We start from the raw sequence: 72,089 nt of genomic DNA on the forward strand, positions 1-72,089 counted from the left end.
TCCAAAAGTCAAAAAGATGATGCTTGCATTTGCAGATCCTCTCCTGCAACGTCAACTGTCCCAAAGATAAGACAATTCGTGGCTTTTTGTTGTTGCTACAGTAAAGCTTCATCATCTGTTTTGTCATGATAACTTCGATATTGGCACCGAGAAAGTTAAATCAATTCAAAAATACAGCTATTTGTAAATAAGGTCTTATAATATGCTGTATCTCTGTTTATGGCTCCTCCAACTACATGTTGCACTTATTTTGCACTAGAATACATATAGAGTTATAGGCTTTTTTTTTCTTATGGACATAGCAGGAAAAGACATTTACATTTAATTGGATAGCTATAGGTAACATAGTCTACATACACAGGATTACGATGCTGGTGCAGGTTTGCTGCTTCTGTAATCCTGCTGCAACAAATTGTTTGTTCACTTTAACTTTATGTATTTTGCTCATTATAATTACCATCAGCTGTTTCTGTAGCAGGTCTAGAGATCCAAATTACTTTCATTTTCACCGCTCGTGCTGGAGGTAAAAGAGAATATGTATGTACATCTATCTGTAAACTGTGATGGTAGGTCATATTCTGCCATGCTGATTTACAATTGTAATTAGCTTCCTTTTACATTTTTCATTTTTTCCTTTTCTTTTACAGGTCATATTCATATACTTACCTGTTTTCTTGTGCATAACATGGGAGAGTCCTTTTTCTTTTCTTTTTTGCAGAAACATGAAATCTCTGCTCCAACTGTTTCCGTGAAACAAGAAAACTCTGCGTATGTCAGACTTGCACCACTCGTTCAGTTTAAAGTTAACACCACGAACAATAAGGTGTGGGCCTACACTACAGTCCAGTGTTGTGGTTACCCTAAATGGGCCTTAGGCCTGTACTAATCAGCCCGTGGGCGACTCAATATAGTAGAAATGACACTCGATAGCCACTCTAAAGGCCTGCTATTTAGGAACTAGCTGTCACGACCCAAACCGATGGCCGCGACATGCACCCAATGCCTTACTCAACCGAGTACCAATGTTACATATCTTTTTGTATCATGCTATCACCGGTAAATGAGTCATGAGATAACCAGAATAAATATAAGGGAATACTTGACATAGAACGACCCAACCTGATATAGAAACTTACTTACGTGACATACAAGCCTATAAGGCCAACATGATCATTTGTAAACTCAAAACATAGGCCGACAAGGCCATACAAGTATCTGTATACATGACATCTGTCTACAAGCCTCTAAGAGTACATAAGTATCATAAAGGTCGGGACTGGGTCCCGCCATACCAATCAATACATGTCCTAATTATACTGACCAAATAAGCAACTCCGAAGCAAATGGAGCGCACCAACACCTTCCGCTGAGCTGATAGCCTATTTGGAGGACTCTCAACCTGTTTATCGGGACCTGCGGGCATGAAACGCAGCGTCCCGGACAAAAGGGACGTCAATACAAATAATGTATCGAGTATGTAAGGAATGAAATTCAGTAAATAAAATACATGAGAGAAACATGTATTAAAAGGCTCGACATGTAAGTCTGAATAGTTCTGTGAACCATTTAATACTTATAATGTCATGCATATGCGTATAAATGTCATATCATACATAGGTATATGCGTTCATAATATCATCAAGCCTTTGAGGGCATCTCATCATATCATCTCGGCCACTGTGGGCAAATCATCAACATATACCACCTGATCAAGTGGTGGTGCGTATATAACGCCGTAACCTTTTCTCATATCCCATATACATATATACGCGTATATAACGCCATCTGGTCGTGGGTCAATGTACATGTATAAATGAATGCAATGCCTGAGAAGTACGTCAAAATCTTTCAGAATGTCATAAGACTATTATGCCTTTGATTAATGTCATAAAGTAAACTTTATCAACTTATGTATTTTCTGAGACCCATGAACAGATGATAGAATAATAGGATACATGGGGAATCAAGAACATAGGCATCTCTAGCATTTCTATGAATAGTGTCATTTATGGAAGCTGTGCATTTGCTCGTTTCATTTGTATTATATGGATCATGCCAAAAGAAAGAAGGGATAGCCTTAACATACCTGAGCCGATTCTCTTGACAATCCCTACAACACGCGTCAATTGCGACAACACGTAATGGCGGATCGAAGTAGGGAAAAATCTGTATGATATTCTTGAGAAAGATTGTACCGTACTCCCTTAGAATTGTAAAATCTTACGTTGCTAAAATGCTAAGAAATCTGTTTGAATTTTTGTTTCGAATTTTTGTTTCAAGAGAATCGCGTCACAACCATATGAATCCTTGTATGAATTGACTGAAGCTTTAATCCCTCATATTGTAGAGACATCAAATCTCTGTAAATGATTTAGAGGGATTTTTTTTAAACCTTGGTGGGTGTGGGGCCCATTAGGTGATGACCTAGCCACCAAACTATCTCAAATGTGCCACCTTGCAATTTAATTGAAGAGTCACTAATTGTATTGGTGGGCTGCCAGGGGGATTTAGACTTGTCCAAAATTTGTGATTAATTGGAATGGTGGGCTGTCACGTTGGTTTGGGGGAGGGGGGAATTTAAACTTTGTGATTAATTAACTAACTCCCACCAAAAATTATTAATTACCCAATTATCCACATAATTAAAAATTATCTCAAATTACTTAAAACACTACTCACTTTTAACACACTTTATACATCTTACTATTATGGTCATGTGGTACCTTGTATGACACTAGTCCATAAATACGGGGTATTGTAACTTGGACAGTATTTTATCTCAAAATGACAACCTTCAACGAAACTCATTTTCTTTGATTCGCTTACCCTCTCACCTTCACAAATTTACTTATCACTTGTTTGAAATAGCGCAATACTTATAATCCCAAAATAATCCCATTCCCGAACCTACGTCAATTAACTTACGACGAAACTTTAGCGTACGAAAATGCGGAATGTAACATCTCATTGCTGAGCTTTCATCAATTTACTTATGGCGTACTTTCACGTACGAAAACATGGGGTGTAACACTAGCCAATATGTCCTGAATTTCAGTTTTTTAGTTCAGTTTTTTGGGACATAAATATCCTGAAATTAAGATTTTTAGTTTAAATTTTAAGTAAGTAATGGCTAATTTCTAAATACCAGCCCTAAAAATGGTTTGTGTATTTCCCCTGAATATATCAGCCTGACATCAGCTACTTCGCTTTATCCAGCTATGTAAAATTTGGGCAAAATTAAATTTCTTTTGTTAGCAGTGTTCCAATGTTGAATTCTGTCCCAATTTTGTAATTTACTTATAGAGAGTCAATGTGATTATATAACCAATTATCAGTGTTAAACCAAATAATATTAATATTTCTTTTAAGAATTTAAATTTAAACACTCAAAAAACTTCACAAATTGTTACAAGTTGTAACTTTCCTTATATCGAAATTACAAGAGAAAACATTTTAAAAATTAGCCATTATTCATATGGTTTGAAACAAAAGTGAATGTTAAAACTTTATTCTCTTTTTCCTATGATTTTATATAGGAGGATGGCGTGTAGAGAGAACTAGCCAACTAGGAGAGCGACTAATTTGTCCATACATAAATTGAGCAAGTAAATGTTTGTACTAAATCAACGAACATGTATGTGCATTTTGGTCAAGTAAAAAATAATACAGATGCTTGGTGAAACTTGTACAAAGTAAAAGAGCATGAATTACCTCTATTTCTCACAACTAACCAAACAACACTCCCCCTGGGTGTGGACTAAGGATTTTCTACAAATTCCAATTGTTCGAAATTCTACCTAAAACTACTCTTTGGAAGTAAACCAAAAGTGTACATAGTTTCACTAACTAGGCATGTGTAAGTTTTCTTACAAAAAGAGGAAAAGAATGACTATCAGTGCATTGATTTGAAGCCCTCAGTTAAGGCAACCACTTTGGCTGATACCTGGGGTTGCAACTTTGATACACCTTGACGAATGTCCTGTAATTAATAAAAAATGCTACATAAGCCATTTTTAAGGAGAATTCAGGTTTCCCATTATCCAAGTGAGAAAATAAGGAAGAAATAAAACTGAAAACCATGTTGAGACTGCGTTGACAACCTCAATATTGTAGCGTGGTGAAAAATGGGTTAAAACAAGTGTTTTGTTCCGTATCCATTGTGCATGCTCCATTATCTGCAACTCCAAAATTTGGAAGAATTAACTGACTATAGTTGTCAAAAACCTTCCAATAGTCAAAGGGGAGTATAGTTTGTCGCTCGAGCCAAAGATAGAAGAGCTATATTTAGCATCATGGTAAATCTTATGTAGGTATTTCAATGACTCAGGTATACCTCATATAGATGTGTATGACCATGCTCCCGTGCATGCTCAACTCCGCAGTTGTCATCCAAGAACGTTGCCTGTCAACGCAGAAATGATATCTTAGAGATGAGATTAAAGCTTTATCCTAACTGCTGCATCTGAATGGTTCCATAAAGTGAGGAAATTGTTCTAATTGCTATATCTTTTGACCATTCCGTTTTCACTAAGCCAATCAACATTACAAGGATAAACCAGCTTGCCTTAAATGGACTCTGCTAAAGAAAGGGCATTAGAAAGACAAAAGGGTTCCAAAAAGTTGATTGTACACTTTATAAACACAAAAAGAAGAAAATATGTTTCTACCCTTCATGGCATTGCAGAAAATAATCGGGTAACTTGACATACAAATATGTTGCTAAACACACAGCAATTCTATCAAGGAATCCCATTACACAGTATGGACTTTCATCAACAATAACAAACAACCCAGTGTAATCCCACAAGTGGGGTCTGGGGAGGGTAGTGTATACGCAGCCTTACCACTACGAAGGTAGAGAGGCCGTTTCCGATAGACCCCCGGTATGGACTTTCATCAACAACAACAACCCAGTAAAATCCCACAAGTGGGGTCTGGGGAGGGTAGAGTGTACGCAAACCTTACCCCTACCCCGAGGGAGTAGAGAGGTTGTTTCCGGTATGGACTTTCATCCTTTGGATATCATTTACATTTTTGCTGTTGCTGCAGCCTCAAGGTTTGTGTATTTGAAAGCTTACAGATTTCCCGACAGAGATGAACATAGTAGGTTAATCAGTTAACAACCTAAGATGCTAGGGCTGTAAATCACAGCCACGCAATCAATTGGAGTGAAAAATTATATATACTTGATGCATGAATTGCAGTAACTTGTCATGTTTCCCCTCTAATACACCATTTAAAAAGGTAAAAAATAGCGGATTAAACTCCATAGCACAGAAACAAGAGGAAATTAAAATGAAATCATTAGAACTATAAGGACATTAAGGTACACCACGCAACTCATGTTCTGACCATGCACATAAGAAGCCACTTTGCTCTCCTTTCCTATTTCACCTTACCTTTTAGGCCTATTATGATTAAAACGAATAAGGTTTTAAAAGAATCAAGATACAAGCTTATAAGTTAACAAGATAAGCAGCAGAGCTGCAGCACTTACAGTTTGGATCTATCCTCAAAGAATAGATCAATGTAAGGAAACTAATATGTAACCCTATACCTACACTTTTGGTCAGTAAAGGAGTTAAAAGGAGATTATTACAAGATAATTCATCTGAACTTCAAGACCAATTAAGCATTAGTTTGAGAGAAAAATATGTCAATAACTCGAATGCTGAAATGCACAAAGGACACTGATTGAACTTGGTTATGAGAATTAACTTATATGTTTATTCATTCAGCTATACCTCAGTTATAAGAACTTTTGCCCGCAAAGCATCAGCACTGCGAGGATCAAGATAAAAGTCTGATGTTGTATCTCCTGTGAAGGCTACTTCAGGACACAACACACTATCTGTTATCTAACAAATGAACATTTTCATTAGACAAGAAAACTATTTGAGCCACCACTCATAACACAAAAACTTATGTTACAAGTTATGAACCTGAACACCCGATTTCTTCAGTTTCTCTATTTGTTTCCCCTGTAGATGAATGTATTGCTTCTTCAGCTTCTTTCTGACTGAGTATATCACATAGCCCTGGAGAATGCAGTAAAGAAATAATAAGTCAATAAATTGAATATGACCACCTTAGCATGTAGGTCGAGGTTGTAGGCATTAACCAGAGTCTGAAATCTTGGAAGATACTCAACATATCCAAGTCTAGAAGAAGTAAAAATAAATTCAACTGCACAACTTTTTCATTGGTGAAACAGTGCCATGTGAAACACAAGGATTTTAAGATGGAAGACAATGGGTTAATGAAGCCACGAAAATTCAGTGAAGCAGGCTGATAATGTTTATTAGCCTAGGCCCTAGAGTATTGCAAAGACTATCGGAACAAGGGGCTTTAAAGACATTAAATCCTAGTCTACAAAAAAAGGAAATTTCAGCGAGTTTTCCATGCCTTATTTTAATTGAGATAAAAGGTTTCGAGGTATTTCAAATACGGGGAAAAAAAGAGCTGATTTGCAAACAAACCTGGCTGGGAATAACATGGTGAGTTCTAACTGGTCTTACAACCAGGTCATTCCGCATTTCATATGTTTCCCCTGAGTGCAAAGTTTCCAATAACAATTTACACATGGAGATAGGAAAACAAAATGGAGAAGAAACGCATGTAAAGAAAACAGAATATTTACCTACATCCAAAGCAATCAGATCCAAGTTCAGGTCCACCTGACTCATTGATCTATGAACATCAAGCAACTTCTCTACATCTTCTTTTATGGAAGGAGGTACGAAGACTGTCGGAGGTTTCAAGCCGTACAAGCCACGAGTGGCAATATACATAGGAAGTCCACCCTGAATCAGAAGATATGGCAGAAGTCACTGCTGGCTTCGATGTTCAAATCAAGCCATGGGACGAAGTGTGCTTTTTATACCAAGAGTTGTGCATAGGCCCATGGATCATCACATTTTTAAAACTAAATTCCTCTTTCTGAGTACATCTACTACTCAATGCAGATAAACACTATAAATAGAAGGAAAACTTACAATGTGGTCAAGATGAGCGTGAGTGATAAACAAGAAGTTTTGATGAACAGCCTTTGATGGGCATCTCCCAATATCAAAAGCAGCCTTTAGTTGTGGCACAATAACACATGTCTCGTGCCCACCAATCGAGTGTCCTTCAATTGAATAACCTTCAATATTTATCCCTTGCCGGTTTACCTCAGCCCTGGCTTTTCTATACTCTTCTTCCTCTATTGCTCTCTCAATGGCAGACAAGAAGCCAGTAGAGGAACTTTTGACACCACATGGAGCTGGAAGATTGATGTGTGTTTGTACTGAGAGACCGTGGCTCGGTTTTTGAACATTGTGTTGAGGATAAAATGTGCTGAATGAAGGCACTTTTGGGATTACAGTGGCTACAGAGATTTGCATCTTTGAAATTAAGATCACATGCAGGTTTACTCTGGGCGGGAAAGAAAGGGTTTAGGCGTTTTCAATATTTGAGTTATGAGCCCTACAATTAAACATAGTTCATTTAGATATCAGTTTGTGAATCCAAAACAACCAAATCTTGACTAGGACACATGACATAATACCATATAAGTTGGGCTCGACTATATGAATCATTTGGATCCTTTCCACTCTATTCATGTCTATCTCATTAAAATACTTGAATAATTTTGTCTTTTGTGCAAAGTATGAGTTCTCTAAAACTAAAGATTCTGATCATATTAGATGTTAACGCTAATTATCAAAAATAAGAAGTAGCAAACCAAGATAACATAGTCTAATTTATGAACCCGCAATTTTTTTGTGAACAAGCTTGAGAGCTTCTATGTTTGTTTAATCCTTCAAATTTACATTGCCGTAACTACATTTAAAAGTTGTGAGACATCACTGGGTTTGTTGTTGTAACTACATTTAAAAGAAATTTTATTTTTCCCTAATTCAATTTACATTGTACCTTCAACACTTCCTTTTTAAAATCTTCAACACCCCTGTAAGACCCTTAAGTCTCTTTCATTTGGGACACCCATATATACCATTCTAAGAAGAAATCAAATCAGAAAAATAAAGATAAACTTTTGAAATTTAATAAATAAACAAGAATGCAAAGATAGTAAAGGATGAATATACACACACACCTCTGTCCCAATATTGACACTATTCCTATTTAGAGAGTACAATTGTCTTTTCTAAGAACTTTTCTATCATCTTAAAGAGTTTAACTAGTATAAAATGTTGTGTTTTTTAGTAGCTATTTATATATAGTACACAAATTAGTTAAGAAATTCCAAAAAGTTATTCAACCTCAAAATTAAATAAATTGACCGTCTAACTCCGAACCCGGCATTCTTTTTGTGACGGAAAGAGTACACTATAACACCATCTTCCGACATACTGTAGTAATAAAATGGAGTAACACTTTTTTGAGCAAACAATAAAAATAAATGAAATATTTTTTCCACAGAATGGAAGTAGAGAATTATAAAGTATCCAAGCCATTCAAAATAAATGTAAATAAAAGATTATTGGGTTTACCTGAAATAAATTTATGGAGTCGAAGAATGTAAAAGAAAAGTTGGCTTTATATGGAAAGAAACTGAGAAATAATCTGCAAAAATAAAAGCTTCAGAATACCGGTGGCCGTCAAATTTTTCGTTCAATTTGCTCTCAATGCCGGAGAGAGCATCAGTGTCTTGACAGTGTGTTCCTGCAGAGGGAATAGGAGAGAGAGAGAGAGAGAGAGAGAGAGAGAGAGAGAGAGAGAGGGGCCGAGGGATAAGGTTTTCTTTTTTTTTATTTTTCCTCTGGACAAATTGTTGATGAAAGAAAAAAGACAAATTGTTAGAGCGAAGATATTTACGATATTTACGGATTTACCTAAGGTCATTTGTGTAAGATTTAGTATTTTGGTGCTTCAACTAGGTTTTTTCAAAACCGAACCGAAACCGAAGTTTAATGGTTTATTGATATCGGGTTAACGGTTTTACGGATGGAGAACGGATTGAAATTTTTTATTAACGGCTTATCGGTTTGGGGGCGGATTATTCAATTTTCTTAACGAATAATCCGTTAACCCGTTAAGAATATATATATATATATATATATATATATAAAATTTATTTTTATCCATATTACTGCTATGGACAATTGTACGAAGTGCAAAGTGAATTGTACTGATTGCTTGGAAGTATCTAATTGGCCATTGAGTCTCTTCCCCACATGAGAGTGGAGACCAATAATCAGTATTAAACTATTAACATTTACACTTTAGAAACTCTAGCATCTAAACCCAGCAGCCAACCTTTTCGCCTCTCCCTCTCGCCTCTCCCCGACTCGCTAACCCTCTCCTTCCCCCCTCCCTCTCCCTCTCCCTCTCGCCATTGTGTTTTTGTTTTTTAACAGTTTATCATCTTCTTAAACAATAAGAAATCTGTTCAAATGATACTGTTGATGTATTCTGTCGTGCACTTCTCAATCCCTTACCATCCACTAGAATGTAGTATGAGAAGATAAAAGAAGTATCGTCTGTTTATTTTCCAATAAGGTATTTCGCCCAAAGTAATCTTTCATTATGGGTACAATGATGGATCTCTATATATTACTTCTCTTTTGATATCCAGTATTTGATTCTAGTAATATGGCCTCATGGTGTAATTTAGCAGATGCAGAAAGAAGGGGTGAAACTAGATACTTTTCTTCTTAACAACATGCTCAACTTGTATGGTCGTCTTGGTCAGTTTTCAAAAATGGAAGAACTCTTAACTGTCATCGAAGCTGGACCTTATGTAGCCGATATCAGCACCTACGATATCCTGATCAATGCATATGGACGATCAGGATTTATCGAAAAAATGAAAGAGATTTTTCAATCACTTCCTGCAAAGAACTTGAAGCCAGATGTGGTTACTTGGACTTCCAGACTTGGAGCATACTCTAAAAAAAAAATAGTACCAAATATGCTTAGAAATATTCGAGGAAATGATCGATGAATGTTGCTATCCAGATGGTGGAACAGCAAAAGTGCTCCTTTCGTCTTGTTCAAGTGAAGATCAGGTTGAACAAGTTACAACTCATTAGATCAATGCACAAGAATGTGAAGACATTATAGTTGGTTTGAAATGGCTCATTTAATTTCCAGCAATATGTACTCCCCAACACTGTATTAAAGTATGTTAAGTTTCAATCAACTGAAACTAAATCGATAACCGCCCGATAATAGCTAAACCGATACCAATCCGCCTGATATCTTATCGGGTGGCTAGCGGATTAATACATTTAAAAACCGATAACCGATAAGCAAAACCGTTAAGAGTAAATAAATGCCTGATCCGCCCGTTAAGCAGCCCTAACTTCAATCCAACACCATTTCTTACGCCATTTTGGTGTGACCAAATTTTGTGTAACACTATTCATCAACATCATTATTGTTCATCAATATTTTACTATTATCTTTTATTACATAACACTTTTAATTTAACATATTATAAATTTTGCTATTACTTATACTTTTTATGTAATATCTTTACAATATTAATTTTACATTTTAATTTTGGTGTATAAGGTTTATATATTAATTTTCGTATATATTTTTTATATAAAATTATAAGTTAATTTTATTATAAGTTATGATTGTATAAAAATATATAACCATCAAAAAAATGAAAAGTGCAAATCTAAAATATAATATATTGTTAAAATAACACAATGTTCATTAAATAACATAAAAATAAATATTTAATATGGTAGCGACTGATATAGATTAAAATTAAAAATAGATTAAATAACATAATGGGATGAGAAATTTACAACAATAATCTAGTGCTTTGGTAGGTCGCTTCCACATCCACCAATCTTTTGCACTTCGTAATGTATTAATAGAGCATTTATGAAAGCAACATACTAATCATGTGAGTTGAATATTTATTTAGAAATTAAACTTTATTTTACCATAATGTAATATTTATTTAATTATATCTTATCAATGATTTTATTTTTATTTAAAGTATCTATTAATATGTATAATGTATAATATTTGCTTATAATTTATATTATTTAAAAATTTATGGTATAAAATAATTTTATATTAAATGGTTATATAAGAAAGAAATATGAATTATATGGGATGAATATGTAAAAAAAGGAAAAAAGAATTTGTTTTATGAAATAAGAAATAAATTTAAATAAAAAATAATATAATATAGAAGAGAGAGAAGAATATAAAAGAAATATTTTTTGGTGTAAAAAATAGTATAATGGGTTGGAGTTAATTTGAACCATTTTGGTGTAAACAAATGATGCAAGAGTTGAAGATGCCCTAGAATATTTTATACCAATTGCAAGTTGGACACTAATTTATATTTCAATGAAAATTGAACTTTAATAGTATGTTTGACAAAGCTTCTTCAAAGGTCAAAATACTGAAGTTAAGGTATTTGATCAAGATTTTAGGATAAAAAATTAATTATAAGCAAAAGTTATATTTGAGAAAATAGCTTCTATCCAAAATACTTTTTTAAAAAATACTTATGAAAAATAATTTAGAAACACTTTTTAAAACTTGGTCAAACATCAAAAATATTTTTTAAATTAACTAGCCAAACATAAATTACTTCTCACCGCAAGTACTTTTGAGAAAAGCACTTCAAAAAATAAGCTGATATTTGAAGCTTGGTCAAACAGGCTATAACTTACTTGTGGATGTATGCATGTAGTCCTGAATACTTTTGGGGGGTGAACACCTACCCGAACAAAGAGGGTCAACAGTTCAACATTTTTTTTAATCGTAAAAGGTCCAAATTTATTCATGTAATATTAGAGATTGACCAATTTTACTTTGGTTATGCCCGTATCATTGATACAGTCCAACGTGATAGGGTGGATTCCATTAAAAAAAAAAAAAAAAAGAAATAGCAAGAAAAAGAATTTTAATTTATTCATCAACTTTTGACTATGCTGTAAAATTATCTTTTAAGTTGGAGCTCTACTGAATAAAGAACAAAATGAGATTTTTATTTCTATAGGGGCTAATATATTATTAGACAAAAGTCAAATGAATTGTAAAATTGCTCAATTTATCCTTAATTTATACTTATCTTTTATGTTGTTGTTGTTCTTTGATAATTAAATACTTTATTTGTGAAATGACAGAATAAGAATATTACAATTATACGTTACTGAAGCACTGTAGCAAATGTAAGATTGTCAATTCTAACAATTATCTCTCGTAGACTTTTACTTTTTTTTCTATTCAAGTTTTTAATTTTAGTTTAGTGTTGTTAGTATTTTTTTTTTACATGGCATCTTGGAATGAGAATTGGTCGAATATTGGTTATTCTTATTTTGGTGATCCCTGTCCATATTACGGAGGACCACACTTGTGGCAAAATTGTGAATCTCAATCTTATGAGTGGAATTTTTGTAATGTGTGTGGTTGTCAAGGTAGCCATTGGGATGATTGTCCTGATTCTTTTTATCCTTCTTTGAGCCCTTATTATGATATTTTTAATAATGTTTATAATTTGATAGGAGCAATGAAATGGAGGATGTAGAGCGTGTTGCCCGTATTATGGACATGATGAGGCAAGTAGCCGAGCAACAAGATGAAAATCAAAAGGTTATACAAAGAATTAGTGCAACAATCACGAGAATGAAGGTTGAGGCAGACGAAATGGCTAAAGAGAGCGAGTTCCCGCCAGAAGATAATCCTGAAGAAGCAGATATAGTGAGCCAATCTTGGCTAGAGGAACAAACTCAACTGATAAAATCTCATGAGTTTCTTCGTGATGGTCTTTCAAATATGACAGAACACCTGATATAAGAAAGAACTGAGTTCAGGCAAGAGATAGACCAATTTGGCTCAGATATCCATGACATGCAGGCTAAATTGAATAAAAAGGTTGAGGCGTCTGATGCCCTACAACCACGACAACCAATTGTTATGGATACTGGCCAGCTTGTGGAGCAGAAATAGGAATTTCAACTATTCGACCAAAATATTACTAATGATGCCGAGGTTAAGGAAATGTGCAAAAGTGAAGATGTTAAAAGTAAAGCGTTTTTAGAGTTTGAGCGTATTGATCTCATTCTAAATACTTTTCAACATTGTGCTTGGTTGGTGATACGAGAATTGATCCATTCGAGTATATGGAGGAGTCAATGGATGAGGAACAAAGTGCATATATTCTGAAATTTGTGATGCCAAGGAGACAAAATGACATCCCTCACTTAAAGGCCAAGAAATGCAAGATGCGATATCTATTGCTTGGTTCCTTTATTTTCACACCACCGCCCCAAGAACGTGACAGAAAAATTGATGCAAAATTTGGGCCGCAATTCATATTCTCATAGTGGAACGAAAAGTGATGAAAGTGATGGGGTCGTGCTGCGACTTTAAATCAAGCGCTTGTTGGGAGGCAACCCAATTCTATTTTTTTCTTTTTACTTTTGTTTATTTTTTTATTGTGTTATCTGTGTAGTGTTGTTTTTGTATTTTGTAGGAGTAGGAGCACGAGGTCAAAGCTAATAGGAAGTATGCAAAAGCGAGTAGGTGATTGAAACTAAGTGTGTGGTACCCACACAAAGGATCATACCTGAGAGAAGTCTGAGGATCCCGCGAGCTGCTAATTCTTTGGCCTTTGGTCTACCAGGGAGTCTATTTTACCCTTTTGTTATTTACAGTGTGCATTGAGGACATTGCACAATTAAGTGTGGGGTGAGGAGATTGTCTCGGTGATTTTCTGTGCTATCCTAGCTTAATTGTAGTATTCTTTCTTAGTATAGTGATATTTATAATTAAAAAAACAAAAAAATAAACATAAAACAAAAAAAAAAGGCATAAAGTATGCATATTTATATGTATATCACCTCGCATTTTACTCATATTACGTGAGTTTTGTATGTGTAATGCAGTGATTTATTCTAATTCGTGGTGTTTTATGTGTAGGAGTCGAGTGGAAGTAATTTGGAAAATTGACGTGCAAATTAAAGTAAAAACGGAAAAATTTGGAGGAAGTACTAGTTTGGTGTCTAGGTTGGCGCTAGGCACTAACCAAAACGCTATTTACAGAATACCAAAAAGTTTGCTTTCTAGGTTGGTGCCATGCATCAAGCGAGACGCCAAAAGGCATATTTTGTCCTAATTCGGATGGGACTTGTGATTTCAACCCTACACGCCCCCAACATGTATTAAAGGGGTTTTAAACCTATTTTGGGGGGGGGGGGGGTTGGACATTCTTTGGAGGCGAGAACGGGACATAGAACACTCGGGAGCAAGGATTCTCACTTTTTCTTCATCTTTCTTAGTAGTTTCAATTATTCAAATACTTGTGAATTTATTTTGATACTATCATGAGTGGCTAAAAGTCATAGTTCTGGGGTTGTGATTTAGCTATAAATATTGTTGTTTAAAGTTGACTTAACCTTAATTACAATTTACCAATATATGATTGTTTCTTCAATTCTGTAAATAACTACTTAATTGTCTAGCCAGCAGTTAGGTTCTATTTACTAACTATGCTATGCTTGGGAAAGCCATGTTTAGATTAGAGAAGAATTGAAGATAGCACGATTTTAACTCTGAGGGGGCGGATTTGTGGCTAGGATAGGAATATACCTAGTCACCGTGCTTAATTAAATATTGTAATCCTAATGCATTCTCAATAAATTGATTTCATAGAAATATAGGCGTTAATCTATTTTGAATAGGCGAGTAGTACTTCGGGAGAAAGTTACGAGAGCAATTGTTCGATTAATTAGCAACCATGAGTGAATTGTATAAAAGGGAGAGTTAACTAGAACACGATAGGATTGGTGAATCGATCACAACCCTGAAATATTCGTCTCTACTGAATACACAACAATCATTTTGCTGATTGATAATTAGTTACTAGTTAGAATTATTGTTTAGTATAATCACACTTTTGAACTCTGAGTGACTCGACTAAATAATAATCTTGGTGAATTTAGTGGGTAGTTAATACAAGTCTCTGTGGGTTTGACACTTGACTTATCATTTTATTACTTAAATTCAATATTCAAGTCCCCGACAATATTCAAGTCCCCGGTAAAGGCGCCAAAAACTTATTACTTGTACGATCATGTATAATTGCATGTGCGTTTGGGAGCAACAAGTTTTTGGCGCAGTTGTCGGGGACTTGAATATTGACTACTTTCTAGTTTTAGCTATAATTGTTTATTTCATCAAGTCTAACATTACCTAATTGTTGCTCTGCTATCAGGAACCTTGATTGAATGCGAAGGGTCAGAAGCCAGGATAGACTTCAAGGCTTTGACCCCGAACCTGAGAGAACATTACATAAGAGTTTGAGGGAAGCAAGAGAGACAAATAATCTTCAGGAACTTGTTCAATTTCCTGTAAACATGGCAGAGGAGCAGCATATTGCGGTTCAGGAGGTGGCGATGCCCAGCATTGCTAATGTCACCTCCAGCATTGCGAAGCCCAGAATCATTGGGCACTTTGAGCTGAAATAGAGCATGATCCAGCTACTTCATGCGAATGGGCAGTTTATGGGTCTTCCACACGAGGATCCACAACAATATATCCTGAACTTCTTGGATATTAGTGATACTTACATCACTAACGGAGTCACTCTAGACTATGTGAGCCTCACATTTTTCCCATTCTCTCTATTGGGCGAAGCAAAGTGATGGCTGAAGGCAGAACCATCTAATTCTATTGCAATATGGAATGATCTGGCAAGGAAATATTTGGCAAGGTTCTTCCCTTTAAGCAAAACTACAAAGAATAAAAGTGAGATAGTTACCTTCAAACAGAAATCGGGGGAGTCTTTATACTCAGCTTGGGAGAGGTTCAAAGGGTTGCTCAGAGACTGTCCTCATCACAATCAGACAAACGAAGTGTTAGCTCACACTTTCATAGAAGGGCTACATCCTGAGACAAAGATTGTGGTAGATGTTGCAGCTAGAGCTCAAGTGTTGGAGAAAAGCTTCGATAAGATATATGCATTATTGAAAAAATTCTCCAAAAGTAATCCTGATTGGCAAGGAGAGATGGGCAGACACACAGTGCAAAAATCAGCAGGGGTTCTCGAGTTAGATGCCGTCTCTGCATTATCAGCGCATATTTCCATATTGACCAACCAAGTCAATTAGATGACCTTGGTTATTAACAAGCAACAAGCACAGCCAGTGCAACAGATTCAATTATTTTGTGAAGTGTGTGGAGAGTGTCACACAAGCTACTTATGCCCAGTTAATCCAGAGTCTGTCTGTTTTATGGGTAATGCAAATAGGGGCTAGACAAACCAGTATGAGAACACTTACAATCCTAACTAGAGGAACCACCCAAACTTCTCTTGGGGTTGGAAACCAAGGTGCTCAGAATTAGTATAGGCCACAAGCACCTCAACAACAATATAGACCACCTCAGGTTAAACAACATGCAAACTCGACGAGTCACCTTGAGAAGATGATGAAAAGATTTATGGCTGACCAGCAGGCCCAAGCAATATAGATGATGAAGAAATTAATGACTGACTATCAGGCCCAAGCAGCAACGATGAGAAATTTGGAGCGACAAATGGGACAACTTGCCAGTGCCCAAAATACTCAACCAGCTGGGGCTCTTCCTAGTGATACGGAGCCTAATCCTAAAGCTCAAGTCAATGCAGTTACCTTGAGAAATGGAAGAGTATTAGAAGAAGTTCTAAGGAAAAAGAAGTATACGGCTAGTCCTGATGGAGAATTAGTTCCCAAGCCAGTTGAGGAGAATGAGAAAGAGAACAAAGGATCAGAGCTAGTAATTATGACGAGGCCACCACCTCTGTTTCCACAAAGACTGCAGAAGCAAAAAGATGACGCTAAGTACAAGAAATTCTTAGATATTCTGAGCCAAGTACGTGTGAGTTTGCCTTTGGTGGAGATTTTGCAGGAAGTGCCTAAGTATGCAAGGTATCTCAGAGATATTGTGGCAAACAAGTGAAGACATACATAGTTTGAAATAGTTGTACTTACTGAAGAGTGCAGTGCTAGAGTTCAGAGTAAGCTTTCTCCTAAGTTGAAGGATCCTAGGAGTTTCACAATTCCTCTGTATCTTGGAAAACAAGAAGTTGGTAGAGCCATATGTGATTTAGGGGCTAGTATAAATTTGATGTCATCATCTTTGTTCAAGCAACTCGGATTAGGGGTGCTTAGACCTACTACAATCACTTTACAGTTGGCAGATAGGTCACTAGTTATGCCAAAAGAAATTGTTGAGGATGTGTTAGTTCAAGTAGGAAAGTTTATTCTTCCTGCTGATTTTGGGGCGACCATTCTTAACTACTGGTGGAGCGATTATTGATGTGAGGGAAGGAAAGTTGACGGTGAGTACATCACTTTTAATGTGTATAAGGAACTTAAGCTCCCTAAGCATTATGAGGACTTATACATGATTACTATGGTAGAATTGAAGGGGATAGAGCAGAGTTCTTATGTGAATTGTAGTGATCCGGATGGGACAACTGAGTTAGAGAAGGTGGTATTGCAAGCTGAGTGTGTAAAGATAATTGAGAAAAGAGCCAGAGAGGAAAGATGAGATCTTCTGAGAGCGTGCAAAAAGGCTAGACTTCATGGGAGAAAGAAGAAGAGAAAGCGCCCATCCTGAGCAGAGTAGTAGAGTCGTGCCACGACTATAAATAAGGCACTTGTTGGGAGGCAACCCAGCCTGTATTTTATTTTTATAGTGTCAAGTTTTGTGTTGTTTTTATTTTGTAGAGTAGGAGAAGTCTGAGTACCCGAAGTTGAAGCTGAGTAGCATGTTTAATCTTAGGTGTGGGGTCGTTCCGACCCTTAATATTGAGGATCATGTGCGAGTTAAGCCCGAGAGGGTCTCGAGGTATGTCTTATTTTATTATGTTGAAATGATGAAAAATTAAGAATTTCCAAGAATGATCTAGAAGCAACTCTATATGTGCCCGATATTGAAAGAGCAGTTAAATTGTGAGTGAACGAACCCTTATTGTCACGACCCGAAATTCCCGCCTTCGGGACCGTGATGGTGCCTAACATTTCACTTGCTAGGCAAGCCAACGTTAGAATATAACTAGCCATTTTAACAAAAATTTAAATTAATTAATAACAAGGAAACAAATGCGGAAATAAAATCTGAAATAAAGTGAATAATCCATAATAATAGCGATATCTAAATATCATCCCAGAACTGGAGTCACAAGTGCACAAGCTTCTAGAACAATACAAATAAAGGTCTCAATAAAATTCAAGTTATTTGAAATATAATATACAACTGAGATTAGATAGAAGGGGACTTCAGAACTACGAACATTGTACAATTATACCTCAAGTCTCCACTGGTAGCTGTAGCTGGTCAAATCTACAGTACGCCGCTGGGACCAACTCCGAAATCTGCACAAGAAGTGCAGAGTGTAGTATCAATACAACCGACCCCATGTACTGGTAAGTGCCTAGCGTAACATCAACGAAGTAGTGACGAGGCTAAGGCAGGTCACTTACATTAACCTGTACACAATAATAATAATAATAATAATAATAATAATAATAATAATAATAATAATAATAATAATAATAATAATAATAATAATAATAATAATAATAATAATAATAATAATAATAACGGGAATAGTAATAAGACCGGTAAATAATATCAATAATTGAAGTCAATTCAGCAGCCACAATCCTTCAACTTATTTCCATTGCGGCGTGCAACCCGATCCCCCAATATAAACTTAGAATAAATCTGTTGCGGCGTGCAACCCGATCCCCCAATATAAACTTTTAAATAAATTTATTGTGCCGCGCAACCCGATCCCCCAATATAAACTTTAAATAAATCTATTGCGGCGCGCAACCCGATCCCCCAATATATTTAACAACTCTTAAATGTAATAAAAATACTCCATTAAATACCACGTTCAATGAGAAACTATTAAGCAATAAGGCATACCATAATTATAATTTATTTATGAAACAAACAATGACAAGTAGCAATTAATTGTGGAAATCAGGGAGAAAATAGGCAGTTTAATATTTAATATGCTAAATGTCAAGTAGCAATTAAGACACATAAATCAAATAAGCATGTAACAATTATTGCAGGAATTCAATGCATTATATTGAGCATGGAATATGAGAGAAATAATTAATATAATAATTAATTCATGTCTTAAAACAATTTATGATTTCAAATAATTATGCAAATAATTAATTTGATGACGTATAGACACTCATCACCTCGCTTATACGTCGTTCACATGAATTTCAGAGAACAAATCATTCAAGGGTTCTATTCCCCCAAGTCAAGGTTAACCACGACACTTACCTCGCTTTGCAACCAAATTCAAGAATCCAATAAACCTTTGCCTCACGAATTCGTGTCTGAAATCCTCAATTCTAGTCATAAACAATTTAATATACTCAATACAAATCGTAGAAATTAATTCCATATGAATTTACAAATTTTTCGGATTAGAATCCAAAATTTATCTTATAAAATCAACAGTAGGACCCACGTCTTGAATCCCGAAAAAACTTACGAAATTCGAACACTTGTTCCAATACGAGTTCAACCATACAAAAATTATCAAATTCCGATGTCAAATGGACCTTCAAATCTTAAATTTTCGTTTTTGGGAAATTTTACAAAAATTTTAATTTCTTCCATCTAAATCCGAAATAAAGGATGAATATAGACATGGATTTATGAAATATAATCACTATATGATAAAGAACACTTACCAATTCGAAATCGTGAAAAACTTCTTTGAAGTCGCCCCTAAACCGAGTTCTAAATCGTGGATAATGAAAATGGGACGAAATCCTATTTTAGGTATGTTTTAATTCACTGGCGTCAGGCCCTCTTCGCGTTCGCGAAGGGCCTATCGCATTCACGATGTGCAGGAGCCCAAGTGGCCTTCGCGTTCGCGAGTCCTCCCCTGCGTTCGCGAAGGTTGCTTCATCTGGCCTTCGCGTTCGCGAGCCAATACTCGCGTTCGCGTGGAAGAAACAACGATTCCCCCTCCTCAGGTCACAAGCCTACGCGTTCGCGAGATGCTGGTCGTGTTCGTGAAGGGTAAGACCCCCATTGCTCCGCGTTCGCGACCTATCTATCGCGTTCGCGATGAAGAAAATTCCCCTGTCCCAAACTCCCCTTTGCGTTCGCGAAACACACGACACCGAAAACCAGCAGAAGCACAAAAAAACAGATTTTTTAAGTTTCAAAACATCCGTAGCCTATCCGAAATTTACTCGAGCCCTCGGGGCTCCAAACCAATTATGCACACAAGTCCAAAAACCACTTACAAACTTGCTCGCGTGATCGAAATGCCAAAATAATGCCTAGAACTATGAATCGGACTCCAAATCAAATAAAAAAATTTAATAAAACTTTAGAACTTCTATTTTTACAACCGGACGTCCGAATAACAACAAACAAGCTCCGTTTCTCACCAAATTTGGCAGACATGTCATAAATATAGTAATGGAACTATACCGAATTTCGGAACTAAAATACGGACCCGGTATCAACAAAGTCAAACATTAGTCAAATCTCTTAAGTCATTAAACCTTTAAACTTAAAAATTTTGACAACATGCGATAACTCGAGTTAGAGACCTCCAAATTAAATTTCGGGCATACGTCCAAGTCCCAAATCACGATACGGACCTACTGAAACTATCAAAATACTGATCTGATTCTGTTTGCTCAAAATATTGACAAAGTCAACTTAGTTGAGTTTTAAGGCTCTATTTCTTATTTTAATTAATATTTTATATAAAAAATTTCCGAAAAATTATACGGACAGCGCACGCAAGTTGAGGAACGATGAATAGTGTTGTTTGACGTCTCAAAACACAGAAATAATTATTAAATTTAAATATGACCTTTTGGGTCATCACATTCTCTACCTCTAAAACAAACGTTCTTCCTCGAACGGAATTAGAAAAAGTACCTGAGCTGGTGAAAAGGTGTAGATATTTACTCCACACATCTGACTCGGACTCCCAGGTAGATGCTTTCACCGGCTGACCTCTCTATTGCACCCGAACTGAAGGATAACTCTTAGACCTCAACTGTCGGACATGCCAGGCTAGAATAGTTATCAGCTCCTCTTCGTAAGTCAAATCCTTGTCCAATTGGACTGAGATGAAATCTAACACATGGGACGAATCATCATGATATTTTTGGAGCATAGACACATGGAACTCCGAATGAACCGCTGATAAACTAGGCGGTAATGCAAGCTTGTAGGCTACTTCTCCCACTCTTTCAAGAATTTCGAAGGGTCCTATATACCTAGGGCTCAACTTGCCCTTCTTTCCGAACCTCATTACACCTTTCATAGGTGAAACCCGGAGCAATACTCTTTCTCCAACCATGAATGCAATATCACAAACTTTACGGTCGGCATAACTCTTTTGCCTAGACTGAGCTGTGCGAAGTCGATCCTGAATAATTTTGACCTTATCCAAGGCATCCTGTACAAAATCGGTACCCAACAACCGAGCCTCTCCCGGTTCAAACCAGCCAACTGGCGAACGATACCGTCTTCCGTATAATGCCTCATATGGAGCCATCTGAATGCTCGACTGGTAGCTATTATTATAGGAAAACTCCGCAAGTGGCAAGAATTGGTCCCAAGAATCTCCAAAGTCTATAACACAAGCGCGAAGCATATCTTCCAATATCTGAATAGTGCGCTCTGACTGTTCGTTTGTCTATTGATGAAATGCGGTACTCAACTCAACCTGCGTGCCTAACTCACGTTGTATAGCCCTCCAGAAGTGTGAGGTAAACTGCGTACCTCGATCTGAAATAATAGACACGGGCACACCGTGAAGGCAGACAATCTCACGAATATAAATTTCAGCTAACCTCTCTGAAGAATAGGTAACTACCACTGGAATGAAATGTGCCGAGTTGGTCAACCTGTCCACAATAACCCATATTGCATCAAATTTTCTCTGAGTCCATGGAAGCCCAACAACAAAATCCATAGTGATACGCTGCCACTTCCACTCAGGAATTTCTAACTTCTGAAGCAAACCACCTGGTCTCTGATGCTCGTACTTAACTTGCTGAAAATTCAGACACCGAGCTACATATGCAACTATATCCTTCTTCATTCTCCTCCACCAACAATGTTTCCACAAATCTTGATACATTTTGGCGGCACCTGGATGAATAGAATACCTGGAACTGTGGGCCTCTTCTAGAATTAATTCACGAAGTCCATCCACATTAGGCACACAAATACGACCCTGCATTCAAAAAACTCCATCTTCCCCCCCACAACAACCTGTTTGGCATCACCGTGTTGCATCGTGTCCTTAAGGACAAGTAAATAAGGATCATCATATTGTCGCTCTCTTATGCTCTCATATAAAGAAGATCGAGCGATTGTGTAAGCTAGAACCCGACCGGGTTCTGAAATATCTAACCTCACGAACTGATTAGCCAAAGTCTGAACATCTGCAGCTAACAGCCTCTCACCAATCGGAATATACGCAAGACTACCCATACTCACAGCCTTTCTACTCAAAGCATCAGCCACCACATTGGCCTTTCTGGGGTGATACAAAATTGTGATATCATAGTCTTTCAACAACTCCAACCATCTTCTCTGCCTCAAATTAAGATCCATTTGTTTGAACAGATACTATAGATTACGATGATCAGTAAATACCTTACACGAGACACTGTAGAGGTAATGCCTCCAAATTTTCAGCACATGAACAATGGTTGCCAATTCTAAGTCATGAACAGGATAATTCTTCTCGTGAATTTTCAATTGTCGCGATGCGTATGCAATCACCCTGCCATCTTGCATTAATACTGCACCAAGCCCAATGTGAGATGCATCACAATATACCGTATAAGATCTTGAACCTGTGGGTAATACTAATACTGACGCTGTAGTCAGAATAGTCTTAAGCTTCTGAAAGCTAAACTCACACTCGTATGACCATATGAATGGGGCACCTTTCTGGGTCAGTCTGGTCAATGGTCTTGCTATAGATGAAAACCCTTCCACGAACCGACGATAATAACCTTCCAAGCCCAGGAAACTCCGGATCTCTGTAACTGAAGTAGGTCTATGCCAATTTTGAACAGCCTCAATCTTCTTAGGATCCACCTTTATGCCTTCTGCCGATACAACATGCCCCAAAAAGGCAACTGAGTTTAACCAAAATTTGCATTTTGAAAATTTAGCATATAACTGATTATTCTTCAAAGTTTGAAGCACACTCCGAAGATGCTGCTCATGCTCCTCTCGACTGCTGGAGTAAATCAAGATATCATCAATGAATACAACCATAAAAGAATCCAAATAGGGCTTGAACACCCGATTCATCAAATCCATAAATGTTGTTGGGGCATTTGTCAATCCAAATGACATTACTAGGAATTCGTAATGCCCATACCGAGTCTAAAAAGCTGTCTTAGGGATATCAGATTCCCTAATCTTCAACTGATGGTAACCAGACCTCAAGTCGATTTTTGAAAACACCTTGGCACCCCGAAGTTGTAACGACCTGACTTGTCATTTTAAGAATTAATGCCCCGTTCAATGACTTAAGGTCCCGGGCAACTTCATAATATGTATTATGACCCGCGGGTGTGGTCCAGTTTGATTTTCGGAAGATTTAGAATTTAATTGAAAGAGAAATTCTCATTTTGAAGCTTAAATGGAAGGAATTGACCAAAGAGTTGACCTTTGAGCAAACAACCTTGGAATAAAAATTTGATGATGTCAATAGTTTCGTATGGTGATTTTGGACTTAGGCGCGTGTTCGGATTTGGATTTGGAAGTCCGTAGGACAATTCGACGTATTTTGGCAAAAGTTGGAAAATAGACGATTTTTGGAAAGTTCGATCGAAAGTTGAATTTTTGATAACGAGGTCAGAATCCAATTCTAGAAATTGGAATAGGTCCATTATGTCACTTATGACTTGTGTGCAAAATTTGAGGTCAATCGGACTTGATTCGATAGGTCTCGGCATCGAGTGTTGAAGTTGGAAATTTCATAATAGACTAAAGTTTCAAGTGAGTTTGTACATGACCTAACTTCAAACGAGCATACCTCTCTTGATATGAAGAGTTATATGATATGTTACAATCAAAATAAAGTTCTACGTGTCTAGTTTCCAACGCTTCAAACCGTTCGTCATTTGGATATTCCTACAAGAAGTTATGACCAAATTACCAAAGGCTGACAGAATGCGATTCTGTGACCAATTATGCGACCATTATGCAATCGCAAAATGGTTATGCTACTGCAAAATGGTCGCAAAATGGTTATGCTACTGCAAAATGGTCGCAAAATGGTCCAGAACAGCCCAGTTCTGGGCACCGATTTGTGCGATCATTTTGCGACCCGCACACCAATTGTGCGGTCCATTGTACGACCGCATAACTGAGTTCGGAGGGTTAATTTTCCTATTTTCATAACCCGACCCCATTTTGATAAATAGGCTTTGGGATTTATTTTGGGCAATTATCTGAGGTTTTTTAGAGAGAAGTGAGAGTGTTCTATAGAGAGGAAGTAGATGAAGTATTTTGTTCATCAAGATCTTGTCCAAACTTTGAAATCCAATAAGAAAATCTCACAAGTTCTTCATCTAAGAGGTAAGGTTCCATACCCTAGTTTTCAATTTTAAATTTGGGTAGAAAAATGATTGATTAGGAGTATGATTATTGGGTATGAGAGTATTATTTATACATGTATGTACCAATAAGATTTGTGAAAAAATTACAACAACAACAACAACAACCCAGTATAATCCCACTAGTGGGGTCTGGGGAGGGTAGTATGTACGCAGACCTTACCCCTACCATGGGGTAGAGAGGTTGTTTCCAATAAACCCTCGGCATCCTTCCCTCCATGAACTCCCCACCTTGCTCTTGGGGTGACTCGAACTCACAACCTCTTGGTTGTAAGTGGAGGTTTCTTACCATCAGAGCAACCCCTCTTGTCAAATAAGTAAAGATTGAGTTGATGAGTGAATGAAATCTTGTAGAAGAACCTTGTAGCCAAATTTGCACACCTAGTGATTGATAAAATGCTCAAATGAGCTGAAACCATGAAAATCTTCCTAATTATGGTTCACTTTTGTTATGTTTCTAAATAGATTGAATTTGCTAGGATTTTCGAAACCTCGTAGTAATGTAAGGAAGGCTCAAGAAAGATTGGAGCCGTCCGGAGGTCAATTCACGTGAGAAAGCTATTTTGGAATATCGACCTAACTTCAAAAAGGTAAGTGTCTTGCTTAACCTCGAGTGGGGGAATACTCCCTTAGGCATTGAGTCTTATATGCAATTTGTGTAATTGAAAACCATGTACGCGAGGTGACGAGTACGTACTTGGTTTATATGTACAAATTTTATTGAGTTAAAGTCTTGAGCATATTGTGTAGTAAATTGGATAATTGTTGGCATATATTTAATCATCTATTTGCCTTGCCTAAATCTTTATTGTTGACTCTGTTGTTATATGACAATTTGATGTGATTGTTATTTAATTATTTATGAAATTCCGTGAATTTGCTGGTTTGATAATTATTGGAATTTTATTTTATTTTTGATTTTCCCCTCTGCAAATAATTAATTAAATGAGCTTAAGAAGAGGTGTTTATATAATTATTAAAAATTTGGAGTTAATGAAGACTTTGCTTTATGTTGAGTAATTTCTATCTCTGTTGATTATTTTTGGGTGTTGTACACATTGTGTGGAGCCTTCGGCTATTTATTGTGAAATTAATTGACTTGGTTGTATCTTTGGAATTTTGGTTGTAGTCATTGGGCAAATTGTGATATGAATTGATTTTGTTATGTTGACGTGATAATTTTCCGTATAAATTAGTGTGTTGTGTTAATTATTATTTTGAAGATATAAGGGTTTCATTTCACCGTTAATATTATGTGGGTATAAGGGTGGCATTTCACTGTGGTTGTGTTTGTTGGAATATTATCTGGGCGGAGCGATAAGGGTGGCTATTGATATTGTCTGGGCGGAGCGATAAGGGTGGCTATAGGAGTGATAACGGTGGCAATAGGAGCGATAAAGGTGGCTATTGTCAGGGACGATATGTGATGATGTGGGATTGATGATTTTCATGTGATGTTGTGATATTCTTGTGTTTATTTTTATACCTTGTGCAATTTTTTTTGTTGTTGGTAAATTGATGACAATCTGATTTATGTTGAAATTGAGAGCCTGTGGCTATTGCCAGATGGATTATAAAATAAAATATGGGCACGAGGTGCCGTGAGTAAATAATGAGGATATTGGCACGTGAATTGTCCGTGCAGTTGTGATATGAATTGTGGGCACGAAGTGTTGTGATTAAATAATAATGATATTTGGCACGTGAATTGTGTGCAGTTGTGATATGAAATGAGGGCACGAGGTGCCGGGGAAATATGATGATTTAATTATGGGCACGAGGTGCCGTGAAAATATGAAAAATGGGTTGAGACCCGTGTTTACGAAAAATATGGAAATAGGCTGAGACCCGTATTTTTATGATTATGAAACGAGGTGTCACATGGTGACTTTTTAATTGAAAGAATTATATTCAAAATATTTATTTGAAAAGATTTTTATGTAGAAGGTGTTATATGAAAGAATTATATTTGAAAGGTAATTATTTGAGAAACTTATATTTGAAAGAGAGTTATTTGAAAGAATTATATGTGAAAGATATTTATTTGAAGGATTTGATTTATTGTGTGTAATTGTATTTATTAATTGTTGAGCGATATTAATGATATTCTTGTTGTCTGTTGTGCATATTACTGATTGTTTTATATTGCCCTTATTGTTATCTGCTTCCTATTATTTTGTATATTATATTGCACAGGCTATTAGACTAGTGAGTATCTTGACTATACCTCGTCTCTACTCCACTGAGGTTAGTCTTGATACTTACTGGGTACCGACCATGGTATACTCATACTATACTTCTGCACATTTTTGTGCAGAGCCAGGTATTGGAGTTATTGGACTTAAGAAGAGTTAAAGCGGGATCGTAAGGATTCAAGGTAGAGCTGCTTGGTCGTCGCAGTCCCTTGGAGTCTTTTCATTTCATTGTACTGCTAATTTTTAATCAAATCGTATCGTATATTCAGTTAGAATTTGTGACTTAGTACTACCAGTCTTGGGAGGTTGTACATTCATATTTGTTCCGCTGTTAGTTTTGGCTACTTATTTAATTAAAATAAAAATGGCTCAAAAAATATAATTGAAATCGGCTTACCTAGTCTTAGAGACTAGGTGTCATCACGACGCCTGTGGTGAAATTTTTGGGTCGTGAAAAAGCTGATCGAATAAGTCATCAATTCTTGGCAGTGGATACTTATTCTTGATAGTAGCCTTGTTCAACTGTCGATAATCTATACACATTCGCATTGAACCATCTTTCTTCTTTACAAATAATATTGGTGCATCCCAGGGCGAGACATTGAGTCTAATTAATCCCTGATCAAGCAAGTCTTGTAACTTCTCCTTCGATTCTTTCAACTTCGGCGGGGCCATACGATATGGTGGGAAAGAAATGGGCTGAGTGTCCGGAGCTAAATCAATACATAAGTCAATATCTCTGTCAGGTGGCATCCCCGACAAATCTGCAGGAAATACTTCTGGAAATTTACAAACAACTGGTACTGAGTCTATAGAAGGAACATCCGCACTGGGATCGCGAATATAAGCAAAATAGGCTAGACACCCTTTCTCGACCATACGATGAGCCTTCATATAACAAATAACCCTGCTTGTAGAATGACCAAGAGTTCCTTTCCACTTTAACTGAGGTAACCCCGTCATGGCTAGGGTCACCGTCTTGGCATGACAGTCCAATATAGAATGATAAGGTGAGATCCAATCCATACCTAAGATGACATCAAAATCTACCATATCAAGAAGTAGAAGATCCACACTAGTCACAAGACTACCAATAGTAACCACATACGAACGATAGACATGGTCTACTATAACAGAGTCCCCCACCGGTGTAGATACACACACAGGAGCACTCAGAGAATCACGAGGCACAACCAAATATGAAGCAAAATAGGAGGACATATAGGAATAAGTAGATCCTGGATCAAATAGAACTAAAGGATCTCTATGGCAAACTAGAATAAAACCTGTGATCACAACATTAGATGACTCGGCCTCAGGCCTATCTGGAATAGCATAAAATCAGAGCTAGGCCCCACCACTCTAAACTACGTCTCTGGTACGGCCTCTAACTGGTTGGCCTCCACCTCTAACGGCCTGACCTCCACCTCTAGCTGCCTGACCCCTACCTCTAGCTGGCTGAGCAGGCGGTGAAGCAACCGGTGCCAGTATGATGGCACGAGAATCCTGCCGGGATCTATTACTTGATAACCTAGGGCAATACCTCCTGATGTGACCAATGTTCCTACACTCATAACACCCATCCTGCTGCCGTGACTGCTGAAACTGAAGCTGAAGTTGAAGCTAAAGCTGACCCGAACGGGCCGGATAACTACTGTAGTGACTTGGAGTGGTGGTGCATTGATATGAGCTGAATGTGCACTAAATGCTGGCTGCCCAGATAAGCATAATAGGACCGTGACTCCCCGAAGCACTGTGAGAAGCCTGAAGTGATGAATGAAACGGCCTGGGAGGATGACCCCTACCAGAATTACCCCTGCCTCCAGACGAGGCACCACTAAACCCATCGAACTGATGAGGCCTCTTATCAGACCCCTGCCTTCTCTCTTGTGCAAGAACCATCTCGATCCTCCTCGCGACATTAGCAGCCGCCTGAAAGGAAATCTCACTTCCGGTTTCCTTGGCCATCTGAAGCCTGATAGGGTGAGTGAGTCTCTCAATAAACCTCCTCACTCTCTCTCCCTCAGTAGGTAGTAAAAGGAGAGCATGACGAGCTAAATCCATAAAACGGGACTCATACTGAGTAACAGTCATACTGCCCTGCTGTAGACGCTCAAATTGCCTGCGTTAATCCTCTCTCAATATGATAGAGATTCAGCCATGGTACTGTATCTTCATGTTATATCACCATCTCTATATACTTCTTACATGTTATCTTATATGTTATTGGTGTCCTTACTTGTATGACACGGGTTTCAGTGGATTTATGGCATGTTGGTATAATTTGTGTGGTATATTGATTTTCGATACAGTGAGATATTAACTTATGGAGATCTGAGCGGATTAATAACCGAACTAGGGCCATAGAGCCATGTTAATGTTAATGGTCAGGTGACACATATACCAGGCTCCATATTTGGGTGAGTGGTATAGATATTGAGGTGACGCGTGCCAGGCCATTTGGGCTGAGTTATGATGATTGTTGACTTTTGATTTGATCGGCGCTTGGTCTAGGATCCATCCCTCCGGAGTTAGGTGATAACACATGTTACTTTGGGCCCTATGAGTGTAGGCACTTTGTATGTTCTTAGTGAGGGGAGTTGTGCCAAGCACCCGTACAATGTTGAGGTTGTGCTTACTTGATGATTTAACTGTGAATTCTTTAATATTGGTAGTGATACTTGTCATGCATGCATAGAGATGTATGTTCCTCATTCTAATTGATATTTTATATCTTGAAGTTGATGCCTTAATTGATTTGTTTGGAAAAAAATACTTATTTTTCTGTTAATGTGATCAAGTTGAACTTGCTATTCTTGAGTTGTATTTCCTGTTACTATTTCATTATATTGTTACTATTATTGTTGGCTGACTGAAAGTGAGTAGCGGACTTTCCCAGGTCAATGCAGGCAATCCAACTGGTTTGGTCAATGTATAATCTCTCCACCACCTCTTGGCGGAACCCGTCATCTGAAATACAACAAAACCGACCTTATTGGTCTCAACTATACCTATGTTCCACAGCACCTCATGACAACGGTCAAGATAATCTTGTGGGTCCTTAGAAGGTGTACCACTGAAGTGAACTGGAAAGAGCTTAGTAAACATATCCAGTCTCAATAAGGCCTCAGAATACATGGCGGTCCTATCACCGGCTTGTGCTGCAACAACTAGCGGGACTACTGGAGCCTGATTCTTGGGAGCCATCTGCTTCGGAGCTAGAGTAGTGGGAGTTTGTGCTCCTCCCCCAGCCTGTGAGATGGCTGGTGCCACTGAAAATGTACCATTCTAGACCATACCCTCAATAAGTCTCACCAAACGGACTAGAGCGTCTTGAAGTACTGGAGTGGCTATGAATCCTTTTGGGATCTGAACTGGTCCAATCAGTACAGTCTGAACGGGAACCTCCTCCTGAAGATCCACCTGAGGTTCTACAACAGGTGCTGCTGTTTGGGCTCTAGACTGAGCTCTACATCTGCCTCGGCCTCGGCCTCCAGCACGACCTCGGCCTCGACCTCTACCCCTGGCCATAGTTTCCACCGGGGGCTCTGGTCCCTGTCCGTCGGTAATGTATTACGTGTTCTCGCCATCTGCGAGAGAATAAGAATAGAATGGTTCAATTATCGATGACAAAATAAAATCGCACGACAGGATAAGAATAAAGTGATATTGTTCCTAAACTTCATAGCCTCTGAAAGATAAGTACATACGTCTCCTTACCAATCCTTCAGACTCTACTAAGTTTGTTCGTGACTCGTGAGACCTATGTAACCTAGTGCTCTAATACCAACTGTCACGATCCGAAATTTCCACCTTCGGGACCGTGATGGCGCCTAATATTTCATTTGCTAGGCAAGTCAACGTTAGATTATAACTAGCCATTTTAACAAAATTTTAAATTAATTAATAACAAGGAAACAAATGCAGAAATAAAGTCTGAAATAAAGTGAATAATCCATAATAATCGTGATATCTAAATACCATCCCAGAACTGGAGTCATAAGTGCACGAGCTTCTAGAACAATACAAATAAAGATCTGAATAAAATGCAAGTTGTTTGAAATATAATACACAACTGAGATAAGATAGAAGGAGACTTCAGAACTGCGAACCTGTGCAGTTATACCTCAAGTCTCCACTGGTAGATGTATCCGGGTAAATCTACAGTACGCCATTGGGACCAACTCCGAAATCTGCACAAGAACTGCAGAGTGTAGTATCAGTACAACCGACCCCATGTACTGGTAAGTGCCGAGCCTAACCTCGACGAAGTAGTGACGAGGCTAAGGCAGGTCGCTTATATTAACCTGTACACAATAATAATAATAATAATAATAATAATAATAATAATAATAATAATAATAATAATAATAATAATAATAATAATAATAATAATAATAATAATAATAATAATAATAATAATAATAATAATAATAATAATAATAGTAAATAATATCAATAATTGAAGTCAATTCAGCAGTCACAATCCCTCAACTTGTTTCCATTGCGGCGTGCAACCCGATCCCCCAATATAAACTTAGAATAAATCTGTTGTGGCGTGCGACCCGATCCCCAATATAAACTTTTAAATAAATCTGTTGTGGCGTGCAACCCGATCCCCCAATATAAACTTTAAATAAATTTGTTGCGGCGCGCAACCCGATCCCCCAATATATTTAACAACTCTTAAATGTAATAAAAATACTCCAATAAATACCACATTCAATGAGAAACTATTAAGCATCAAGGCATATAATAATTATAATTTATTTATGAAACAAACAATGACAAGTAGCAATTAATTCTGGAAATCAGATAGAAAAAAGGCAGTTTAATATTTAATATGCTAAATGTCCAGTAGCAATTAAGACACATAAATCAAATAAGCATGTAACAATTATTGCAGAAATTCAAGGCATAATATTGAGCATGGAATATGAGAGAAACAATTAATATAATAAGTAATTCATGTCTTAAAATAATTTATGATTTCAAATAATTATGCAAACAATTAATTTGACGACGTATAGACACTCGTCACCTCGCCTATACGTCGTTCACATGAATTTCATATAACAAATCATTCAAGGGTTCTATTCCCTCAAGTCAAGGTTAACCATGACACTTACCTCGTTTTGCAACCAAATTCAAGAATCTAATAAACCTTTGCCTCGCGAATTCGTGTCCGAAATCCTCAAATCTAGTAAAAAATAATTCAATATACTCAATACAAATAGTAAGAATTAATTCCATATGTAAAATTCAAAATTTATTCAACAGTAGGACTCACGTCTCGAATCTCAAAAAAACTCACAAAAGCCGAACACCCGTTCCGATACGAGTTCATCCATACAAAAATTATCAAATTCCGATGTCAAATGAACCTTCAAATTCTAAATTTTCGTTTTTGGGAAATTTTACAAAAATTCTAATTTCTTCCATCTAAATCCGAAATAAAGAATGAATATAGACATAGATTTATGAAATATAATCACTATATGATAAAGAACACTTACCAGTTCAAAATCGTGAAAAATCCCTTTGAAATCGCCCCTAAACCGAGTTCTAAATCGTGGATAATAAAAATGGGACGAAATCCTATTTTGGTTCTATTTTAATTCACTCGCGTCAGGCCTTCTTCGCGTTCGCGAAGGGCCTGTCACGTTCGCGATGTGCAGGAGCCTAAGTGGCCTTCACGTTCGCGAGTCCTCCCACGCGTTCGCAAAGGCTGCTTCGTCTGGCCTTCGTGTTTGCGTAGAAGAAACAACGATTCCTCCTACTCAGGTCACAAGCCTACGCGTTCGTGGGATGCTGGTCGCGTTCGCAAAGGGTAAGGCCCTTATTGCTCCGCATTCGCGACCTATCTATCGCGTTCGCAATGAAGAAAATTCCCCTGTCCCAAACTACCCTTCGCATTCGCGAAGCACATGACACCAAAAACCATCAGAAGCACAAAAAACCAGATTTTCTATGTTTCAAAACATCCGTAGCCTATCCGAAATTCACCCGAGCCCTCAGGGCTCCAAACCAATTATGCACACAAGTCCAAAAATCACATATGAACTCACTCGTGCAATCGAAATCCCAAAACAACGCCTAGAACTACGAATCAGACTCCAAATCAAATGAAAATTTTCAATAAAACTTTAGAACTTCTATTTTAACAACCGGACGTCCGAATAACATCAAACCAGCTCCGTTTCTCACCAAATTTGGCAGACAAGTCATAAATATAGTAATGGAACTATACCGGATTCCGAAACTAAAATACAGATCCGATATCAACAAAGTCAAACATTAGTCAAATCTCTTAAGTCATTAAACCTTTAAACTTAAAATTTTCGATAATATGCGATAACTCGAGCTAGAGACCTCCAAATTAAATTTCGGGCATACGCCCAAGTCCCAAATTACGATACGGACCTACCGAAACTGTCAAAACACTGATCTGAGTCTGTTTGCTCAAAATGTTGACCAAAGTCAACTCAGTTGAGTTTTAAGACTCTATTTCTTATTTAAATCAATTTTTCATATAAAAATTTCCGAAAAACTATACGGATTGTGCACGCAAGTCGAGAAATGATGAATAGTGTTGTTTGAGGTCTCAGAATACAGAAATAATTATTAAATTTAAAGATGACCTTTTGGGTCATCACAGTAGAGTAGTAGACAAAATATAAAAAAAAACGAAAATGTCCAAATATGTCTTTATACTATACGAAATTGAGCACATTTGCCCTTCGTTAATACTTTAGCTCAAATATGCCCTTACCGTCACGTAGTTGGTCCATATATGCCCTTAGAGTTATACAGTAGGCCCATATATGCCTTTTTCGAAACGAAATTCACCCAAACTAATTAGCTCTTTCGTTAATTGTATTAAAGTGTATTACAAACACTATTTCCTTTTTATTAGTACTTTGTTTTCTTTACCTTTCTCTTTTCTTTCATCTTTTTTCTTTTCTTCTCTTTTTTTTTCCTTTTTCTTTCTCTCTTATCCGATTTCCTCCATTACTGATGTCTTCTCCATTTTCATCACCAATTTTACTTGACAAAACTCATAAATTCCAATTACTAAGAAAATTCTCCCATAAGAATATTTTTATAGATCATATGTTTTTCAATTTTTTAATTTTTATTGAACATATATTTAGTTCTAAAAAGTTTTAACAAAGTAAGATTGAAATAATATTTATGTAACAAAAAATTCAAAAATCCAACAAAATTGAACAATCCAAACCGATATAATTAGTTTGGTTTGATTTTGATAAAAAACTCGAACCAACCCATTCCATGTACACCCCTAATTTACATAGTTAATAAAAAAAATAGAAAATGTCCAGCTGAAAAAAGACTAACAACTCAAATTTATAACACTATAACTTGAACTCTAGGCTTTTAATCATTAAATTATCTTTCTGAAAATAATTTAAATATTTTAGTCTTTTGAGTATTGTTAAAGGTTGAGATATTTTTATTATTTTAAATTTTAAACCTTAATTTTTGAAATAATTTAATTTTATTTATTTAGAGGGCCAGTGAAATTGGAACTTGATTACCTTATGGGAGAAGTTTCTTAGTAATTGGAATTTATGAATTTTGTCAAGTGAAATTGGTGATGAAAATGGAGAAGACATCAGTAATGGAGGAAATCGGATAAGGGAGAAAGAAAAAGGAAAATAAAAAGAGAAGAAAAGAAAAAAGATGAAAGAAAAGAGAAAGGTAAAGAAAAAAAAAGTACTATAAAAAGGAAATAGTATTTGTAATACACTTTAATACAATTAAAGAAAGAGATAATTAGTTTGGGTGAATTCCGTTTTGAAAAGGGCATATATGGGCCAACTGTGTAACTTTAAGGGCATATTTGGACCAACTATGTGACGGTAAGGGTATATTTGAGCTAAAGTATTAACGAAGGGCAAATGTGCTCAATTTCGTATAGTATAAGGGCATATTTGGACCTTTGCCCAAAAAAATAAAACAAATCAGAAAGAACTCGGACATTTCCCAACGATGGATATTTTGTATAATTTTCTTGAGGGAGTAAAGTCCGATCAAAAGCACCAAAAAGACTTTTTTTAGGATAGTTTGGTAGTATCCCTTAGTTTTTCTTTGGGCTTCGGTTCTTTTTCAAGGGTGTAGCTCGAACCGGGTACTGTATTTTTCTTTTTAGGAGTAGGTTAGGAAGAAATTGAGTTGCTCTGAGGTACCTATTGACGTGTTTGGTGCTGGCACATTAGGTTAATGACATGCGCTATGTCTTCCCGTACACTTGATTTAAATTGTGATGCCTGAGTAAATTAAATAACCTACTACGTGAAGCCTTTTCTCAGTTGTTCGACTTGTATGCCACATTGTGCAAGATTGCTTAAAATTTCTCAATTATATGTGCTTGCTTGACTTGAGAGTTGAACAAAACCGTCTTGATTGAGTCATGTGTAAGATATGTGTAAGGATTTGTGGTATTGTCTGCTATCCTGTGTAGTATAGAACTTTCCCTATGTGTTAATCGAAGCGAAATCATTAAGTTGTGCTAGTCTAGGAGATGACTTAGGCGTTTCTTACTCGATCATAAATGTTCTTGTCACTTACAAATAAAATTTTCCGTTGCTAGCCCCGTTAAGCATATAGACCTTTAATTTCCTTTGACACCCACATTACAAGTCGTACCCCTATTTTGTTCTTAACTTGAGATTGTTAAACCTTTACCTCCTAAGGCACTTAGTCGCTAAAAAAGGTACGGTGAGAAATTGGGGAGTAACTTTCGAGTGGAACCATGGACGGGCCCTTAAGGTGCACTAAAGCTATGGGAAAAAAAGGTCACTAGCCGATGAATCTTAATATATGGAGGGTTTTTATAAAAGAAGAAAAAATAATTTCAAGAAGGAAAAAAAATGATAGTTCAAATAATGTAGAAAAACACACATATCCTAATCTTACTAATTCGTGCTAGTGGGGATGTAGAAGTGCTTAATTGAAGAAGAGGGCTATGTTGTATATGGTTTGTGGCAAGCGAATCGGTTGAGAAGAGTATGTGCTCAATTTTTGAGTGTAGTGCTTAGGAGGGTGAGTCATTATTTCTAAATGTATATTACCCGTCCCGTAGCCTACATTACAACCTTAAAGTCCTAATTGATCATAGATTTGGCTAGCTTAGATTAGTAGAAATGTACACTATGGGAAAGCTTATGGTACAACTACGGGATGCACATGAATTCTTTGTGAGAGGGAGCGATTTTTTGTTCAAATTATGTGATGTCCTTAATTTATGTTCAAAGTCATACTTGACTGTGTGGACTATTCTATATTCACTCTTTTGGTTGTTAATGAGGGCCCATGATCTCATGACGGATTGTGATATTGTGAATTTCTCTTGTTGGGTGAGTGCGCGAGTTGGGAGTGCTTAGTGATAACGAGTCGGCTCTTGAGGTAGGGTGCTTTATGGGTAGGTTGTTTGAATTTATTGAATTGAACTGTTTATACTTCGGCATGTTTAAAACGGGAAGAATGTGAAAGTCGTATGTCATGCTTGATTGCTGGTGTCGATCATAGTCAAGGGTAGAGTGTATGATTAAATATTGAAGTGCTCCTCTCTAGTTGAGATGTGTACGCTGTTGGAGTGTAGTTGAGAGTTCCATTACTCGAGGATGAGCAATAGTTTAAGTGTGGGGTGTTGATATTCAACATAAAGTATGCATATTGCCTCGCATTTTACTCATATTGCGTGAGTTTTGTATGTGTAATGCAATGATTTGTTCTAATTCGTGGTATTTTTATGTGTAGGAGTCAAATAGAAGTGATCTGGAAAATTGGCATGCAAATTAAAGCAAAAACAAAAAATTTAGAGGAAGTACGAGTTTAGTGTCCAGGTTAGCGCTAGGCACCAACCAAAACGCCATTTACAGAAGACCAAAAAGTTTGATGTCCAGGTTGGTGCCAGGCGCCAAGCGAGACGCCAAAGGGCGGAATTTGTCCTAATACGACTGGAACTTGGTGATTTTAACCCTACACTCCCCCAACATGTATAAAAGGGGTTCTAAACCTTTTTTTGGGGGAGAGGGGGGGGGGGGATGATTGGACATTCTTTGGAGGCGAGAACAAGACACGGAACACTCGGAAGCAAGGTTTCTCAGTTTTTCTTCATCTTTCTTATTAGTATCAATTATTCAAACACTTGTGAATTTGTTTTGATACTATCATGAGTGGCTAAAACCCATAGTTACGGGGCTGTGATTTAGCCATGAATATTGTTGTTTAAAGTTGATTTAACCTTAATTACAATTCACCAATATATGATTATTTTTTCAATTATATAAATAATTGCTTAATTGTCTGGCCGCCATTTAGGTTCTATTTACTATCTATGCTATGCTTGGGAAAGCTATGTTTAGATTAGTGAAGAATTTAAGAGAGCACGATCTTAACTCTGAGGGGGCGGATTTGTGGTTAGGATAGGAATATACTTAGTCACTGTGCTTAATTAAATATCGTAATCTTAATGCATTCTCAATAGATTGATTTTATAGGAATATAGGCGTTAATTTATTTTGAATAGGCGAGTAGTACTTCGGAAGAAGGCTACGAGAGCAATTGTTCGATTAATTAGCAACCATGAGTGAATTGTATAAAAGAGAGAGTTAACTAGAACACGATAGGATTGGTGAATCGATCACAACCCTGAAATATTTGTCTCCACTGAATACACAACAACCATTTTGCCGATTGATAATTTAGTTACTAGTTAGAATTATTGTTTAGTATAATCACACTTTTGAACTCTGAGTAACTCGACTGAATAACATTCTTGGTGAATTTAGTAGATAGTTAATACAATTCTCTGTGGATTCGACACTTAACTTATTATTTTATTACTTGTACGACCACGTACACTTGCATGTGTGTTTGAGAGCAACATTAATAAATAAATAAAATATGTGAAAAGTTGTTTAAACAAGCATAGAGAAAAGAAAAAAACAAACCCTGGTCTGGTCTCTATCGGACACGAATTGTAATTTTCCCGAAACATACAACTTGCTTTCTTCATTTCCAAAGCTACCCCTTCCCAGAAACTCATAAACTGAATAAGTCCACCTTAAACTAAACCATGAATTCAACTACTACTATTCCCTTTCCCTTTTTAGGATCTCAAACTTAAGTCACCTTCAATTTCAAGGTGAAGAAAATTTCAAATCTTTATTCAATTATTTGTCTTACTATGTCAACTCTCATCATTCTTTTCAACTTTTTTCTAACTTGACTGGGTTCTTTGATTCTTTTATTGGGGGTATTTAAATAATTGTGAGTGCCATTTTAGGAGCTGAACTTTGAGCTTCTTTTACAAGATGACAAGTCATGGGAAAGAAGATCAAGATCAGAGGTACTTATCTTGCTATACCTTACACACATTTCTTTATGTGTAGATATATGAAATTGTTAGATTTAGGCTGATTTCCTATCTGCGGTTTAACTTTGATGCTATTAAAACTGCTCTTTACAGCAAAAACCTAGTAAAAATGGTTTCTTTACTCTGCTAGTGGAACAAAAGTAGATAGAAGAAGTAAAAATGTTTTCTTTCATTAAGATGGAGATGGGGATTGGGATATTTTTCCTTTTCTTTTTTTGAATGAAGGTGGTGTCCGGGCCGGCTGGCGTGCACTCTCACTCCGCTATTATGTGAGGGTACTTGCTACCTCTCACTAGCACTGGTATCGGGTAAGGAGATGGGGATTGGGATATGAGAGATGTGGTTGTTATAAATGGATGAGCCAGAATTTTTACTAAGGGGATTCAAAATATAATGAAGTAGACAGAGAAGTCAAGGGGATTTAACATCTAATATATATATATATACATAAAAAATAATGTTGACCTTGTATATACAGTGTAATTTTCCGTCGAAGATGGTTCGAACCCCCATGCGACACTCTAGCTCCACCGATGGTTGTTATATTTCTTATTTACCCTCTGGTCAATTCTAGGTAAATAAAGGTGAAAATCTTGGGTAGTAATGATAGACTCAGTTGAAAGATTTACCTAAGAATTCAATCTCTTTAGATTTTATTTTCTTATTTATTTGTAGTGTAAGAAATTGAATTAATATCGATTGTTCACTAGGGAACATCACTCAAAGTATAAGGCTCTCTATTAGATGAAACACTAATATGCTCACTCATCACCTATAAATAAAAAAGAACAAGTAGATACACTTCCCAATCGGGAGGTTGAGGGGGTTGTTGGGAGTGGGATATCAACATTTCAAGGTATATAAATCTCAGTCACTGCTTGTAAAGATTGAAACTGTAGTACTTTGCTACTTAATGCTTATTCTGTAACATCCTCTTAGATGTTCAGTTCCTTTAGATTTATTAAAAATCATAGGCAGTGGAATGATTTTATGCCCTTTTTTACCTCAGTGAGTTGGATGTTATTTTCAAGTGGAGCCTAATATTTTATAATTTTGTTGATCAGGAAAATCCTTGGCATGGAAGATTCTAGTATGACAATTGAATTTCTCCGGGCACGATTATTGGCTGAAAGGTCTGTCTCACAAACAGCAAGGCAGAGAGCTGAAGAACTATCAGAGAGGGTTAGTCTTTAGCTTATAAACGTATAAGCAAACAGGCGCATAAGCACCAAAATTTTGAATCTTTTCTTCCTTCCTCAGCCCACCACGAGCGTAGTCTATTTTATCAAAGATTTTCTGCAATTGGAGTGGAAAAGGTGAATGCTTTTTAATTAATGTGTTATAGGTCTTGGAACTGGAAGAGCAGCTAAAGATTGTGTCGCTACAAAGAAAGAAAGCCGAGAAGGCCACCGCAGCTGTTCTTTCCATCTTAGAGAACAATGGAAGATCTGATGTTTCAGAGGAGTTTGATTCAGGCTCTGATCAGGAAGCGATATTTGCTGATTCTAAATGTGCTGAGTCCGCTGACAATAGAGACGAGCGAAAGCCAACTTCATCAAATGTGAAAGAGAAAGAAAATGATGCAGATACATTCTCAAGCTCCGAGATTGTATCTTCTCCATCAACTGGTAGAAGTTTGTCGTGGAAAAGTGGTAATAATCATTCTTTGCAGTCTTTCGACAGGAAGAAATACAGTGATTCTGCCTGGCGAAGGTCTAGTAGTTTCGCATCAACTGGATCTTCTTCGCCAAGACGTTCTGGAAAATCATGCCGACGGATAAGGCGCAGTAACACCAGGTAAGTTTTTTAATAAGTTTGAGTTTTGATTATGCTAGGTAAATTCCTGATGCATATTTTACAAGCATCATATGCATATCCCCCGGTGCAATTAGAGTTCCTCTATATCATCGTTTCCTTTTTAACGTCATTTCTTTTGTGGACCAGATCGGCCACTGATGAATTACAAAATACTTCTGGTGGATGTCCCTCCGAGATTCTTCCTTCTTCTGCTAACAATGGGACTCAATCCTTAATGGACAGTGCTGGCGATAATGATGCGATAGATCAACCTCACTTTCATGCTTCAGAGATGTCAGAAAATCAAAGGAAAGCAGATGAGAATGATGAAAACATGGAAAGAGCTTTACAACATAAGGCACAACTTATAGGGCAATATGAAGCTGAGGAAAAAGCCCAAAGAGAATGGGAAGAAAAGTACAGAGAGAATAACAGCTATGCGCAGGTATATTTATGAAACTTTGCTCAAGTAATTTATACCATTCATCTGTTGACCACTTGATATCTGCAAAGAAACTGATGTCCAAGGTCGTCGCTAGAGTAATATATACAAGAGCATAGCTGTCAAAGAATGACGGAACTCCTGATAATTTTTTCACGTAATAGCTGTTTTTTGTATCATTTTATTCTCTCCCTAATTGGATTTTAGTCTAGTGCTAGATTCTGGTTTGTAGAGTTAAGTTTGTCAAACCATGATGATCCTCTAAACGGAAAACAGAAGATTCATATAGCCACCCCGACTAGTTTGAGATTGAGGTGTAGTTAGTTGGTGTGTCATATGTTTCTCAACTTGTACTGTTAAATTTGCTTCTATTTGTGCTCTTGATGCGTTTCGCTGCTTTTGCTTTAGTCCAGTACATACCTTCATAGATCATTCGCTGGTGAAGATAATGCATAGATCTGTTAGATGTTGTCGCGCAGACAATTCATTTCAGTTGTCTTTCATAAACGACTCAGGATTCATGTGACCCTGGGAATTACTCGGATGTGACTGAAGAAAGAGATGACATGAAGGCATTCGAGCAATCATACTCAGCTGGAATGATAAATTTGCAAAATCATGCAAACCAATTCCAGGAAGCAGATATTCGCTCCCTGAACGGAGTTACAGACAATGTACCATCCGCTCCACATATCGATACTGGACGCTGGAAGGGTCAGAACTGCAGCAAAATTATTACCTCAGAGTCAGCATCAGAATTTGCATTCTCAAAGTCTAACGGGAGTTGTCCAGAAAATCATGGCCCGATACCTGCTTATAGTCACCATCAGTCTATGTCTGCGAATGGCCCCCCTATGCACCCCTTGGAAAATACTATTCCATCTTCTGAAGGTAGCAGTTCGCAAGCAGGACAAGCTTTTGAAGGAGCTTATGAAAAAGCCTTGGTTTCTCAGAACGCTTCAAATAATATAGGTTCTATCCTGGGGGCACTTGAACAAGCTAAGTTTTCACTTAGCCAACAGATCAACGACTACAAATCTTCTGCGGAGAGTGTAGGACATTCTGTTCTTACAACTAGAATTGAGGACAGATTAGATATTCCACCTGGGTGCCCCGGCCTTTTCAGACTACCAACAGATTTTCAACCCGAAGCATCTACAACTGCGAGCTACCCGGGGTTGCTTTCAAGGTTCAGTTCAGCAAATTATTCTCTTGAAAATGGCTCTGATAAATTCCGTAGAACCCCTTACATGGAGTCTGGATCAAATGCTATTACAGGAAATAGGTTTTCTTCTCTTTCCACCCGACCTATCACAGATGTCGGTTCTGGACTACCTTCACAAAGGCCTGTCTTTGAAAACTCCTTAGACAAAGGTCTACCGTATTCCACTGGATTCGACTACCTTAATCCTCCCTCGAGTTCTGGTCTTCCGTTTTCTAGTAAGTCAGTGTACCCCACCTATCCTTTTTTCCTCAGTACAACAACTACTACACCTCAATCCCCAAGTTGGAGTCCACTACATGAATCCTCACCGACCACATTCAGCCCCAATGTGGTGCCAAAATTATTATCAGGTGAAGAAATGTACCTAAGATCACTTCCTAGGAATGAGACAGGTACAACCCCATCATTTCATGTCTCACATTATGATGCTCATCTGAGACCAAACCTGTATAGGTAGCTCAAAGCACTGCATTTCATCTAATATGGTTTAGGGTTAGAATGAGAGGTTCGGCTATGTATCTATGTCTCTAGTTCTTTTTTCTTTTTAGTCTCTATCTCTCTATTCATCTAATATGAATGAGAGGTTTGACTATGTATCTATGATATTTGAGGCTGTTGTTGTATTTAGATGTGTTTGTAAAATCTGATGGAATCAATAAAATTTGTCAGCAATTAGACTATCATGGTTGCTTGACTGGATTGTTTATGTTATTCAAGGGCCCGTTTGGCCATAAACAAAATTCATTTTTTCCAAAAGAATCACATTTCGAAATTAGTGTTATAAAATTTTCAATTGAAGATAATTTCGGAACTTTTTCGAAAATTTGAAAAACTCCAAAAAGTTGTTTTTCAAAATTCACTTCAAATCACTCACAAAAAATCAAAAACGACCCAAAATTGTATTCATGTCCAAACACAACTCTAATTTTCAAATATCATTTTCACTTAATTTTTTTTAGTTTTTTCCGAAATTTTATAACTCTTATGCCCAAACGCCCACCAAGATGGTCAAAGTGAAAAAAGGCTGCTGGTGAGAAGATTATTTATGTTAATTACACTATCTAATTGACGTATGAAATTCATAGGATATATATATGAGTAATTCAAAGGATAAATATAAATATTTGATAGGATTCGATTCATTTTAATAATGAACAAAACAAATAGGATTGATTATGTATCACAATTTCATCACTACATCGAAGGCTTTTTTGTAAATATATTGATAAGATAGCTTGGTATCCAAACATAAAGAATTATGATCCTTCTTGTGTACATAAGAAATTGGGTGGGTATAGGGCATATAACAAAAAGGGTTTCCTCGATCATAAAATAAAAAAAGAAAAAGTAGACAGGAACAGTTTGATTCTTTAAACAAGCAGATCGATAAGATTAGCAGGATTATAGTCCCACTTGTTCAAATTAGACTATAAATTTTTTTTATTACGGAGAATCCAAACTTAGAGAGTTTTTTTTACTAGAGTAATTTTCATTTATACCTATAGTGTTTATAACTTAAGCTCTTTACTGATTTTGTGGAGATCCTGAACGAATTCAAGGGGGATGAAGCAGAAATAATGTTACGTCCTAAATCATAATGTATAGAATTGGAAATGATTTTACTCCAAAAATACTAAAATAGGGATCACGAATGGGACAACGTTATTGTTCCTGTCTAGTATGCCCTACCCCAACTAATGATTTTTCACTGTGAAAAAAATTGGTCTAACTTGGCTGATACAGTGGAAGCCATGTAGAGGTATATATGGACTTATTTTAATTATTCAAGGGCATGCTTCAAATTATTGCAAAGGATATATATAAACTAATTTGATAGTAACGAATCACTGTTCGCGACCTACGATTCTACACATTTTTTCTTTTTCTTTTTACTTGTATGACTAAGATGTCTCTTATTTCTCGAAAAAGTGATTCGATTAATGGGATTTGGTATGAGATCCATAATCTCGATGAGATTGATATTCCAATCTTTCTTCTTAGAACGTATTTATTTGACTCCATAAGTGGGACCAAGCTTGTTGCCGCCAGAAGCATAACCCCGTATTTCTTCTAGAGAATCTCCTAATTGTTCCAGAGCAACTAGAAAGAGATTTTTTAACCAGAAAAAATTCGAATATAAAATATCTATCCGGAAGTTTTCGCAACTCAATCATCTTTTGTTGGTCTACATCACATCAGGCAACTATTAGAAGGATGGACAAATATGAGAGAATATCAACTATGTAGGAGCTTCTTACTCTTACGCCTTTCAAAGAAGTCGAAATAGAAAGGGGAATGAACCAAAAGTAAACAGTAAAAAAAAACAAATCAAATATTTCTGTGGTAAATTTCAACCTTTTCTTTGAAAAGAAAACAGAAGATTCAACAAAGCAAAAAGGCAGCCATCATAAGTTGCTTCATAAAATGACCAAGTCAAATTAAGTGTCTTTAATAGGATTTTTTTAGAAATATCTTTGCCAGCTTATGACCAAGAAAGCCACACAACTACATAAACAATTATCACATGAAACATCCCAACTCAACTCTAATCCCTTAACCTGTCAAAACCTCAAAGCCTAATCCCAACTTCTCAAAAATTTGTTTGTCTTAAATCCAAAAATTCCTCAATCTTTTAGTGAATCATTTAGTGGATCTTAGATTGAATATGATTCTAGAGTTCTTCAAAGACCTCTGCTTGAAAAGTGGAAACTTCTTCAAGAATATCTTTCCTAACAAAGATCAAGAAAATGAGGCTCAGATTATTGATTTTGAAAGGAGTCCTAATAAAGATCAAGAAAATAGAGGAATTGATGAATCTCAGTTAAGGCTGGAGAGATTTAAGGTGAAAACTCCAGAGGTCAAATCAACAGGAGTTGGCCAAGGTGGTCCAAAGACTTCTAGTTCCAAATAGCTGACAAAGCGGATTTAGGATTTTAATTCTATAGGTTCAGGACTCGGGTTGCGATCACTGAACCTATCACCTTGTTTGAGTTCTGGATTTATAGTTTTGACTACAATGTCATAGACATCACGTACAAATGAACCCACACCCACACTACTAAATCCGCCCCTGTTCTTTAAGAACAAGAAGGATCATGTCATTAAAAATTTTGCTTTTGCCTTTATGCAGAAGCAAACTTTAAAAGCTTATTCTTTTTTGGAGTATATATCATGTTGAGATCCATATATGGTTCATGTTTAATCATGTACTTAGACATATGTGATATACAAGATTCAGTTTTGCAAACATTCAATGCATAAATGTGTAGAAAGTTAGTGTAGGAAATAAATAACTTGTAGACGGTAAAACTTCTCATTGCATAAATTAAACAATAGAAAAAGTAGAAATGCCCAGTCAAGTACAAAGAAAGTTTCTCCCCTTCTACCTTATGTCACTTATGTAAGATTGATGAACTACTAGGATCATGTAACTAGTGTTACTTTGGTAAAGATGATCCCATAACTAAACCCAGGTGTTTTGTTTTAAACAACGATATCTTGGGAAACAATACTCTCCACATTCTAACAGAAGAATACAGTGAATAGAGGATTCTGCTATATTAATACATCAAACATTTTCTCTTATTGCTGCTACTACCTATATTTTCCATTTTCTGAAGGAAAAAAAAAAAAAAGTATGCTATTCACTCTCTTCATCGCTGTCCACCACGTCAAGATGATTCATATTCTTCTCCAAAGGAGGAAGTCCATCGTCCGAATCATTGGAAGAATTTTCACCTTCACTGTGAGATCCAGTGTCTTCTGCTTTTATAGTTTGAGGAATATTTGAGGTTTGTGAGGAAAGCCACTCGTTCTGAGTTGAAACAATATCAGCACTCGTCTTACATCCTGAGTATGCCTTCAAAAGTTCTTTATTTAGGGACAAGAATGCATGACCCCATTTGAACTTGCTGAGCAGTAGGTTTCCAGTTTCCTCCTCACCGCAAATAATTAAACCTGCTGCTAAAGCCTCGACACAAGATAGCTCACACGGACGACCATAGTTTACTGGATTTGCTGCTACCAACCATGGTAATAGACGAGGAGCAGCACAACGTAGTTTTGTGAAAGGTACATCATCCAAGCGAGCCCATGAGCAATCGACTACAGCTAACCCCCTTCGATCAAGTAAACTACTATCTTCTCTTGAGATACACTGTGATCCAGTGGGACTTAAACAAATGCCGCCAAATCCAGTACCAACGCGCAGCTCTTTCAACAAACCAAATCTTGCAAGCTTCCGTCCAGTGCACCTTTTAGCATCGCACTGACCAAAATCCCACATAGCCAGCTGAACTCTTGGTCCTGTTGGTTCCTCTTCTTCCACAAGTTCTGCGGGTAAAGACTCTTCAACCCTGAGAGAATCAACAGGTTGACGGGTGCGGCTGGATTCTCCTCGATGAGAGAGGTGATGGGTTTTACGCCTTTGCTTGTTACCACCCATCGCTAACGTCCTAACGTATTTGATTGTACTTCTTGAAATACTATTTCGATGGTGTTTGCCACTTAAGAAACTTCCAGTAACTGATCAATTTCTCTTATTTTCTCATAATCTGCATATTGTCAATGATTCACTGAGATAAATAGCTTATATAATAAAAAATTCTTCTATCAAGTGGATCAAAATATTGAAAGAAAGATGAACTACATTCTGCCTACAGAGGCAGAGTCAGCATTTCAACTTTATACGCTCTGGATTTTGGAACGACGACTTCAAGTGCTAATAATTGGGTTCTAAATTTAATGTGTACAAATTTACTAAATTTCGTAACACTTATACTTATTGTTGTTGTTGTAATACACTGTTTGAGCAAAAGTTACAGGGTTCGGCTAAACCCGTATCTGGGCTTCTGCCTCTGTCCCTGGCTGCCTGAAGGGCATTCATTGCTATTGCAACTTTAACGATGCAGCAACAAGATTGGAATTGAGATATATGAATACAATCAATACACCTTATTGACTTAGACACTTAAACAATTCATAACCCCAAACCTCGTTTAAGTGACAATTGACTTCTGTAACAAAAAGACCCCCTTTATATGGTGCCAATTTATGAAAGACCATCGCTCCAGGTAGTGATATTATCAGAGGAAAAGTTGGTTACAAGAACAATTAATGATTCTGTCCAAAAAGAGGCAATGATTAAAGTGTTCCTTTTATACTATAAATCAATGAAGATTGCCAGCAAACATTGAATAATGAAAGGAAATGGTCCATAGTTTTTTTAACTTACTGTTGATTCCACTATTCCTGCAAATGCACTATGAGGCTAAATGTCAGCTTGCTTTTTCTTTAATTATGTGGTTTTATTGAACCTATAATATATATGTTTTTAAATTGGCATAATGGACTGCAGTTATGTATACTGTGTTAGTGTATCTATCTTTACTATACGAATATTTCAAAACTTCATTCCTCGTAATGTTTTCTTACATTTTATAGTTACTAAGTAATGAGAGATTTCACTTTAAAATCAAAAGGAAAAACCAACTTCATTGGCTTCAAGAACTCTTAACAACCTAACCATTAATCCATATCTGATAACCCACTCAGGAATATATCTGTTTGGCCATTATAAGAAAAAACTCAAATGACACCACAAGTACTCGGGAATATACCTGTAGTTCGTCTAGTAAAACATGTTTGGGCATGGAGAATTGGAAATTATAAAGTTAATTTCACTCCTCTTTTCTACTGTTAGTAGCAGTGGTAGTAGCAGTGGTAGCGGTCATATAGGCTCTACACTATAGATCAGGAGTTAGCTTGTTTGAGATTTTTGATGAAAGGTTATTTGGGGGAGAAGGATCGATCAATGGTGGATGTAGATGAACCCAGTATTTTCGACACGAAGCATGAACATGTGTGTGAAAAATCATTAAAAGTTTAATAAATACTTCTTCTGTCCCATTTTTATATGGCATACTTCCTTTCCTAGTCGGTCCTAAAAAGAACACCTTTCTATATTTAGAAATATGTCAACTTAAAAAGTTTCCATTTTACCCTTAATGACCTGACTTACAGTATACAAATGTATATGACTTACTTTAAACCACAAGTTTCAAAAGTTTGTCGGGTTTTTTCTCCTTAAACTCTAATGAAATACAAATGGGACGGAGGTAGAATCTAACTAACCTAAGGGAAATCTAACAAAAATAGATCCCCAAAACTTGATTTGAACATACAATCAAAAAAAATACAACCCAAAAAAGCACAAAGAGAAACACAAACACAGAGCAGCTCACATGAATCGCACCAAAAAAATTACAGCAATAATTTCGACAAGAGAACAACAATATATGGAGACATATCAGAATAACTTACAAGGACGAAGCACAGAACATAGGCTTTTAGAAACGAAGTGAAAGAAGCGCAGCCAGGGTTTCGAAGGAGCAAAAACTTTGGTGAAAGAACAGCAATTCTGAAGTCACATAATGAAAGAGAAAATGACAAAAATGGTCTATTATGTTCCGGCTACGTTCAAAATGGTACTTAAATTTACTTTTAAGCAGCGTAGGTCGTCTAAACTTTCAAAAGAGAGCATTTTTGGTATCTATCAAATCATTAATAAACTTTCATTTTTATATTTAACGACAACTTTGAAGAAAAATATTAAGGAGATCAAACATTGAGTTTCCCCTATAAAATGGACACTAACCAAACTTGCAAGCAGGTAAACCCAACCTATGGCCTTACAAGACTATACAAAGCATTATGGATATGTACATTATCTGCATATCACCTTTTTGTATTAAAAAAGAATATTCACAATCTACTGCTTACCTCATAGAGCCGTTTCACCTTCTAATGCGTCCTGCTTTCCCCCGGCATCCTCGCCATCTTCACTCTGGAATAGGTAAGGGTATTTATACTTCATCTCCTCTTCTGCTTCCCATGTCATTTCTTCTATATTCTTGTTCCTCCACAATACTTTGACGGAAGCTACATCCTTTGTTCTCAGCTTGCGGACTTGTCGATCTAATATAACCACTGGCACTTCTTCATATGATAGATCCTCTGTAATTTGTACATCTTTGATAGGGACGACCAGAGAAGGGTCTCTAATACATTTCCTCAACAAAGATACATGGAATATCGGGTGGACAAATTCCAATTCGGATGGCAATTCTAACTCATAATCAACCTGTCCAATTCGTCGAAGAATTTTGTACGGCCCAATATACCGCGGACTCAGCTTACCCTTCTTCCCAAAATGCATAACACCCTTCATCGGTGAGATCTTCAGGAAAACCCAATCACCAACCTCAAATTCCAGATCACGATGTCGGACATTGGAATAAGACTTTTGCCTGCTTTGTGCCGTCCTCAGTCGCTCTTGTATCACTTTCACCTTCTAAATGGATTGGTGAATCAAATCTGGCCCATATAATTCTGTCTCACCGACTTTGAACCATCCAACTGGTGATCTACATCTCCTCCTGTACAGTGCCTTATACAGGGCCATCTTAATACTAGAATGGTAGCTATTATTGTAGGCGAATTCTATGAGTGCCAGATAGTCATCCGAATTCCCCTTAAAATCTAGAACACATGCTCGTAGCATATCTTCAAGCGTCTGAATGGTACGTTCAGCCTGTCCATCAGTCTGCGGATGGAATGCAGTGCTCAGATTCACTTGTGTGCCTAAACCCTTCTAAAAAGACCTCTAAAAGTTAGCCGTAAATTGAGCTCCTCAGTCTGATATAATAGATACTGTCACACCATGAAGCCTAACAATCTCCTTGATATACAACTTCACATAATCTTCAGCCGTGTAAGTTGTCTTAACTGGTAGAAAATGGGCAGATTTTGTAAGTCGATCAACTATCATCCAGATGGAGTCAAACTTATGATAAGAGCGAGGTAATCCAATAATGAAGTGCATATTAATCACCTCCCATTTCCAGGTCAGAATCTCTATATTCTGAATCAATACACTGGGTTTCTGATGCTCGATCTTTACTTGTTGACAATTAGGACATTGGGCTACAAATTCTGCAATAGACTTCTTCATGTTATCCCACCAATACTGCTCCTATACATCATGATACATCTTTGTCGAGCCGAGATGGATAGAATATCGGGACTGATGAATCTCAATCATAATCTTCTCTCGCAACCCTGCCACACTAGGCACACATAATCGGCCCTGGTATCTCAGTGTCCCATCTCCTCCGATCTCAAAAGCTGTAATCTTACACTGCTGAATGCCCTCTGTCAATCTTACTAAGGTAGGATCTTCATATTGTCGTGCTTTTACCTCGGCTACCAAAGATGATTCTGTTGTATTCTGTATAATAGCACCTCCGTCATCAGAGTCTAACAATCTGATTCTCATATTGGCCAGTTGGTGAAGCTCTTTGGTCAACCCTTGTCTACCTGCCTCAATGTGTATTAAGCTTCCCATTGACTTACGGCTGAGAGCGTCTGCCACAACATTGGCTTTACCGGGATGGTACAATATCTCGACGTCGTAGTCTTTCAGCAATTCAAGCCACCTATGCTGCCTCAAATTCAACTCCTTCTGCTTGAAGATGTATTGTAAACTCTTGTGATCTGTATAGAAGTCAACATGGACGCCGTATAAGTAGTGCCGCCATATCTTCAAAGCATATATTACTGCAGCCAATTCCAAATCATGAGTCGAGTAGTTCTTTTCATGCTTCTTTAATTGTCTTGATGCATAAGCAATCACCTTCCCACGTTGCATCAATATGCACCCCAAACCTATACCTAAGGCATCACAATATACCACATAACCTTCTGGTCCTTCTGCGAGAGTGAGCACTAGCGCGGATGTCAATCGATTCTTTAGCTCCTGAAAACTACGTTCACAAGCGTCAGACCACTCGAACTTGGTACCTTTCTGTGTTAACTTAGTCAATGGTGCTGACATAGAGGAAAACCCTTCTATAAACTGCGTATAATATCCTGCTAGCCCCAGGAAGCTGCGGACTTCTGACAGTGTTGTAGGTCTCGCCCAATTCTTCACTGCATCGATCTTCTGAGTGTTGACACTAATACCCTTATCAGATATCACATGGCCAAGGAATGCTACTGAGTTCATCCAGAATTCACATTTGGAGAGCTTAGCATATAACTTATGATCCTGAAGGGTCTGTAATACTATCCGCAAGTGGCCCGCATGTTCCGCCTCCGAACGAGAATACACCAGAATGCCATCAATGAATACGATCACGAACACCTCAAGATAGGTCCGGAATACACTATTCATGAGATCCATAAAAGCTGTTGGGGAATTTATTAGCCCGAACGACATCACCAAGAACTCAAAGTGCCCATATCTTGTCCGGAAGGCCGTCTTTGGAATATCTTTCTCCTTAACCCTCACCTGATGATACCCTGAATATAAGTCAATCTTGGAGAAATACTTGGCACACTAGTGTTGGTCAAACAGGTAATCAATCCTTGGAAGTGGATACTTGTTCTTTATAGTAAACTTATTCAACTGTCGATAATCGATACACATACTTAACGACCCATCTTTCTTCCCCACGAACAAGACTGGCGCACCCCAAGGTGAAGTGCTAGGCCTAATGAAACCCTTGTCCAGCAAGTCCTTCAACTGCGCCTTCAACTCTCACAACTCTGTCGGGGCCATCCTGTATGGAGGGATAGAGATCGGTTGAGTGTCAGGCAACGTATCAATGCCAAACTCAATCTCCCTTTGAGGAGGAAGGCCTGGGAGTTCATATGGGAAAAATCTGGAAATTCATTGACCATGGGGATTGATTGTAGAGTAGGCGGTTTCGCCTCTACATCCTTAGTGCGAACAAGATGATAAATGTAACCTTTTGAGATCATCTTCCTTACCTTAAGATAGGAAATAAACCTACCTTTCGGCGTAGCAATGTTCCCCTTCTATTCAATGGCGGGTTCACCAGGAAACTGAAACCTAACCATCTTCGTACGACAGTCAACATTTGCATAGCATGAGGCCAACCAGTCCATTCCCATTATCACATCGAAATCAACCATTTCTAATTCAAATAAATTTGCCGAGGTTTGACGACTACAAATCATCACAGTGCAACCTCTATATACCCTTCTAGCAATCACAGAATCTCCTATCGGAGTGGATATCACAAGTGGTTTACTTATCAATCCAGGTTCAACGCCAAACTTATTAGCCACAAAGGGTGTAACATATGATAATGTAGATCCCGGATCAATTAGCGCATATACATCATAAGAAAACATAGACAATATACCTGTAACAACATCCGGAGACGACTCGAGATCTTGTCGACCTACTGCACCTCTACCTCTACCACGACCTGTCGACTATTGAAAACCTTGTGCTGGAGGTCGAACTGATAAGGAAGAACCAGACACCGATCCAGTTAGATGATCCATACCACCACCTCCTCTGTTAGGACCATCCTGCATCATATGGCCAGGCTATCCGCAAGAATAGCACGCATCGAAACCTCGACGGCACAGTCCAAAGTGGGACTTACCGCATTGATCACAACGATGTGTTGGGGGTCTCTTCTGACTAGTATCCCTATGATATTGTGAGCCTGATTCCCTCGAACTCTAACCTGAACCAGAAGAAGTAAATCGATCATACCGAGGCCTCTGAAACTGTGAAGGAGCACTAGCTACAGGTGGCGCTGAACTCCTCGAAGACTGGGCCTGATACTGCCTCTGAAGTCATCAGAATACCCTGCAAATCTCGCCCAATTATGCTGGCCCCTATCTTGCTCCCTATCTGCCCTTTGCTGGCGCTTACGATCCTCTAGGGTCTGGGCATAAGCCTGAATACGGGAAATATCCATGCCCTCTACCAAGGAAGCTGTTGTGCACTCATTTATCAGATGTGGTCCCAACCCGTTCACGAACAGGTGCACCCTATCACTCATCTCGGCCACCATATGGGGAGCATACCTTGCTAAAGAATCAAACTGCATACCATACTCTCGTACACTCTTATTACCCTGTCAAAGGTTCAAGAACATATCAGCTCTAGCTCGCCGTATCTCAACTGGCAAGTAGTGATGAAGAAAGGCCTCAAAAAATTCCTTCCACACGGCTGGAGGAGCATTCTGACCCCTAGATCTCTCCCAACTATCAGACCAGAAAACCGTTAAATCCCGTAACCGATAAGAAGCCAACTCTACTGCTTCCGTATCACTTGCATGCATAACCCGCAATGTACGATAAACCTGATCAATAAAAGTTTGCACGTCCTCCTTGGGGTCTGATCCGGTAAACACTGGAGGGTCTAGATTAATAAAATCACGAACTCTCGCACTAACCGGTTTATCAGCAGCACAGGTATTCTACCTCTGAGCCTGAGCAGCTACCAAGTTAGTCAACAACTACACTGCACTGCGCATATCGTGGTCTGTAGTGCCATACGGAGGAACTGGATGTACTGGGTGCCTCCTAATATCCTATGGAGGAGACGGAGAGGTATGAGATGGCATCTGACTCTTAGCCTCACTGTGGCCTGCTCTTGCTGGAGGCACCTGACTAGTACCCTCTCCCACAGCTGTATCAAGTTGTTTACATACATATATATATACATAAACTTTTAAAACATACGCCTCTGTGGGCATCATTATCATCATATTGTACCCGGCCGTAATAAGCTCGGTAAAACGTACCCGGCCATCATAAGGATCGGTAGAATCGTACCCGGCCACGTGGAGCTCGGTAAAACCAAACTGATCAGTGGTTGGACAATAGGTGCCATACCCGGCTGACTATAGCGCGGCTCGGTATAGTAAAATAGATACATATACATGATGCGTGCTGGACTCATTGGAATCACATTTTGAACCTTTCGGAGTGACGTAAGGTCGGTATCCTCCGTACACGTTATTAGGATTAACTCTTCATTAAGAATCTTGTAATAATTAGGAAGTACCAACAACATTGATAACATAAGAGAAGTAACATCAATATCAATCGTTCCATAAGAAGGGCAACAATGTAAGTACTGCTAGCTTCTAAGAGTAGAGTATCTTTGGAAGCTCGTTCATTACAATATGTACAATCGGAGTCGTGCAAAAGAAGGAAAGGGATAGCCTCACATACCTTGTATATACTTACCAACCTCAAGCTATGCAAATGTCACGACTCCTTAGTCTACAATAAGAGAAATGACATTATTATTATCGTTTAAGCATCGTAACTATTATGTATCGACCGCAACCTATTTTACGATGAAACGGACAGCACCTCCCCTATTTATATGACTTCCCACAAGTCAAGACAATCACCAAACAGCCCAAACAACATCAACAATAATCACTTTGAGCCTCCTAAAATAGTCCACCAACCAACAACATTACTACCAAGCCTTTCGATATATATTTCACAAGTTTTAGCTTCAACGACTTAGCCGCAACTTGGATAATCTTAAATACACATAGAGTAAGAGGTTCCTTACCTTTAAACAGAAATAAAAACTCCAATTTGACCTTAATTTTCCACGAAATATCCCTCCAATTCTCCCCCAAGAACAAGGAAGTGAAACTAGGAATCAATTCGCATTTGTCGGCACTAGAATTACTTTAGAAGACTTGAAATCATCTAGGGTTGATATTAAAAACTTGAGGGAGTATTTACAGAACATAAAACACTTAAAACAACCTCCCACATGAGCTGGAACAACACAAAAATCAGCAACAATAAGAAGAACAAGAAACTTACTAGTGCCACGGGATTCCCGACACTTGATTTGTGTTGTTTGCCCTTTGTTTGGGTCTTGGATCACGAGAGAACCTTGAGAGAGTGTTTTTAGGGTTCTAAGGTCTGAATATACTGAAAACTAATGACTTAAAACGGGGTTGAGGCATCTTATATATATCCATATGACTTAAACCGCCTATGTGGGCCCAATAGAGAGCTGCTTGGCGCAGTCTCGCAAAAACGCGAATATCTCTCTATTCCGAGATCGTATCAACAAACAGTTTAATGCATTGGAAACTATACTCATAGATCTTCAATTTTGTAGGTAGATCATCCCAAAATTGCAAGTACATTGGGAGAAAAATGTAGTAACATTTGACCTAAAGTTTAAGTAAAATTATAAACGTAAGTTGCGACAACTTTTGTCGACTTTTGTTTCATAACTCGCTTGAATTCAAGACTTATGATACGGATATTATATGATTCAAATACATTAAAACATAACCTCTTGAGACAATTAATCACCTCTAGTTTTACCCGAAAATACAGGTTACAACATCCTTGATTCGTTTAACTTCTAATACTTGTTAACCACTCTTATACACCCTTGTATCGTTTAAGACCAATAGGATTAACTTCTTATCATCTAAAAGATAATATATTCTTGGATTTATGTCGACTAACTTAAGGCGTGATCTAAGGCACGCGAATTAGGGTTGTAACAGTTCCAATGGTCTGATGTTTGCGAGACGAGCTTTCAGAAGCTCAAGATAGCTTTAACTACAACACCGATTTTAGTGTTGCCATCCGGTTCGAGGATGTATATTATGTATTGCGACGCTTCATGCATTGGACTGGGTTCTGTATTGATATAGGAGGGGCGAGTTATTGCATATGCTTTACGTCAGCTAAAGCCCACGAGAAGCATTACACCATACATGATTCAAAATTAGCCGTGATAATTCATGCTCCCAAGATCTGGAGGCATTTTCTTTATGGGTGTCTTGTGAAGTTTACACCGATCATCGTAGCTTGCAGCATTTGTTTAAGCAGAGGGATTATAATTTGAGATAGAACAGGTGGCTTGAGTTACTGAAGGACTATGATATTACCATTCTTTACCATCTAGGTAAGGCGAATGTGATTGCGAACGCCTTGAGCAAAAAGGCCGAGAGTATGGGTAGTTTGGCATTTATTTCAGCAGAGGAGAGCCCATTGGATTTAGACATTCAGTCCTTAGCTAAAAGACTTGTGAGGTTGGATATTTCAAAGCCTAGTCGAGTTCTTGCATGTATTATGTCTTAGTCTTCATTATTTGAGCGGATCAAGGCTCGTCAATATGATGATCCGCACCTTTTGATTCTTATAGAGACGATACTACGAGGTGGTGTCAAGGAGGTTACTATCGGCGAGGATGGGGTTCTGCGACTCCAGGGTTACTTATGTGTTCCTAATGTTGATGGCTTGAGGGAGGAGATTCTAGAGGAGGCACACAATTCTTGGTATTCTATCTATACTGGTGCTATGAAGATGTATCGCGACCTAAGGCAGCATTATTGGTGGCGGTGGATGAAGAAGGACATATTTAAGTATGTAGTGAGGTGTATAAATTGCCAGCAAGTTAAGTATGAGCACCAAAGGCGAGGTGGCCTACTCCAGCAGTTGGTTATACCAGAGTGGAAATAGAAGCCGATCACTATAGACTTTGTAGTTGGGTTGTCACGTACATTGAGGAAGTTTGATGTCGTTTGGGTCATTGTCGATAGGATGACCAAGTCGGCACACTTTATTTCGGTGGTGACTACGTACTTTTCAATGAGATTGGCCCAGATTTACATTCAGGAGATTGTGTAGTTGCATGATGTGCCTGTGTCCATCATTTCAAATAGTGGCCCTCAGTTCACTACGTATTTTTGGAGAACAGTACAGAGTGAGTTGGGCACCCGGGTAGAGCTCAGCACAGACTTCATCCGCAGGCCAATGTATAGTCGGAGTGGACAGTTCATATTCTGGAGGATATGCTCAGAGCGTGTGTGATTGATTTTGGAGGTTAGTGGAATCGATTCTTTCCTTTGGCCGAGTTTGCTTATAACAACAATTATCAGTCCAGGATCGAGATGGCTCCATTTGAGGCTTTATATAGTCGGCAATATCGTTCGTCCATCGGATGGTTTGAGCTCGGTGAGGCTAAGTTAATTAGCACCGATTTAGGGAAGGATACCTTGGAGAAGGTAAAGTTGATTGAGGAGCGGCTTCGCATAACACAGTCCATATAGAAGAGTAACACGGATCAGACGATACGTGATTTATCATTTATGGTGGGCGAGAAGGTTCTCTTGAAAGTCTCGTCGATGAAGGGTATCATGAAGTTCGGGAAGAAGGGCAAGTTGAGCCCAAGGTTTATTGGCCCATTTGAATTGTTGAGGCGAGTTGGGGAGGGTTGCTTATGAGCTTGCTTTGCCTCCCAGTCTATCAGAAGTTCATCCGGTCTTCCATGTGTCTATTCTCCATAAGTACCATGCTAGTTGCTATTGTTGACAGGCAGGTTTGCTAGTTGAGGTCTAAGAAGATTTTTGCGGTAAAGGTCCAGTGGAAGGGTCAACCAGTCGATGAGGCAACTTGGGAGACAGAGGAAGACATGCAGAACAGATATCCACACCTATTTAGGACTCTACGTACGATTCTAGACCCATTCGAGAACGAACGTTTGTTTAAGAGGTGGAGAATGTAACGACTCGACCGGTTATGTTTCTTTCTATATTCCTGTTTCCCTAATTAAGACTTTCGGTATGTGTTTTTACTGTTTTATGACTTATGGGGATGGTTGGTTTAGGTTTGGAAAGGTTCGGGTTGAAATCGGAATACTTAGTTCTTTAATAGTGGCATGTTTGATCAAGTTTGGCTTGAGTCAACATTTGAGTAAACAACTCATAATTGGGATTTGATGGTTCCAATAAGTTTGTATGATGATTTTGGACTTGGGCATTTTTTCGGATAGGGTTTCGGGTGATCCGGGAACATTTCGGCGCTTAATGTTGAAAGTTGGTTCATTAAAGATTTTCTATTTTTTTATTTTCTTTTTAGTAGACTTTAGTGTTATCGAGATTTGTTTAGGATTCTGAGCCTAGGAATATTTCTGTATGGTAATTTTTGACTTGTACGCAAAAGTTGGTGTCATTCCGAGGTATGATTCGGCGAGTTCGAAGTTAAGAAGTTTGAAGTTCATAAGTTGATTCAACTTGATTTTGTGGTGCAATTCTTTGTTTTAATGTTGTTTTACGTGTTTTGAAGGCTTGAGTAGGTCTATATTAGGTATACAGACTTGTTGGTGTGTATGGACCGGGTCCAAGAGGGCTCCGGTGCTTTTCGGACCGCCCAGAGCTAAGTCCAGAACTACTGGTGTGGTGGTTCTGGTTTCCTTCTTCGCGAACGAGGAAGGTCCCTCGCGTTCGCGATGAAGGATTTTTGGACTGGACGCTTTTTCTCTTCGCGTTCGCAAAGAAAGGGTCGCGTTCGCGAAGGCTTGGAACTAGTGGCCTTGCGTTCGTGGTCGACTCCTCGCGTTCGCATAGAAGACCTGGGCCTGGGCAGCTCCGTTGCCTTTCGCATTAGCGAATGGAGTCACGCGTTCGCGATGAGTGGGCGGCTCAGTTCATCTCGTTCATGGAGAGGACTTTTCTGGGTTCGCGAATTTTGCCTTCGCGATCGCGAGAGCTTTTCCGTGATTGCGAAGAAGGCAGACCAGGGGAGTGTGCATTTAATTCGGGACATAGCCTATTTTCCACAGTTTCACTTGGTCTTGGGAGATTTTGAGAGAACTTTTGTGGGAGATTCTCATCAACATCACAAAGTAAGTAAACTCTACTCATTTTTAAGTTAAATTCGCGAATTATAGGTAGATTAAATATGAAAAATTAGTGAAATTTGTGAAGTTTTGTGAAGAACCTAGAGTTTAAGTAAAATTGAGATTTGATCATGGATTTGGTTATGAAAATTGGAATGAATTATATATTTGAGTTCGGGAGGTCATGGGTAGCATTTATCTTCGAAAGTTTTCGAAATCCGGGCACCTGAGTCCGGGGGTGAATTTTAGAAATCTTCCAAATTAGGTTCGACACTGACATGAGGCTTTTAGAGTGATTTGTGGACCAGAAAGAGGACCTGGGAACGAGGTAAGTGTCTTGCCTAATGTTGCAGGAGGAAATTAACCCCATAGGTGTTTAAATTGCTATTTTCTACCAAACTATGGGTGCTACGTACACACGAAGTGATAAGAGTCTGTGCGTAGCTAAAATTCTAGTTATGTTCGGGTAGACATAGGCCTTTATCATTCCACTACTTGCACTATTTGGACTCAACTTGCTAGTTTAATGGCTTGTATTTAATAAGTAAAATTTGGTTAAAGATTATGTTGAATTGAGCCTCACTGCTTAGAGAGTTGATGGAGTTCTTAGAGAGTTTTGTATATTCTACTAGATGCTCGTGCACTTGTGACACCGGATATTTGGAATTTTAGTAGACACACATGGGTTTTGATTATTTAATCCACTATCTTATTTACCCGTTTAGTTATGCTTTACATTACTACGCTCACCTACTATTTGTTTTCGCATTTAATAAAAATCAAAAACTTTAAAGTTATTAAAAATGAGAAATTAAATGGGTAGTTCACTGTTGGCTTGCCTAGCAACGACGTTGGGCGACATCATGGTCTATAGTGGAAATTAGGCCGTGACATAATTATTTTACAACAATTCATTAAAAAGGAAACTTACTTGATGGCACTTAGATATCCATAATAAACTACCTGCTGGTTGCCTTTGATGAAAGATATATGCTAAAACCTTTTCATGGAATAATATAAGAAGTTCAAGAAAAACAAAAGGTGTATATCCCGGAATAGCTAGATGGTGTGGGTGGAATTAACACCAAGCTGATATATAGACACTTAATCATTATCAGATGATAGCTACTTCAAATATATCAATCGAACCAACATGAAATACTGAACATATCAAAGGTTTTTTGGACCTTGGTCGACCTTGTATAGTATTAGTAAGTGAATATTTTTAACCATCCTTCATTAAGAATTATATATGAATTTTCTTTTATTAGCATAACTTTTTTTCTTCAAAACTCAAATGATATTAGCTTGATCGATACAAGAAAGAGATCTATTATGATTAATTTCAAATATCACTCGAACCAACACGAAGACAAAAGTAGCTATAGATAGCATATAAATTATGATCGAATACAAAGGTTTTAAGGAATAGATAAATACTATCAAACACCCTTCACTATATCAGATACTACCTTTTTGTTAGCATAAAGCTTTATTTCAAAATTCAAACACATATCCACCTAATCGGTACATGAAAGAAATCAATTCTATTGGATTATTCAGATCAAATATAAATGTTTTCCCTTCACTACCATAAAACCCTAGTTGGTGGTATCATCAAGGTCACCTTCAAAGGCCCAAGGAGTTTCCCTTTTAAACTCTGCCACTTCTTCTGAGGTGAAATCACTTTCAATTTTAAAAAACTTCTGAACGGCTTCAACGCTCTTGTCCTTTATTCTGTCAGCCACAGCCTGGCAACAGAATTCCAGCAAACAACTGATTTTCAGATAATTTACTGCCACAGTTATGTCAAGTAGTTCCTCTAAAACAACATTCACAAACTCTCTCTGGAAATTCTTGAAGTCTTCTTTGTTCGAGGTAGCAGTGAGCTCCACATGTTTCTTGAGGTATTCAATGATTTTAACCAGCGTCTTGCTTTTGATGCTAGGCAATGGGATGGTGGAAACACGTTCCTCTTTCACCATGGTCTTGATAAGATCAGACTGTAAGACCAAAGATTCCTCAACATAAAATTCTTCGTTATCACCGCTCTTCAATGTCAACATTTTCTTTTCTCCCGTTGTTGATGATGCCATGATAAGAACTTATCAACTTTTTTATTTCTTTTTCTTGGAAGACACATTTGGGGAACCAAATGATGTATAAATAATGGTACAAGAGATTTTCTTAATCGGATCATACTTAAAGGATATGGAAGGAATTCTTTGTCATAAATTTCTTACTAGAATTATCTTTACTTGTAATCTGTTTATGGATCACAATATAAGTATGTGATTGAATACTATAAGCCAATCGCATTTATTTAATTCATTTCGTGAGTTTTGTGCTCTAAAAGATTTAAACTTAATCAATTCATTAATAAGCAGTTCTTTGAACTCAAATCCCGCATAGGGTCATCATCATCAACAACATATCAACTTCGAAATTTGAAGTTTAAATTAAAAATGTACTAAATAGTGGGAAAAAAATTACATGTTTATATATTAATACGTACTTATAAACTAGGATGGCATTTTGCTAAATCTACCACTCTTACAGTCTAAAAGAAAATTCATGAGAAAAGAAATTTTCGAAATTCTTCCATTTTAAATAACTAACTTAATGGTAACTAATAATAATGATACAAGAAATTTCCTTAATCGGATTAAACGCTAAATTATATCATGGAAGGAAATCCCTTTGGTATAAATTTTTCCTAAAGATATCTTTGTTAATTATAAATTTGCATGCATCACAATGTAATTTGGTCATCAGTTGATGAATAGTATAACAATCTCCTTTTTTATATAAATTGAAACACGATAGTGCGTTTTATGAATGTCTTCTTATTATTCATTACAATTTTACGATTAAGGTAGTTCAGTGGATGAAGATTTTGTGTTCTTGTAGCATAGAGGACATGTGGTCCATATTTCCAAACGAAGTCTATAAAGAATAGAAATGAGCATTATTTAAAATCAAGATTTTACTGATCTTAATATATATTATGTTTGGATATTGCATTAAGGGAAAGTGAAACCAATCACAGTAATGAAAACGTTCCATAAAAAGAACCCGACAATTCGTAGATGAACTAATCAGCCTTGCTTTGCCAAAACAATTCCTTCTTATTCTTCTATTTATTGATTTTGGGGCAAGAAGCATTTAGTTCTATGTCTTAAGCATGATTAGGATTAGGAAAAGGATTGCGCCTAGATAGTTAGGCAACGAGGGAAACTTAGCTGATGCATAGTGCATTACTAGGGAGAAGCCGAATATTTGCCACTTTTAAGAAAGTATTTTCAAACTTAATGTCACATCTTCTACTTCAAATAAGGCAGGTGCTAAAGGTGTTGCTTTAGAAAAATCACCTAACTTAGTACGTAAGGACACTTATTGCACATGAAGTCTCTCAATCCTTGACTATTGCTAATGAGATTTAGAAAGTCCCAAGCTGGTTTCTATAGCAACTTAGCTCCATCCCGTGGTGAATTCAGGACTTTCACAAAGGGTGTCCAAAGTTTAATACATATGTTTAAAATTAATTTTTACACATATACACAGTAAAACTTTCTATATAGGATAGTATAATTTTTTGATAAAGGGTGTTCAATTGAACACCCTTCACACCATGTGGCTACACCACTGATTCCATGGTCTGCATCACAATAGATGTCTTTTTATAAAGATAGATCATCACTTCTTCTCCAAAAACCACTTGGCATAACTCCTCTGTGCTCCATTCTTGAATCACATCGATACGTACAACATAGATATACACGAACCATTTAATGTTCCATCTTTTGATTGATCAATGTATTTAATCACTTTGTTTATGATATATTTTGCAATTATATAATTATTAAACATTTTAGTTTGAATTTTGAATACATTCATTAGTTATTGGTTTCATGTAAGTAGCACTTTCTGTTATTGCACCATCTTACTCGAATTATTGCCACATTACTTGCCTTAGCTAATTGGAGGTAGTTGCAGATAGGATGAAGGACAAGTTGCATGAGGTTATACAGATGATATTCAATATTACATGCGATTACAACCAAGAGAAAGAGAACGATTTTCCAGGAACATGCATGGGTCTTTGAAGGAGATATGGACGACTCTCTAAAGAAGGAGGGGAAAAAAGTTAAAGTTTCACCAAAGCTAAACAAACCTTATAAATACAAACCAACGCCCACCTTTCCTTCTTGGTCTAGTGTTATCCTTTTCTTTTCTGCCTTCTCCTAGCCGAAAAGAGTTTTTCATGGCTTCATCACCAACAACAGAGAAGAGGGTTTTAGTCTTAAAAGTCTTCAAATTGTGACGATTTGAACGTGAAGAATCCCTAGCCATCGAGTCCATAACAATGAAGAACATGGTAGAAGACGATTTTTCTACTAACATCTTCCACTCCAGAATGTTAATACTGAAACACTAGTCAAAATCATCAAATACTCAAGAAGTATGCAGAGGTCTCAAGTTCAAACGAAGAACAACGAGTCAAAAACTACGATAAGGAATTCGTGGAAACTAGCTTATAATCAATCTTTAAAATTGAATTGGCTGCAAATTACCTTGAAATCAAAAGTTTGCTTGAGCTTCTTACACATGCAGTTGCTGATAGGATCAAGAACAAGTGTCCTAAGGCTATAAGTTTGTTTCGATGATTAACAGAGGAACTCAAGAATGAACCAGGTCCATACACAGTGTACACAGATACATGCAGATTCAAGCACGAGGCATGCATGTGAAGGCAGAGGCGGATGTAGTGTTTTGTCCGCGGGTTCAACTGAACCCATAACTTTCGACGCAAAGTAAAAATTTGTATGTAAAAATTCATTAAAATTGTAAAAATAATAGATATGAACTCATAACTTTAAAAATATAATGGGTTCATTATTAAAAATCGTAAAAATTAAACCCATAAGGTTTAAATCCTGGATCCGCCTCTGTGTGAAGGAGATAAGCTTAAATGGTTATATCTGATATCTCCTGAACGAAAAGGTTTTATAAGTGATAAGGAGAATGACTCCTTACTCGAGAGAACCCTATCCTAGATAAGGGAGGAGTTAGAAGTTGAAGATAACTAGAACTCTTCCACCATGGAAGAGTATAGCATTAGAACTCTAGTTATTTCCTATTCTACTAACTCTATAAATTGCATGATGTTCTCATTCTACTGGTACGCACAAACGCTGAAGTTAAACCTGAGTTGAGAGCAAAATAGCAAGGCATTTTTTAAACAATTCTTGTGTGATTCACGTGTGTGAATCTGAAGCTACATGAATCGGATAGAAGAACCAGTTCCAAGTGTCTGTCTTTTACTCTAGTTCAATTATAGTATAGCTTTTCAAATTGTACCTTTCAGCTTTGTTAAGAGACAATTGTATTAGGTACTCTGAGTATTAGTGATGAATTATTGTCACCTAAAATTCATTTTTCGTCACCAAAGAAGATTTGTGACGATTGTTTTTTGTCAAATATTCGCCCCTAAAACACTGTCACTAATAGTATACAAAGACAACTTTGTGTTTCGTCGCTAAATAAAATTATATTACATACGAAATTTTTTTCGTCCCTAAATACGTAGTATTTATGACGAGCCTGTTTGTCATAAAAAGGATAAAAAAAAGTCGTAGCTAATAGTATGGTTTCGTCGCTAAAAAGTGCATAAATGCCGACAAAACTACCTCGTCACTAACTATTTAGTTTAATTAGTAACGACGTCGTCTATAAAACTATATGTATTTCGTAGTTGAACAAACACAATTTTGTCACTAACGACTACCTTTTATATACAAAAAAGTATGTTGTCCTAAAAATATAAATTACTGGCAACTTTGCTTTTGTAAAAATGATTTACAATTTTGTAGTTGAAAACTATTATTTCGTCACGAAAAATATTGCTTTCACATGATTAGTGACAATTACAATTGTCACAAAAAACAAGCAATTCGTAGTCAAATTATGATGTGGTTGTTGCTAAAAAAAAAAGGCTTCTAAAGGTAAAACATTTGGTCACTAATTACGAACATTTGATTATGTTTCGATCCCTAACGGTACTGTTTATAGTTAGTATTTTACTACTTTTTCGTTATTTATCATTACATTAATAGGAAATACTTACATAATAAAACACAAGGTAACAACAAAAATTTGCACCTGTGATCATAAAATCAAGAACAATATTAAAATGATATATATCTCATTACAAAATCCTTAAATTAAAATACATAAATAAAATAAAAATTCATATAACACGAAGTCTAATCAAAATACATGAATATTCATTATTGAAAAAAAAAGTATGTTGCTTCCCCAAATGCTAGTGCGTGTCTAATAACTTCACTCTTGAATAAATTTCCATCTTCATGTACCTGCGAAAAGGAAAAAAAGTTATAATTTTAATACATACTTTTTTATCACATGAATTAGAAAAAAAATTTAACGTATAATTACAAATTAAATATTAATTGAAATTATAGAATAAGAAATATGTATTGATAGAGATACTTTTCCAATTGTTCTTTAGCCATAACCACTAGAATTCAGACTGAGCGATAATTTCTTAAACAAGAGTAGAGAAAATTTCTTCATATGCTTACAATAAATTAAAATAAAATAAGAACACACTAATAAATACACGTCATATACCATCTGGAGATACCTAATTTGTAATGCCCTAAATACATATTGAAAGAAAGTAAAGTAGGTTATATACCTTGTCTTAAAATGCCCATCATCCCTGATTTGATCTTCTATGTTGTTAAATCAACAAATAGTTGTGGAGAAGAGACGGGGGCTGATAAGTTGATGGTGAAAATATTGCAGATTTTACTTGGTAAACAGTTTGATTTGGAGGATGAAGATCATTTAACGTGATATGAGGAGGGGAAAAGAGGGGGGGGGGGACTAAAAATAGGCGACAGTAGTCAATTAAAAGAGGGATTTGAGGGGGAAGGAGGGAAATTTACCGCTACTTTTTCGTGAAACTTTGAAGAAAAAGTAGAAACAAAAGTTTTTTCCAGAGAATTAATGTAGCTCTCTTGTAACACACCTGCAACTCTTTTTCTTTCTTCTCCCCCTTTGACATCAATCAAAAAAAACAAGAGAAATTACTTGCAGTAATAGTACTAACTAAGCAGGCATAAAATTTGTACAGCTAAGCAGTTATAGTGAGCATAGTCGACTAATGCTCACCTCATACACAACCAAAAGAAATAGTCTTAAACTATCACACAAGGCAAAAAGGATTGTCTTAAGCATCCTAAACATTCAATGTCTTCCAAGGAAATATTTCAGGGTGTTGATCACTTTAGTGAAGAAGCTTTCATAAGAGGCATCAATGTCTTTGGTGACTTTGGTCAGCTTTTCAGAGACATCCTGCATGGCCCTCATTCCTTGCCTCCTTGTGGCTTGAAGAGTGATCCTAAGCTTGGTCACGTTTGCCCCGTTTTTCTTGGTTACTTCTCTGATCTTGTCCACCTGCTCCTACATAGAGGTTAGTAAATCCTTGATACCTGCAATGTTGTGCTGCATCAGCATCAGCTGGTCTGAAGAAGAGGATTTGTTGGCTTCAGATTTTAGTCCCCCACTGCTCTAAGTAGGGATGAGCTCTAATGCTTTGTCCTTTTTAAGCCAAGTTCCCTCAATTAAGGTATACCCCATCATGGCAAATGTAGTCTTGTCAAAGGTGCTGGAGATAATCTTTGGAATATAGAAAGATAGGTCCACTTTAATGACTTTCAGAATGTGAGAAACTAGTAAACCATAAGGCTGGCTGCTCGCAGAAGAGGAAACATCTCTGATACTTTCAAGCATGTATTCACGTACCCAGGCAAACTAGTTTATAGCTTTACCATTTACCAAATAATATAGAACATATACGTCTCTGAGAGACAAAGTACTCAGAGAACCAGTACGGGGTAGCAAAGTGGTTGTAATAATATGGGCTAGAACACGATATTCAAACTTCAAGTTCTTAGGATCTATATCATGGGGGTTTTCAGATAGAACACTTTTAGCCTCATCAAAAGATACTTCAAAATTATCTAGCCAGAAATGTTGCACAATGAAACTGTATCAAACAAACTTTGTAGCAAAGAATTTTTCAAACTGATAAGAATCAAGGATGATGCGAGTTTTTAAGACCATGGTTTCTAGATCGTCTTTATCATTCACAAAAAAGTTTGCATAAAACAGGCGCACATGCTCTTCATAGACAATATCACCAACAGTAGCAAATAGGGAGACAAGTTTCTGAGTTTCAAAAATAGATAAAACATCACAGTGAGAGTTTTGCATAGACTTTAAGCTTACAGTGCGACCAAATGCAATTGACTTTACTTTAAAGGCGACAAATCTACCCTTCTCTTTAGGACCATAGAAATTCATCTTGTCTTCAGAACCAAACTCTATACTTTTAGTTTTTTCCTTTTTCTAAGAGGATTGTTTTGGGATGGACTCATTGGTCATTTTCCTGCCCTCTTTTGAGATATGTGGATTTTTTCTTGAGAACCACTTGATTCTTCTTCAGTGAGTAAGTGATCTGTGCTTTCGGAGGTTTCGATATCAACAAGGTCATCTTTGGTTTTCTTGAATCCATGGCTTCTTATGGGTATGGAATAGGAGGGAGAGGGTTTTGCTTTGGCCATGAGAGGAAGAAAATAGAGAGAGACAGAGAGAGAGAGAGAGAGAGGTTTGGTTCCTTTGAGAAAATGGGAGATACACTCGAGAGAGGGGGATTTAAAAGGCACTAGAAAGGACGCCTCGATTTCTAGAGAGACGTATGAAAGGCAACTAAAAGGTTCCTTCTGCAAAACTACACCGTCAGTTCACCATAAATAAGTGTGAAGACTAATCAAGTACTAAGAGATTTTTTCTTTTGGAAAAAATAACAACATACATGAAAATAAATAAAAGTAATTATGGGACACATTAACCATGGTTATGAGGGAATTTTACAAATGCCAATTTTGTTCAGAAGAAAACAAAATCTTTCTTCAAGCAAAGGTTTTGTAAACATATCCGCTAACTGATTTTCAGTATTAACAAATTCTAACACAATATCTCCTTTAGCAACATGATCACGTATAAAATGATGCTTGATCTCAATGTGCTTAGCCCTAAAATGATGCACATAATTTTTTGATAAACAAATTGTACTAGTATTGTCACACATAATCGGAATAGAATTAAGACATAAATGATAATCTATTAGTTGATGCATGATCCATAGTACTTGTGTGCATCTGTTGCCTACTGCCAAATATTCAGCCTCTATGGTGGATAAGGCCACACAACTTTGTTTCTTGTTGTGCCAGGATATAAGGGATTTTTCATGTAATTGGCACGTTCCACTTGTGCTTTTTTCTATCAAGTTTATCTCCTGCAAAATCTGCATCTGAAAAACCTTTGAGATTAATATTTTTCAAACTTTAATACCATAAGCCATAGTCGATTATCCCTATCAAATATCTGATAATACGTTTAACAACAATCAAATGAGACTCTTTAGAAGCTGACTAATATCTAGCATATTTGAAAACACTAAACATAATATCTGGTCGACTAGCGGTAAGATAGAATAATGAGCCAATCATATATCGATACATTATTTCATCAATACTCTTACCATTTTTGTATTCATCCAAAGTAGTCGATGGACTCATAGGTGTTCCTATGGCCTTTGTATTAGACATACCAAACTTTTTGATGAGTTCTTTCGTGTACTTTGTTTGACTAATGAAGATTCCATTCTGTACTTACTTGATTTGAAGTCCAAGGAAGAAAGTAAATTCTCCCATCATACTCATTTCAAATTCTCCTTCTATGATGTTTGAGAAATCCTTGCACAAAACAGTGTTAGTACTGCCAAAGATACTATCAACTACATAAATGTGTACAATTAAGTTATCTAGAGATGATCGTTTGATGAAAAGAGTAGTATCAATATTACCTCTGTCGAATCCATGTTCAACTAAAAATAAACTTAGCTTTTCATACCAGGCTCTAGGATCTTGCTTTAGGCCATACAAAGCTTTGGATAATTTGTAGACATGATTAGGAAAGGATTAATTTACAAATCCTGGAGGTTTCTTAACAAAAACTTCCTGAGAAATAAATCCATTCAAGAAGGCACTTTTCACATCCATCTGAAATAGTCTGAAACACTTATGAGCAGCATAAGCTAATAGAATTCGAATGGATTCTAACCTGGCAACAGGGGTGAAAGTCTCCTCATAATCAATCCCTTCTTGTTGTGAATAACCTTGAGCAACTAGTCTGGCTTTATTTCGCACGACTTGTCCAGATTCATTCAACTTATTTTTGAATACCCGTTTTGTTCCAATAATGGATGCATTTGGTGGCTTAGTAATGAGTTCCCACGCTTTGTTTTTCTCAAATTGATCAAGCTCTTCCTTCATTGCAGTTATCCAGCTTTTGTCACCAAGTGCTTCGTCCACCTTTTTTGGTTCAAATTGGGTTATGACAGCAATATTTGATGTCTGCTTTAGAGATCTTCTAGTTTTCATCCCTTCCTGAGGGTCTCCAATGATATACTTATGAGGATATCCAGATTCACTTTTCCATTCATTTGGGACAACTAATTCTGACTCTTTTTCAGCAAAATTAGTTGGATCGATCAAAGTGGACTCCTGATTTTTTGTAAGATGCACAGTCGACTGATCTTGCTGATCAGTCATTTCCTCAGAGGAAATTCCATTTGTATCGATAGACTTTGGCACTATGAAAATTTATTCATCTTCAGGAAGATGATCATTCTTCAAATGAGGGTTAGTATCCACAAAAACAACATGTATATATTCTTCAATGGATAAAGTATGCTTATTATAAGCTCAATATGCTCTACTAGAGGGAGAGTATCCAAGAAAAATACCTTCATCTCTTTTGGGATCAAAATTACCAAGATTATCTTTTCCATTATTGTGAATAAAGCACTTACAGCCGAAAGGATGGAAATAACTGATGTTGGGTCTTTTTCCTCTCCATAGTTCATATGGAGTCTTCTTGAGTATTGGTCGAATAAGGCATCTATTGATGATATGACATGCTGTACTTACGGCTTCTGCCCAGAAGTGGTGTGGGAGAGAATTTTCCACAATCATGGTTCTTGCCATGTCTTGTAGAGTTCTGTTTTTACGTTCTACCACTCCATTTTGTTGTGGCGATCTTGGGGAAGAGAAATTGTGAGAGATCCCTTGATCATTGCAGAAGTTCTCAAAAACTTTGCTTTCAAATTCTCCTCCATGATCACTTTTTATGGAGGAAATGTAGTAACCGTTTTCATGCTGCACTTTCTTGCAAAAGACTTCAAAGTTTCTTAAAGCTTCATCCTTGTGACTTAAAAAAATAACCCAGGTGAATCTAGAAAAATCATCTACTATAACAAAAGCATACTTTCTACCACCTATGCTAGCAGTTCCAGTAGGTCCAAAAAGATCCATATGCAGTTGTTGAATAGGTTTTGTAGTGAAAACAATGTTTTTGACTTTAAAAGAGGATCTGGTTTGTTTTCCTAGTTAACATGCATCACAAATTTGATCTTTTGAAAAGTCTAGTTTTGGAAGACCAATGACAAGATCGTTTTTAGAAAGTTTATGAATAGTATGCATGCTGGCATGACCAAGTTTTTTATGCCATACCTAAGGGTCATCAAGAATGGAAGCTAGACAAATTTGATTACCAACACTATCTAAGTTACTGATAGTATAAACATTCTTGTCCCTATTTCTAGAGAGAATAATTTTACCTGATTTATTTTCAATAAACCAACCATATATTTTGAAATGAACCTTGTAGTCATTGTCACATAGTTGATTAACGCTGAGAAGAGTGTAACCAAGTTCATCAACCAGATACACTTCATCTATATCACATGTTGAGCTGAGAGGAACCTTTCCAACTCCAGTTACATTTTCTTTTGATTTATCTCCAAATGTAATTGTTCCTCCATCTAGTTTGGTGATAGTTTTAAATAATTGTTTGTCACTAGTCATATGTCTAGAACACGCGCTGTCAAGATACCATTTTCCTTTTCGATTATTCTTGCGGTGTTAAGGCAAAATAAAATTACTTATTTTAAGGTACCCAAGCCTGCTTGGGGCCTGAATGGTTAGATTTCTGAGTGTTAGCTTGACTAGAGGATTTAGGTCGCCAGACCCATCTCCTGTTGTCCTTGATCCTGCAATGGTAAAAAGTGTGACCAAGTTTTCCATAATAAAAACACGACGGGGTTTTTGGATTTTTAGAATCCCTTTCTACTTTGATTCTGTTCCTGCACTACTCGGTGTTGTGACGATTTTTACCACAATAAGAGCATCCCTGAGAGTTTCTAGTTCTAATCAAAGATGTATGAGGAACAGTCTGATTTGATTTGACAGAGATATGACTTGTGGATTTTCTTAATCCATTCAGTTGAAGTTGAAGTTCATTAACTTCATCTTGAAGCATGTCACACTCAATTTCATAAACTTTCAGCTTCAAGGCCCAGTCTTTCTTTTCGCTTTGGATTTTTTTGAGTTCATTTAGAACTCTTTCAATATCTGCAAGAGCAATATCAATAAATTCTTGAAGTTCATAATAGTTGGGACATGTAGGAAGACGTACCTCACTGGTTCCCTCGTCTGCCATAAGACAAAGTTCACCTGAGTTTTCTTCCTCATCTGCTCCTTTGTCTGTCATGAGCCCAAGCTTACCTGTCCTTATTGCTATCTTCTTTTATGACCATGAAACACATATTTGCAATTTCTTCATGGTCAGATTCTTCTTCATCACTCCAGGCTCCAAAGGGCTTCTTCTTTTGAAAGTTCCTGCTGAGCTTTTTCTTCAGTTCGGGACAATCAGCTTGAATGTGTCAATATTTTCCACATTCGTAGCATCTTCCATCATTTTTATCGTTTTCATTATTCATCCTTCCTTTTCTGAAGTTTGATCTACCTCTCCTGCTATTTCTGTTTTTCCTCATCATGCTTGTTACAACTTGGGAGAGTATGGCTATATTTTCATCCTGTTCTTCTCCTTACTCTTCTTCTTTATTTTTTGGTTCAGCCACAGTTGCTTTAAAAGCAACAGTTTTCTTCTTTTCTTATTGAATTTGCCTGTCCAACTGAATTTTCTCAAATATAATTAGATCACCTCTAAATTCATCATAGGACATTTTGTCAAGGTCGTGATATTCTAGAGCAATAACCTTGGGCTGCCAAATTGTGGGTAGACTTCTAAGAATTTTTCTGACCTGTTCTCCACTTTTGATTGGTCTACCAAGTGATTTTAGATCTCCAAGGATTTTGCTGAACCTAGAGAACATTTCCTCAACTGATTCTCCATCTTTCATTTGAAATAGTTCATAGTCACGAACTAGAAGATTGATCCTTGTTTCTTTTACCTTGTTGGTTCCTTCATATGTGACCTCCAATTTATCCCATATTTCCTTAGCCGTTTCACAGCTTGAAATCTTTTCATACTCTTCTCCACTGATAGCATTATACATAAGATTGTTTTCTTTGGCATTCATAGTTATGACAGCAGCTTGTTCATCAGTGTAATTATCTAAGTCAGGTGGATTAGTTGATACTATTACTTGACCATTCTCATCTTTCTTTGGTAGAATTTGAAGATTTCCCTTTTTGATCACATGCCAAACTTTGATGTCATATGATATAGTGTATGTTTCCATCCAAACTTTCCAGTGAGAAAAGTGTTGTCCGTTTAAATATGGAGGTCGTACCTGAGTGGTTCCCTCTTGAAATAATGCACCAACGACTGTATTTGATCCCATGATCTTTTTCTCACTAGATGTTAAGAAAAGTTTGTGAGCCTTGCGCTGAAACCAATTAAAAGTACAAGAGCGTGGGTGAATTGCGGTCGATTAAAACTTAG

General features: G+C 37.1%; 6 protein-coding genes and 1 non-coding gene across 9 annotated transcripts in view; 3 read left to right on the forward strand and 4 right to left on the reverse strand.

Moving 5' to 3' along the window:
• The window catches only part of LOC107770554 (uncharacterized), a 2,827-nt gene extending 1,714 nt beyond the window's left edge, over window positions 1-1,113 (forward strand). For both annotated transcript variants that reach the window (XM_016589877.2, XM_075227819.1), the window contains exons 3-4: window positions 1-566; window positions 719-1,113. The exon at window positions 1-566 is cut by the window's left edge and continues 31 nt beyond it. In XM_016589877.2, the coding sequence (XP_016445363.1) occupies window positions 1-20 (20 nt within the window). In that variant the 3' untranslated portion in view covers window positions 21-566; window positions 719-1,113. The remainder of the gene's footprint in view (window positions 567-718) is intronic.
• A 2,530-nt stretch (window positions 1,114-3,643) lies between these two features.
• Window positions 3,644-8,740, reverse strand: LOC107770551 (tRNase Z TRZ2, chloroplastic). 2 transcript variants are annotated; one of them, XM_016589875.2, is made up of 9 exons: window positions 8,595-8,740; window positions 6,996-7,467; window positions 6,641-6,803; window positions 6,480-6,550; window positions 5,943-6,038; window positions 5,745-5,858; window positions 4,334-4,402; window positions 4,101-4,175; window positions 3,644-3,979 (listed from the first exon to the last, which is right to left on the reverse strand). In XM_016589875.2, exons 2-9 carry the CDS (start codon window positions 7,383-7,385, stop codon window positions 3,893-3,895), a joined length of 1,065 nt encoding a protein of 354 aa, XP_016445361.1. In that variant the 5' UTR covers window positions 7,386-7,467; window positions 8,595-8,740; the 3' UTR covers window positions 3,644-3,892. The 2 variants fall into 2 exon arrangements, with proteins under 2 accessions (XP_016445361.1, XP_016445360.1); XM_016589874.2 differs by having other exon boundaries at window positions 8,496-8,730.
• Window positions 8,741-15,722: 6,982 nt separating this feature from the next.
• On the reverse strand, window positions 15,723-15,824 carry LOC142168522 (small nucleolar RNA R71). The gene has a single exon (XR_012698377.1). It is a non-coding gene; the product is annotated as a small nucleolar RNA R71 (small nucleolar RNA).
• Window positions 15,825-16,452: 628 nt separating this feature from the next.
• Window positions 16,453-17,280, forward strand: LOC107818864 (uncharacterized). Its single transcript, XM_016644921.2, has 2 exons — window positions 16,453-16,889; window positions 16,965-17,280. The coding sequence occupies exons 1-2, from the start codon at window positions 16,453-16,455 to the stop codon at window positions 17,278-17,280; spliced, it is 753 nt and encodes a 250-aa protein (XP_016500407.2).
• A 20,606-nt stretch (window positions 17,281-37,886) lies between these two features.
• On the forward strand, window positions 37,887-42,364 carry LOC107788181 (uncharacterized). The gene is made up of 6 exons (XM_016609854.2): window positions 37,887-37,988; window positions 38,130-38,192; window positions 39,284-39,401; window positions 39,565-40,016; window positions 40,164-40,461; window positions 40,974-42,364. Exons 2-6 carry the CDS (start codon window positions 38,158-38,160, stop codon window positions 42,138-42,140), a joined length of 2,070 nt encoding a protein of 689 aa, XP_016465340.1. The 5' UTR covers window positions 37,887-37,988; window positions 38,130-38,157; the 3' UTR covers window positions 42,141-42,364.
• Window positions 42,365-45,143: 2,779 nt separating this feature from the next.
• Window positions 45,144-48,143, reverse strand: LOC107788182 (uncharacterized). Its single transcript, XM_016609855.2, has 2 exons — window positions 48,005-48,143; window positions 45,144-46,236 (listed from the first exon to the last, which is right to left on the reverse strand). Exon 2 carries the CDS (start codon window positions 46,125-46,127, stop codon window positions 45,324-45,326), a length of 804 nt encoding a protein of 267 aa, XP_016465341.1. The 5' UTR covers window positions 46,128-46,236; window positions 48,005-48,143; the 3' UTR covers window positions 45,144-45,323.
• Window positions 48,144-59,788: 11,645 nt separating this feature from the next.
• Window positions 59,789-60,283, reverse strand: LOC142168023 (SKP1-like protein 1). Its single transcript, XM_075228674.1, has one exon. The coding sequence runs from the start codon at window positions 60,281-60,283 to the stop codon at window positions 59,789-59,791; it is 495 nt and encodes a 164-aa protein (XP_075084775.1).
• Between the last annotated feature and the right edge of the window lie 11,806 nt (window positions 60,284-72,089).

The sequence above is a fragment of the Nicotiana tabacum genome, chromosome 13 (assembly GCF_000715075.1).
Source record: "Nicotiana tabacum cultivar K326 chromosome 13, ASM71507v2, whole genome shotgun sequence".
Taxonomy (NCBI): Eukaryota; Viridiplantae; Streptophyta; class Magnoliopsida; order Solanales; family Solanaceae; genus Nicotiana; species Nicotiana tabacum.

Excerpts from the sequence above, each read along its gene's own strand:
- LOC107770551 (XM_016589875.2), bottom strand. The coding sequence starts at position 7,385 with ATGCAAATCTCTGTAGCCACTGTAATCCCAAAAGTGCCTTCATTCAGC. Across the intron at positions 5,859-5,942 it reads TGAAGAAATCGGGTGTTCAG|ATAACAGATAGTGTGTTGTG; the intron begins GTTCATAACTTG and ends TTCATTTGTTAG. Across the intron at positions 4,403-5,744 it reads CAAAAGTTCTTATAACTGAG|GCAACGTTCTTGGATGACAA; the intron begins GTATAGCTGAAT and ends CTGCGTTGACAG.
- LOC107818864 (XM_016644921.2), top strand. The coding sequence starts at position 16,453 with ATGATGAAGAAATTAATGACTGACTATCAGGCCCAAGCAGCAACGATG. Across the intron at positions 16,890-16,964 it reads GAAGTGCCTAAGTATGCAAG|TGCTAGAGTTCAGAGTAAGC; the intron begins GTATCTCAGAGA and ends TGAAGAGTGCAG.
- LOC107788181 (XM_016609854.2), top strand. The coding sequence starts at position 38,158 with ATGACAAGTCATGGGAAAGAAGATCAAGATCAGAG. Across the intron at positions 38,193-39,283 it reads AAAGAAGATCAAGATCAGAG|GAAAATCCTTGGCATGGAAG; the intron begins GTACTTATCTTG and ends TTTGTTGATCAG. Across the intron at positions 40,017-40,163 it reads ATAAGGCGCAGTAACACCAG|ATCGGCCACTGATGAATTAC; the intron begins GTAAGTTTTTTA and ends TTTGTGGACCAG.
- LOC107788182 (XM_016609855.2), bottom strand. The coding sequence starts at position 46,127 with ATGGGTGGTAACAAGCAAAGGCGTAAAACCCATCACCTCTCTCATCGA.
- LOC142168023 (XM_075228674.1), bottom strand. The coding sequence starts at position 60,283 with ATGGCATCATCAACAACGGGAGAAAAGAAAATGTTGACATTGAAGAGC.